This window comes from Triticum dicoccoides, chromosome 2B (assembly GCF_002162155.2).
Source record: "Triticum dicoccoides isolate Atlit2015 ecotype Zavitan chromosome 2B, WEW_v2.0, whole genome shotgun sequence".
NCBI classification, from domain to species: Eukaryota; Viridiplantae; Streptophyta; class Magnoliopsida; order Poales; family Poaceae; genus Triticum; species Triticum dicoccoides.
The window spans coordinates 217,749,286-217,821,374 of NC_041383.1; positions in this window are offsets into that span (position 1 = coordinate 217,749,286).

Here is a 72,089-nt window from a genome sequence, read left to right on the forward strand (position 1 = left end):
GATTAATATGTGGGTTTTGGGAAGTAGATGAGGTAGTACCTCTTGTCTTGTTTATTACAACCCTTTGGGAGTTACTTCTACGTTTGCTTATATTGCTATGCTATGCTAGTAGACGTGGATTGGGTGAGTGTATCCATGAAAGATGTGAGTATTGTTAATTAATGGTTCAACTTAAGGTGGCAACTTTAATACACATCTGGGTGGATTGAGGCACCTGGGGAACCCAGTGTTGCCTGTATTTTTTTGGAAATCCTGGGGTACCGTGTGATTCTCCTATGGACCACCACCCAGGCTCAAAGGGATCATGAGATTATTCATGCTAGAAATTTCCATGTGCAGCCACAAGCTACTATGGGCTCTAGCATAGTTGATTAAGTCATGTGAACTCTTACAGTGGTAGACTAGCAGATGTAGGGGAAAGTAGGTGTAACTGTCTACCCATCGTAATGTGCTAACGCTTCTGAGAGACTGTGTCTCGGTCATCCATTTCTCAAACACCATGTAGTGCAAGAAATCTAACGGAGGAGGTCGATTCTTGTGGGGAAAAGTGCGCAAACCTCTGCAGAGTGTATAAACTAATCATGGTTAGCCGTGTCCCCGGTTATGGACATTTTGAGTATCTAGTTCTTGGATTATCATGTGAATCTCATCATGTTACTTAATTTAATTTTGATTGGGTTTAATGATGATGCTTAATTGGGATTGAGTTGGGTGAACCTTCTCAATGTTTAACAACCACCATGGTAGTTAAATAAAATTTATTCCTTTGTTGTAGGGAAAAATTGGCTTTGTGCAAAATTGTAACCATAGAGCTTTCCACCAGCCATATATGCATGTAGTGATAGCATTATTCTGTTCATTACTCTCTATGTGTTACATTGCCAGCATATTCCATGTGCTAACCCATTTTCGGGCTGCAACATTCATGTTGCAGACTTTTCAGACGACGAGTAATGTGCCTTAGGTTGTGATCTTTCACTCAGTGATGCCGTTGGAGTTGATGGACTCACTTTATCTTCCAAGCTTCTGCTGTTATCGTATTTAGATGGCCTTAAGCCATATTTATTGTAATAAGTTCTCTTTTGAGACATTCGATGTAATAAGTGTGTGATTGCTACTCTGTTATAAATCCTTCGAGTACTGTGCGTGTCAGCATTACCGATCCAGGGATGACACTGATGCACAGAGATCAGACTGTTTGAGGTCTGGTCGGTACAAATAGGTTGTGGGTCATCAAGAATATTTTCAAGTCTAGACAAGTTATCAGCTACGGGGTTCTCTGCTCCTTTTCTATCAATGATATGCAAATCGAATTCTTGTAGCAGAAGAACCCACCTTATGAGTCTAGGTTTAGCATCTTTCTTTTCCATAAGATATTTTATAGCAGCATGATCAGTGTGAACATTAACTTTATAGTCAACAATGTAGGATCTAAATTTACCACAAGCAAACACCACTGCTAAGAATTCTTTTTCAGGAGTTCGTCAAGCACTGTCTAGAGTCTTACTAGCATAATGGATAACATTTAATTACTTATCAACTCTTTATCCTAGAACAACACCAACAGCATAATCACTAGCATCACACATATTCTCAAAACGCAAGTTCCAATCAGGTGGTTGAACAACAGGTGCAGTAATTAAGACTTTCTTTAGTGTATCGAAAATTTACAAACAATCATCATCAAACACAAAAGGAATATCCTTTTGTAAAAGATTTGTAAGAGGCCTAGAAATTTTAGAGAAGTCTTTGATAAATCTCCTATAGAAACCAGCATAACCAAGTAAACTACGAATACCTTTGATACCTTTAGGACATGGCATTTTCTCAATTGCATCAACCTTGGCTTTGTCCACCTCAATGCCTCTTTCAGAAATTTTATGGCCCAAAACAATACCTTCGTTAACCATGAAGTGGCACTTCTCCCAATTCAAGACAAGATTTGTTTGTTCACATCTCTGCAGAACTCGATCAAGATTGCTTAAACAATCATCAAAAGACTTCCCATAAACTGAACAGTCATCCATGAAAACCGCATAAATTTTTTCACAAAAATCAGAGAATATAGCAGTCATACATCTTTGAAAGGTAGCAGGTGCGTTACATAGACCAAAAGGCATACGTCCATAAGCATAAGTTTCAAAAGGACAAGCAAAAGTGGTCTTTTCTTGATCAGATTGTGAAACAGGTATTTCTGAAAAAATAGGTTATCCATCAAGGAAGCAAAAATGTGTGTGCTTAGATAATCTTTCTAGCATTTGATCAATAAAAGGCAGAGGGTAATGATCTTTTCTAGTTGCTTTATTTAATTTTCTATAATCAATTACCATTCTATAGCCTGTGACAATTCCTTGTGGAATAGTTTCATTCTTATCATTAGGAACAACAGTTATACATTAATGCTGGATGCTGCTAACGCGACACTATGATCAGAGACCCTTCGACGAAACTGTGTGTGATGCAATAATCGCAAATGGTGATGTAAAAAAACCCATCAAAAAAGGTGCAAAACGTTTGTGATGACGGATGCATCAAACACGGTTTAGATTTTAGTTGCGTGTGCGATGCACAGTATACGGTTTAGTTCAATGAACTATTTGTGATGAGGAAGAAGAATGGAAACGGGCAGCCAGATGAAGGCGTGTGCAATATATGGCATACAGTTCAATCGGATTAATTGTTTGTGATGAGGAGGAACAACAGAAACGGACAGCTAGATAAAGGCGTGTGCGATTGAGGGCATACGCTTCAAAAGTATTAATTGTTTGCGATTAGGCAACATGACAGAAACGGTCAGCCAGATCAAAGGTGTGTGCGATTGATGGCATACACTTCACACGGATGAACTGTTTGCGATTAGCCACAACAAACAGAAACAATTAGACTGATCAATGTGTGTGCGCTAGACGGGCACAGATTCTAATTAAAAGAAGCATGCGCGATGGTAATAACGAGCGCGCATGGTTCTTGGAACAAGACGTGTGCTGACATTGCCTATTGCGATGCACCAAACGCCACGTACGCGGTCGAGGAAGCGTGCCCATGTTACACCATCCGAGAATAGTGCTGCACTTAGAAATTATAGAACCGTCGAGCCTGCGTCCCGTCACCTTCCAAATTGCAAACCTGTTCACACCGATCAAAACCTAAACGGTTTCCCACTTAGGAGCGTATTAGTACTCGGTTATAAATAATGTACTATGCCAAGATGACTGCACATTCCTTCCTCAACTCCTCATACACAAAACCAAACAAGTCATTCAGCATCATTCTCTTGCGTCTGCCATGGCCAGAGTGAGTTCTTGTTCGAGAGATTACCACCAAGGAGAGGTGAGCATGGAAGCGGAAGCACGAGAGATGTCCCGCTTAGCCGCGAAAGCAGCCGACATGGCCCGCCGCACGGCAGTAGCAGCACAGAGGTCCCGCCATGCCGCCGAAGCAGCACGGAGGTCCCGCCGCACCGTCGATGCAGCAGACTGGTCCGACCACGACGCGGAAGGAGCAGAGATGTCCTGCCACGCAGCAAATGCAGCAGAGATGTCCTCCCGCGCCGCGGCGACCTGGGAAAACCTCTTGTGGGCAGGCGAGGACTCTTACAGGAGCATGCGTGCGATCGTCCATAGCCAGATGGATCAGATCTCCGGCTGGATGAAGCTGCAGGACAAGTTGAATGACTCATTTGAACAACTCTGGGCAGAGCGCGACCTGCGGAGGGCGAAGATCGCTGGAAGGGCGAAGCAGGCGGAGGAGACCGTTGCCTTGTTGAAGAGGACGGGCGTCATCGTCAAGAAACTTATGGACGAGAATGCCATGCTCCGCATCGAGCGCGAAAGTCCGGTGGAGGAATCCACAGTTGCTGTCGTGCAGCTTATTAAGGACATGAAACTGATGAAAGAGATCATCGCTGCTCGCCGCGAGAACTAGTCTCTGCGACCTGCAGCACATCAATAAAGTAGAGATCAGTGAGCCAGATCGTTGTATGTGTCTTCCTTCTTCTTTTGCCCTTGTGTATTTCGGGCGTAGCCACATGTGGCTTTTTTAGTTATCTTCCTAGATATGTAAGACAATTACTATCCATTGTCATCGTCCTTATATTCATCATGCTTGCTATATGTCGCAGTCGATGCTATATAGGCCCGTCGGATCTTACATCAAGATCCATGCAAAACTTTCTTTTCAGATTTTCACTTTTCTCTCTTGAATCTCAGTCGAGTGAGACATAGCCACGCTGTGAAACAGGGGCTCGGGCGCAATTAATTGAGATGTTGGGAGGGAGGTGCGCGGCGGATAGAGGTCAAAGGGCTATCCTCCCAATGAGCACGCGCAGGGGTCTGATCGCACGCCTCCCATACTCAAATAGCTACCCCGCACAGCACCTCCTAGCTAATAAAAAAAAGGGATGAGTGGCAGCACGTAATTGGTAAGTAGAACACCCACGATTTCAATAATAGTTGTGTTTCCGATTTGTATTGTGACAACACTTGTTGCAAAATGACTTTGTTGATTTTTAATATGTGCGCCTTGGCAAATCGGACAGAAAAATTACCACATCATGTTGGTGCCATGTCATGACACCGTGCCAAGTTTCATGATTTTCAGGCGTGTTTTGGATTTACATGAATTAAAAAATCAAGTTTCTCAATCTTTCTGTCCGAGCCACGACGCCCAGATGTTTGAATTTCATTCCCATTTCTTGCATGAGACCTAGAAATTCACCCAAGGACACACATGTGATTCTTCAACCAACTTTGGTGCACTGGAGCATGTGCTTGTAGTTCAAATTTGAATTTTGCACATTAAATGCCCAGAAATTTAATTAATGTATAAAAAAGGCCAAATGAACCCAGAATAATTCCAAAATTTAGCACGATACTTCTATTTGGTCTAATCTGCCTGTGTAAATAAATTAAGGCAGGAGAAGGCAGTGTATGTATGTCATTTCGCACAGGAGGTGACACATTCCCTCTTGGAACCATGAGCCTTTTTGAGAGAAGCTCTGGCTTGCAAGAAGCTTATACCAAAGCTCGTTCCAATTCAGCCAAAAAATTTACTGCAACATGTTGGTGCCATGTCATGACACCATGCCAAGTTTCATGATTTTCAGGCGTGTTTTGGGTTTACATGAATTGAAAAACCAAGTTTTTCAATCTTTCCGGCCGAACCACGACGCCCAGATGTTTGAATTTCATTCCCATTTCTTGCATGGGACCTAGAAATTTACCCAAGGACACACATGTGATTTTTTAACCAACTTTGGTGTACTAGAGCATGTGCTTGTAGTTCAAATTGAATTATGCACATTAAATGCCCGAAAAATCAATTAATGTATAAAAAAGTCCAAACGAGCCCAGAATAATGCCAAAATTTAGCATGATACTTCTATTTGGTCTAATCGGCTCATGTAAAATAAGGCGGGAGAAGGCAGTCTACATATATCGTTTCGCACACGGAGGTGACACGTTCCCTCTCGGAACCACGAGCCTTCTTGAGAGAAGCTCCAATTTGCAAGAAGCTTATACCAAAGCTTGTCCCAATTCGGCCAAAAATTTTACTGCAACATGTTGGTGCCATGTCATGACACCATGCCAAGTTTCATGATATTCAGGTGTGTTTTGTATTTACATGAATTGAAAAAAAAAGTTTCTCAATCTTTCCGGCCGAGCCATGACGCCCAGATGTTTGAATTTCATTCCCATTTCTTGCATGGGACCTAGAAATTCACCCAATGACACACATGTGATTTTTCAACCAACTTTGGTTCACTGGAGCATGTGCTTGTAGTTCAAATTTGAATTATGCACATTAAATCCCAGAAATTTAATTAATGTATAAAAAGGCCAAACGAACCCTGAATAATTCCAAAATTTAGCACGATACTTCTATTGGTCTAATATGCCTGTGTAAACAAATTAAGGCGGGAGAAGGTAGTGTACGCATGTCGTTTTGCACACGGAGGTGACACGTTCATCTCGGGACCACAAGCCTTCTTGAGAGAAGCTCCGGTTGGCAAGAAGCTTATACCAAACTTGTCCCAATTTGGCCAAAAAAATTATAGCGTCATGTTGGTACCATGTCATGACACCATGCCAAGTTTCATGATTTTCAAGTGTGTTTTGGATTTACATCAATCAAAAAACCAAGTTTCTCAATATTTCCGGCCGAGCCACGACGCCCAGATGTTTGAATTTCATTCCCATTTCTTGCATGGGACCTAGAAATTCACCCAAGGGCACACGTGTGATTTTGAACTAACTTTGGTGCATTGGAGCATGTGCTTGTAGTTCAAATTTGAATTATGCATATTAAATGACCAGAAATTCAATTAATGTATAAGAAAGTCCAAACGAACCCGGAATAATTCCCAAATTTAACACGGCACTCATATAGTTCTATGTTGCCTCTATAAAAAAATAAGGGGGGAGGTAGTGTATATCATTTTGAACACAAAGGTGACACGTCCCCCCTCGGGAACCACGAGTCTTCTCGAGAGAAGCTCCAGTTTGCAAGAAGCTTATACCAAAAACTTGTCGAAATGCGGCCAATTTTTTTACCACAACTTGTTGGGGCCATGAAATGACACCATGCCAAGTTTCATGAATTTCAAGCAAGTTCTGAATTTCCAAGAATTTAAAAACCAAGTTTCTCAATGTTCCCGACCGAGCCACGACGCCCAGATGTTTGAATTTCATTCCCATTTCTTGCATGGGACCTATAAATTCACCAAAGACACACATGTGATTTTTCAACAAACTTTGAGGCACTGGAGCATGTGCTTTTAGTTCAAATTTGAATTATGCACATTAAATGCCGAGAAACTCAATTAATCCATAAAAATGCCAAAAAAACCCGGAATAATTCCAAATTTAAACTCGACACTCATGTAGTTGCATGTTCACTGTACATAAATGTTCTAGCATTTCAAACACCATCCTTCCCCTCCATAACACCATTTTGTCTTTGAAAACATAACGAAAAAAATCAGGCATACCACAAAGAGTTTACTAGAAAGAATCGTGTGGGATGCGATATAAAATATCTTGACGCACCGTCTTGTCTAGCTTACGCAGGAAGCTTCGTCGTCTATAGTCCATCGCCCCCGCTTGAACCACACTTGCTCGCCAGTTTCTCGCGGCACCGAGGGAATTTTTTTTGCCACCACGGAAATGTCTATCTCCCCGCCCCCTCCCTCCCACCAAAAGCCACATTTCCACTGTTCCTCCTTGCTTTCCAAGTACAAACCTTCACTGCTGCTTACTGGCAGCTCAGCCTCCTCACGGGCGACCCTTCTTCTTGCAGCGTCGCCTCCTCGCTGGCTACCCTTCTTCTTGCAGCAACGCCTCCTCGCCGGTAACCCTTCTTCTTGCAGCTCCACCTCCTCGTCGGCGACCCTTCTTCTTGCTGCGCGACCTCCTCATCGCCGACCCTTCTTATTGCTGTGCAGCCTCGTCGATATGGTTAGGTAATCCACACACCATCCTCCTCCTTTCCCGTCCCACATGCCCCGACCGACGGCGCGACACCTTTTGTCGAAATCATTGTCCCCCCTCCTCCAATTAAGTGCCGCCCATAGCCATTTTGCACGTAATATAACATGGAGCTCAGTAGCATCTGACAGCGGAGAAGTAAATCGCGGCCGCACGTGCGCATGAGGTCACTCTGGCTGCCATGTGTGCCGACCGCCAGATCTTGGAGGAGCACCTCATCTTTAAGGCCACCGTCGACACCGCCACGCGGTTGTCTACTTTAAAATACAGTTTGTGCTGTTTTCTCGAGGCCACCGCCAATGCCTTCTAGTGATTTGTCCTCTGTAATGTTAATATGCAATCCGATGTTCAGTTTACAATTTGGTCCTCTGAAATGTAATGTTCAGTTAACACTTTGGTCCTTTGAAATGTAATGTTTAGTTAACAGTTTGGTCCAACAATTGATACATTTCGTAGTAGTGTTCTCAAGCATTCTTTGTTATGTTAACTGCCTTATCTTGTAGTACATGTTTCTATTCTGCAATGTCGTGCTTGGTTAACTATTTTGGTTCATTTGGTCTGTTGTCCGTTTAACTGTTTGGTTCAGTTCTGCAATTTGATTTTTATTTGATGTGGGTACAATTTTGTATTGTTACGCATGTGAAATAAATCGAATTTGGTTGTGCACAATACATATTCTACTGGTAGTATGACAACTCCCAGTTAACCTGATCAAGATCTTCCTTATGTGTGTTGCAGGGAAACAATGGGAGACACTGCGGTTTACCATCGAGGTTTGTTCAAGCATGGTCCTTTGGCTAATGGCACATTATTGTGCAACAATTTGGTCTTGCACATGTAGGTCATGCTATCAGAGGCTTAGACCCATTGTTCGACCCATTTTGCATATGGGGAAATGAGATGTCCATGAATATCAGTCAAGTTAAGAAACTCAGAAAGATTGTTAGGATGAAGAAACTTGCGAAGAATAACAGCAAGATCTTTGTTTGCACAATGAAGAAGACATCAGCCAACTATAGGATTGTACTAACTCTTTTACCTTGTTTTTACCCCCTGCGCCATCAATCAACTATAGGATGGTACTAACTCTTTTACCTTGTTTGCATATCTTTGTTTTCAGTACTTTTCAAAGCAGTTTACCGATGATTACCTCTCAAACCACCGCATAGTCAAGAGGCGAGGAAGGTATTCACTCAACACCCATGGTACAATATTGAAGTCTTGCTGAAGAGGATGAAGGTTGGGCGGGCAATTATCCATAGCCACTGGCCTAAAATTGCAAGGATATTCAACATCACTGAAGGCTCAACATTTGCCTTCCGCTTCTGCAGTTTCCCAGATGAGATTCATCTGTCTATTTACCATGTATGATGCTACTTTCCAAAGGTTTTTGATGTTGCATGTGAAACTTGGTACTGTTGTGTAATGACGGAACTGAGTGCCGTAGCTATATGATGTAATTCGATTATGAAATCCTAGTTGGTGTTATACGGATATGAAATATCTGGCATGTTTTTATAAGAAATATCAATTTGATTAGTACATTGATTATCAATAATAGGCTAATTACCCTGCTTATTGGGGCTTTCTATTGCAAACGGTTACTCAGACACCATCGTGGGCGATGAACTCAAACAACACACATAGTTTCTAGAAAGTAGGCGTGTTCGATCAACTAGCAATCACGCACGGCTTCTAGCAGAGAACTGTTTGCGTTAGGCCACCTTGCACAAACATTTCCACACAAAAAACTGTGTGTGATATACATACGAGCGGAAATGTTTTTCTGGGATTCACCATGTGGGATGTACTATAACATCCCAATTTTTTCAATTTGGATGTTATGCATAGATCATGATATGCATATCATATTTTATTGCATTTGGTTGCGATCCTATAAATCTTAAGCAACTCAAGGACCCCAGGAGAGAGTTGGAGGTTTCACAAAATTTCCATATTTGAATTTATTTCAAATTTGAAAAGAGGATCAATTTGATTTTAATAATTTCTCTCCAATTTTTTTCATCAATAAAAAATTAAATGAGAGAAGATAATATGACTTCTTCAATAGAGGAGAAAAATTGGAAAAGAAATGTTGAAATCAAATTATAATTTTATTTGATTTTATTTGAAATAGAGAAAAAAACATGCATTTTTAAAAATTGCATTTAGTCCAAAAAAATGTTCATCTTGTCCTAAATATTAGGTCTGGACGGTGAAAATTGTTTCTGGAATTTTTAGATTTTTGTAATATTTTATTATGATTTTTCTTCACAGAAATCTTAAAAAAAAACTACGCGCGACCTAACTAGGCCGGCCCAGCCGAGCCGGGCCAAGCCCAACCAGCTCCGCCGCCCCGTGCGAGCGCCGGACTCCGGTGAGGGGAGTCCGGGTCGGACCCGCGCCATTGCCCCCTACCCCAAGCCGCGACCCCCCTCCTTTATAAGCGGACCCCGCCGGCACCCTCCTCCTCACAATCGCCACCGCCGCCTCCGCAGCCAACGCCACCCGCGCCGCCACCGCTTTTGCTCGCCGCCGCCGGCGCCCCCGGGTCGCCTCCGCCTCGCCTCGCCCGCCGAACGCCGGATCCCACCGTCACCGATGCCGACCTCGCCTTGAGCTCGCCGCCGCGTTGACCGGTAAAACCCGTTCGGTTTTTCTCCGATTTTCTCGGTTTTGTTCGGTTAGTTATTAGATCGGTTTTTCGTTTTTATTTTTATTTAGTTAGTGAACGTTCACCCGTTAGTTTATTCTAACGAACGAAATCGTTCGTTTACTTCTGTTAGCGAATGTTCGGTCTGTAGTTTTTTCTTTTTAGTTTTTTCGGCCAGGGACCTATCCACAAATAAGTTTTATCGCGATTTAGCCCCTGATCTTAAAACTAGCGCAACTTTTAGCTTGTTTGTCCAAATTAGATGAAACCAATGACTAAATCTTTGTAACGATCTCTTTTTTCCCTTAAACCAACTTGAACATGATTTTGACAATGTAAAATTTGAGTTTAGTTCAGATTAGTAATTGATCTTATTTCATTGTATCTTGAGTTTCTTAACTCCGTTTGAGTTGATTCTTTTTGCAAATCGTAGTTAATCACATGTACCTACTGTTAAGGGCTAATCCACATGAAAATAATGCTGTTAGGTTTATTTTTCTATTTAGTTTAGTCGTTTGCTTGTTTCGAGTTTTATTTGGTTCTTTTCTCGATTTCTCTCTGTTTCGTTTGAGTGATTGCTTATGTATGCTACTGTTTGTCTATGCTAGATTACCCGGAGTGCGAAGCTTGTTACTATGAATCCCTAGAGTTTGCAGATCGTTAGAAAGGTAAGTTACACTTTGATCATACTCTTCTATACCCAGTTTTTACTATGCATTAGTATTGCCCCTCAAATATTTGCATGAGTAGGATTGTGAACATGTGGTTTGGTTGTAGTACTTGAGGTAGGAACCTAATACCTTTTGATCACCCCGGGAATATACATTATGCTCTATTATTGCTTACCCATGCTCGTAGATGGGGACTGGATCATGATACACATGGAAGTTATGGGAGTTATTAATCTTGGATAACTTTAACATGGCAACTTTAATATACATCTGGGTGGATTGGTTGGGGCACCTGGAGAATCCAATGTTTTGTCCATTTGGGAAATCCCGGAGTACCCGTGTGATTTTTCCTCGGTTCACCACCCAGGCTTAAAGGGATCATATGATATTTCATGACTAGAAACTTTCGTGTGCAGCCACAAGCCGTTATGGGCTCTGACATAGTTGAGTAAGTTGTGTGTTCTCTCGAAGAGGTGGACTAGCAGATGTAGGGGAAAGTAGGTGTACTAGTCTGCCCGGAGTAGACAGTTAATGCTTCAGAAAGACTATGTCTCGATCTTCTGATCATGGATGCGGTCGAGTCTTGTGGCGAAAAGTACGCAACCTCTACAGAGTGAATAAACTAATCATGGTTAGCCGTGTCCCCGGTTATGGACATCTTGAGTATCTGGAATTGGATATTATTGTTGATCTCATCACTCTTTAATTAATTGAATTGGGTTAAATGATGATACTTGTTAATTTGGGATTTGAGTTGGAGGAACCTTCTCAAATATTGGTACAACTTGGGAGAAGTAAATAAATTTATTCCTTTGTTGTAGGGGAAAACTAGCTTTATGCAAAATCATAGACATAGAGCCTCCACCAGCCAAATATTGCATGTAGATATAGTTCTTGCATTTCATTGCTTCACAGTGTAACTCTGCCAGCATATTCAATGTGCTGACCTACACGGCTGCAACGTCTCATGTTGCAGAGTACTCAGACAATGAATAAGGTGCGATAGGTCATTGTCGTGCACTCAGCTATGCCGTTGGAGTTGATGGACTCATTTACCTTTGAAGCTTCCGCAGTTATTTATTTTAGATGGCCTTCAGCCATTTTATTTTTGTGTAATCATACTCTTTTTGAGGATTCGATGTAATAAGTGTGTGATTGAACTCTATTATAATTCCTTGAGTACTGTGTGTGTCAGCATTACCGATCCAGGGATGACACTTAAGCACAGAGTCTTCGGTCCATTGGGATCATGGTCGCTACAAGATGGTATCAGAGCACACACTGACTGTAGGACACAACCACTAGAATAAGCCACATGATTTCTCTTCTCTGCTCATCTCTAATTCTCCTCTATTTCTACTCTATAAATGGCGGACCCCAGGAACAAGTTCACTCAGCCGGATGACAACACCCCTTTCAGACGACACTTGAAGGAAGTCACTAAGTACTTGAACATCGGACTACCAAGCTTCACTGGGACTTTGTCTGCAACTTTACCGAAAGAGGAGCGTAGGAAGATCAAAGTCTGGGTACCTGGGAGGACATTTGCGTCAACAATGGAGCCTATTGATTTCTACCTGGATGCACCAAGTTGGAGTTTGGGAAAGATCATGGAAGCCCACATGACTTTTGGACGCATATGTGAAGTGTATCACAAGGAGCTGGAAAACACCATTTATCAAATATGTGGACACCGAGATGAAGAATGGGAGATGATTCGTACCAGGAAGGATGGATCAATTGCAGCTTACATTCAGGAGATGGGTGACCACATTCGCCGATACGAGAATCAACTGTGTTTCAACATGAAGAAGATCAAGAAGTCGATGAAGAAGAATATCGAGCTACAAGAGGAACTCAAGTCAACACGCGATGGATATGAGGAATAAATTGTTGTACTACTGGAGAAGCATGAAGATTTGAAGAGGAAGCTAGGACTACCCATGGAGAACCATAAGCGAGAACCTTCAAGGGAGATCCGTTCGGAGGACTACATCATCTTGGATGACACTGACACGGTCAGTGATGCAAATGATGACAGTGATGATGACTACGTTGACGAAGCTCGAGCAGATACCATGGAGTCTTCGTCCGATCAAAATTTCTAGACGACCACCATGTTACTAGTAGTATTCTTCCAAGTAGTTAGCATCGATCGATTTGTAATCATAGTTAGATCCTTTGTCTGAACCTTGCGTGATATTGAATGATGTGAATTGATTGTGTTTGCCTCATGTTCATATGGGTAGTGAATCTCTCTTAGACCTGATTCTATTCTATTTTCTCACCCCTTCTAACCCATCAGATGCCTCCGAGACGTGACAACGAATTCGTGTTCCCACCGGAGCTCACCCAGTTGATCCAACAGCAGAATGCCTTGATGCAGATGCTAGTTTAGAACCAGAACCACGGCAACAACAACAACAACAACAATACACCGCCACCACCCCCTGTTGACAACCTAGCCCGTTTTCCGAGGTTGAATCCGTCGGTGTTCTCTAGCAGCACCGAGCCAATTGTTGCAAATGATTGTCTCTGCAAGATTAGAAGAGATCTGACCACTGCAGGATGCACAAATGCAGAGAGAGTACGCTTTGCCACACATCAGCTTGATGGACCCGCAACATCTTGGTGGGAGAACTTCACCACCACTTACCGCATTGATATAGTTACATGGGATCAGTTTCAGCAGGCTTTCTGCACCGCCCATGTTTCAGCAGGAGCTATGAGCATGAAGAAGCGCGAGTTCTGCAGCTTGAGCCAAGGGAGTCATACAGTGGGACAGTATGTGGATGAGTTTAGCAAGTTAGCATGTTATGCCCCGGATGATGTGGCCATAGATGCCGTAAAGCAGGAGAAGTTTCTTGAGGGACTCAATGATGAGCTAAGCATGCAGTTGATGGTGGCAACTTTCAACAACTACCAGGAGTTGGTAGACATGGCCCTCATGATAGAAGGCAAGAAACAACCGATTGATAATCGTGAGAGAAAGTATGGACATGGCAGGTACACTTCTGGAGCTCAGCCGAAGCCCCGCTATTCCCCGTACTCGGGAGGACATACTCACAATCATGGAGGCCATAACCATGGAGGACATACACACAATGGAGGAAGTTCGCACAACCACAGTGGCCCTAAGAATGGCAATGGGAATGGAGGAAGCAACCGTCAGAACCGTTCTAACCCCGCAACACCAGCCAAGAGGGATCTGGGTCACATTACTTGTTTCAAGTGCGGGAAGACCAGACATTATGCCACTGAATGTCCTGAAGCAAAGAATGGAAATGGCAATGGAAGTTCTGCAAAGAAGCCCAACCCCTTCACGAAAGGTCAGGTGAACCACATCAGTGTGGAGGAGATTGAGGATCAGCGCAATGCAGTTTTCAGTAAGTTTTTGATTAATTTAGAACACTTGTTCTTTTCGATACTGGTGCATCTCATTCATTCATATCAAGGGGATTTGTGGATAAGTATAAGTTGCCAACAGTAGCCCTTAAGTCACCTATGTTAGTAAGTTCCCCAGGGGTGGAATATATGGCTATTAGGGGATGCTATCAGTTGCCAGTAACCATAGGTAGACATGTTTTCCCCACCGACCTGATTGTCCTGGAGTCGCAAGGATTGGATGTGACACTAGGCATGGATTGTCTATCCAAGTTTGAGGGACACATCGTTTGCGCCAGTAAATCAATTCTTCTCACCACCCCGGAAGGAAAGAGGATCAAGTATGTGTCTAGGTATGCACCGAGGAGGACTCAGGTGAATTCCTTATCAGGAGCTGTTCAGGAGGAAGTACCAGTGGTGAAGGATTATCCCGATGTATTTCCGGAAGAGTTACCACGCATGCCACCAGATCGAGACATTGAGTTTTTGATTGAGTTATTGCCAGGAACCGGACTAGTATCCAAGAGACCGTATCGTATGCCGCAAATGATCTGGAGGAAATTAAGAAGCAGATTAAGGAGTTACTGGAGAAAGGTCATATTCGACCAAGTTCATCACCTTGGGGAGCCCAAGTGCTTCTAGTGGAGAAAAAGGATGGATTTTTGAGGATGGTTGTCGATTATCGTGTGCTGAATGAGGTGACGATCAAGAACAAATACCCTCTATTGATGATCAATGATTTGTTTGACCAGCTGCAAGGATCTAAAGTTTTCTCCAAGATCAATCTTCGATCAGGTTATCACCAGTTGAAGATCTGAGAGCAGGATATACCTAAGACAGCTTTTACCACGAGGTATGGGCTATATGAATATACAGTTATGTCATTTGGTTTGACTAATGCCCCTACCTATTTCATGAGTATGATGAACAAGGTGTTCATGGAGTTTCTGGATAAATTCGTCGTGGTGTTCATTGATGACATATTGGTCTACTCGAAGAATGAAGAAGAGCATAAGGAACATTTGCATTTGATTCTCGCGAAGCTCAGGGAACATCAGTTGTATGCCAAGTTCAGCAAATGTGAATTTTGGTTGAAGGAAGTTGGATTTCTCGGACATGTTATATCCGGAGAAGGAATATCAGTAGACCCTACCAAGGTTGCTTCTGTCACTAAATGGTTGGCACCCACCTCAGTGGGAGAGATCAGGACTTTTCTTGGACTAGCAGGTTATTACCGGAGATTTATTGAGAATTTTTCTAAGATTGCAAAGCCCATGACGGAGTTATTGAAGAAGGACACCAAGTTTAAATGGATTGAGGATTGTGAGGCCAGGTTTCAGGAGTTGAAGAAACGTTTGGTTACAGCCCCAGTATTGATTCTCCCAGACATACGCAAGGATTTCCAAGTGTATTGCGATGCTTCACGTCGAGAACTTGGAGGAGTGCTTATGCAGGACGGAGGAGTTGTTTCATATTGATAACCCACAAGTATAGGGGATCAATTGTAGCCTCTTTCGATAAGTAAGAGTGTCAAAACCAACGAGGAGCTAAAGGTAGAACAAATATTCCCTCAAGTTCTATCGACCACCGATACAACTCTACGCATGCTTGACGTTCATTTTACCTAGAACAAGTATGAAACTAGAGGTACTTTGTAGGTATTTTGGATAGGTTTGCAAGATAATAAAGAGTGCATAAATAAAAAGTAGGGGCTGTTTAGATAAAGAAGCAATAAAGTTAGTTTTAGTAGAGATCTTTTTTTCACGAGAAAGTTATTTGTCCCTAGGCAATCGATAACTAGACCGGTAATCACTATTGCAATTTTATTTGAGGGAGAGGCATAAGCTAACATACTTTATCTTCTTGGATCATATGCACTTACGATTGGAACTCTAGCAAGCATCTGCAACTACTAAAGATCATTAAGGTAAAACCCAACCATAGCATTAAAGTATCAAGTCCTCTTTATTCCCATACGCCATGACCCACGTATCCGTGTTTGTGTTTCAGTCACTCACGCAACACAGACAATAAGCAAACCATGAACATATTGCAAACCCTACAACGGGGATCCCTCACGCTTGCGCGACACGGAAAGCACCATAGGACAGCACCAATAATAAAACATGCAACTCAAACCAATCATGATCATCAATTAACCCATAGGACAAAACGAATCTACTCAAACATCATAGGATAGCCATACATCATTGGGAAATAAGATATAGCATTGAGCACCATGTTCAAGTAGAGATTACAGCAGGTAAAAGAGGGGTTACACCACCGCATAGAGGGGGGAAGAGTTGGTGATGAGGGCGGTGAAGTTGTTGGTGTAGATTGCGGTGATGATGATGGCCCCGGCGGCGTTCCGGTGCCACCGGAAGCGAGGGGGAGAGAGCCTCCCTCCTTCTTATTCTTCCTTGGCCTTCTCCCTACGTGGGAGAAGGGTTCTCCCTCTGGTCCTTGGTTTCCATGGCATGGGAGGGGCGAGAGCCCCTTCGAGATTGGATCTGTCTCTCCATCTCTCTCTGTTTCTGTGTTCTGGTATTCTGCCCTTTCACCGTTTCTTATATTCCCAGAGATCCGTAACTCCGATTGGATTGAAACTATGAACATGATTTTTTTGGATATTAGCTTTCTTGCGGCGAAAGAAGGGCAACAACCGCCTTACGGGGTGTCCACGAGGGTCAGGGGTGCGCCCACCCCTGGGGTGCGCCCCTTGCCTCGTGGGCCCCTCGAGCATCGTCTCGCGTTGATTCCACTTCCCAAATTCATAAATATTCCCAAATTAATCCCCGTCAGTTTTTATCCCGTTTGGACTCCGTTTGATATGGATTTTCTGGAAAAAAAACATGCAACAAACAGGAACTGACACTGGGCACTGGATCAATATGTTAGTCCCAAAAATAGTATAAAAAGTTGCCAAAAGTATGTAAGAGTTGTAGAATATTGGCATGGAACAACCAAAAATTATAGATACGATGGAGACACATATGCCTCACGACAACTTTGACCTCATGAGTTGAACTATGCTACACATGATTTGGAGTTAGCATAAGTAGTGCATGCGCTAAAAACATGGAGACACTTTCTCATCGATAACCGCTGTGATGTTTACACGGATCATAAGAGTTTTAAGTACATCTTCACGCAGAAGGAGTTAAACCTCTGGAAAAGGAGATGGTTGGAGCTCATAAAGGATTATGACATGAGATTGCATTATCATCCAGGAAAGACCAATGTCATAGCAGATGCGTTAACCCGGAAGAGTTATGTTAACACGCTCATGACCGGAGCATTACCTAAGGAGTTAGCAGATGACCTTCGAGAGCTACGCTTGGAGATAGTTCCGAGAGGTTATGTTGTAGTGCTGGAAATTCAGTCCACTTTGTTGGGTAAGATCAGAGAAGCCCAGAAGACGGGCAAGGAGATTGCTGAGATAAAGGAAAGGATGAGTAAAGGAAAGGCTAAAGGATTTCGTGAGGATGAGAACGACACCTTATGGTTTGAGGACCGTATTTATGTGCCTAATGACCCTGAGATCAGGAAGTTGATTCTTCAGGAGGCTCATGATCCGCCTTACTCGATTCACCCAGGCAACACCTAGATGTATCTGGATTTGAAGGAAAGTTTCTAGTGGACGGGAATGAAGAAGGATATTGCCGAGTATGTAGCAGTATGTGATGTATGTCAGAGAGTTAAGGAGAGCATCAGAAACCAACAGGGCTGCTACAGCCATTGCCGATACCCGAATGGAAGTGGGATAACTTGGCATGGATTTTATCACTGGATTACCCAGGACTCGATCAGGCTATTACTCTATCTGGGTTGTAGTTGATCGCTTGACGAAAGTAGCCAATTTCATCCCGGTGAAGACAACTTATACGAGTGCTAAGTTGGCGAAGATATACATGACCAGGATCGTATGTCTGCATGGAGTTCCAAGGACCATGTATCAGATAGAGGAACACAGTTTACTTCAAAGTTTTGGAATCAGTTGCATGAAACTTTGGGTACCAAGCTAGAGTTCAGTACAACCTTTCATCCACAGACAGATAGATAGACCGAGAGAGTCAATCAGATTCTGGAGGACATGTTGAGAGCTTGTGCGCTAGATTAGGGATCTAGTTGGGATGACAATTTTCCCTATGCAGAGTTCTCCTATAACAACAGTTATCAAGCCAGTTTGAAGATGGCCCCTTTCGAAGCCTTGTACGGAAGGAGGTGCAGGACACCGTTATCATGGGATGAAGTTGGAGATTGACGGTTATTCGGACCAAACTTAATCAGAGAGTCTGAGGAGAAGGTTAAGTTGATTCGAGACAAACTCAAGGTAGCCCAGTCGAGACAGAAGAGTTACGTTGATACTAAACGCAAGGAGGTAGCCTACGAAGTCGGGGACAGAGCATATATATGTGTATCCCTACTTCGAGGAGTTAAACGTTTTGGAGTCAAGGGAAAGCTAGCACCATGTTTTGTGGGACCCTACAGAGTTTTGGACCACATGAGAGAAGTTGCGGACAAGTTGGAATTACCCGAAGGATTATAGGGAGTTCATGATGTGTTTCATGTTTCCTAGTTGAAGAAGTGCCACGCTGAGATGGCCGACATTCCTCTGAGAGATACAGTGCCACTGGAAGCAATTCAGTTGGATAGTGATCTGACCTATGAAGAGAAACCCGTCAAGATTCACGAGTTTTCCTGCCGAGTTACTCGCAGCAATGTTATCAAGTTTCGCAAAGTTTAGTGGAGCCACCATGCCGAGGAGGAAGCCACCTGGGAGCGAGAAGAAGACCTCGGCAAGGATCACCCAAACATTCTTGCTGACCAACCCGAATCTCGAGGGCGAGATTCATCTTAAGGGGGGTAGGTTTGTAACATCCCAATTTTTTCAATTTGGATGTTATACATAGATCATCATATGCATATCATATTTTATTGCATTTGGTTGTGATCCTAGAAATCTTAAGCAACTCAAGGACCCAAGGAGAGAGTTGGAGGTTTCACAAAATTTTCATATTTGAATTTATTTCAAATTTGAAAAGAGGATCAATTTGATTTTAATAATTTCTCTCCAATTTTTTTCATCAATAAAAAAATAAATGAGAGAAGATAATATGACTTCTTCAACAAAGTAGAAATATTGGAAAAGAAATGTTGAAATCAAATTATTATTTTATTTGAGTTTTATTTGCTATTTTATTTGAATTAGAGAAAAAACATGCATTTTTAAAAATTGCATTTAGTCTAGAAAAATGTTCATATTGTCCTCAATATTAGGTTTGGATGGTGAAAATTGTTTCCATATTTTTTAGATTTTTTAGATTTTATTAGGATTTTTCTTCGCGGAAATCTTTTAAAAAAACTTCGCGTGACCTAACTTGGCCGGCCAAGCCGAGCCGAGCAGGGCCAAGCCCAACTGCCTGCGCCGCACTGTGCGAGCGCAGAATTCGAGCGAGGGGAGTCCGGGTCGGACCCGCATCGTCGCCCCCTGCCCCTAGCCGCGACCCCCTCCTTTATAAGCGGACTCCGCCGCCGCCCTTCTCCTCACAATCGCCACCCCCGCCTTCGCAGCCACCGTCGCCTGCGCCACCGCCGCCTCTTGCCGTCGCTTCTGTGTGCTGTGCTGCCACCGCCCCCGCGTCGCAGCTGCCTCGCCCGCCAAACGCCGCCACCGCCGCCGGATCCCGCCGCCGCATTGTGTGGTAAAACCCGTTCGGTTTTTCTCCAATTTTCTCGGTTTTGTTCGGTTTAGTTATTAGATCATTTTTTGTTTTTATTTTTAGTTAGTTAGTGAATGTTCACCCGTTAGTTTATTCTAACGAACGAATTCGTTTGTTTAGTTCTGTTAGCAAACGTTCGTTCTGTAGTTTTTTTCGGTTTTTTTTCGGCCAGGGACCTATTCGCGAATATGTTTTATCACGATTTAGCCCTTGATCTTAAAACTAGCGTAACTTTTAGTTCATTTGTCCAAATTAGATGAAACCAATGCCTAAATTTTCGTAACGATCTATTCTTTCTAGTAAACCAACTTGAACATGATTTTGATAATTTAAAATTTGAGTTTAGTTCAGATTAGTAATCGATCTTGCTTCATTTGTATCTTGAGTTTCGTAACTCCGTCTGAGTTGATTCTTTTTGCATATCATATTTACTCACATGTACCTACTGTTAAGATCTAATCCACATGAAAATAATTCTATTAGGTTTTGTTTTCTGTTTAGTTTAGTCATTTGCTTGTTTCGAGTTTTATTTCGTTCTTTTCTCGATTTCTCTCTGTTTCGTTTGAGTGATAGATTATGTATGCTACTATTTGTCTACGCTAGATTACCCAGAGTGTGAAGCTTGTTACTGCGAATCCCTAGACTTTGCAGATCGTCAGCAAGGCAAGTTACACTTTGATCATACTCTTCTGTACCCAGTTTTTACTATGCATTAGTATTGCCCCTCAAATATTTGCATGAGTAGGATTGGGAACATGTGGTTTGGTTGTAGTACTTGATATAGGAACCTAATACCTTTTGATCACCCCGGGAATATAAGTTATGCTCTATTATTGCTTAGCCATGCTTGTAGATGGGGACTGGATCGTGATACACATGGAAGTTATGAGAGTTATTAATCTTGGATAACTTTAAGGTGGCAACTTTAATATACATCTGGGTGGATTGGTTGGGGCACCTAGAGAATCCAGTGTTTTGTCCATTTGGGAAATCCCGGAGTACCCGTGTGATTTTTCCTCGATTCACCACCTAGGCTTAAAGGGATCATATGACATTTCATGACTAGAAACTTCCGTGTGCAGCCACATGCCGTTATGGGCTCTAGCATAGTTGAGTAAGTTGTGTGTGCTCTCGAAGAGGTGGACTAGCAGATGTAGGGGAAAGTAGGTGTACCAGTCTGCCCGTAGTATAGAGTTAATGCTTCAGAAAGACTATGTCTCGATCTTCCGATCATGGATGCGGTCGAGTCTTGTGGCGAAAAGTGCGCAACCTCTGCAGAGTGTATAAACTAATCATGGTTAGCCGTGTCCCCGGTTATGGACATCTTGAGTATCAGGAATTGGATATTATTGTTGATCTCATCACTCTTTAATTAATTGAATTAGGTTTAATGATGATACTTGTTAATTTGGGATTTGAGTTGGAGGAACCTTCTCAAATATTGGTACAACTTGGGAGTAGTAAATAAATTTATTCCTTTGTTGTAGGGAAAAACTAGCGTTATGAAAAATCATAAACATGGAGCCTCCACCAGCCAAATATTGCATGTAGATATAGTTCTTGCATTTCATTGCTTTACAGTGTAACTCTGTCAGCATATTCAATGTGCTGACCTACACGGCTGCAACGTCTCATGTTGCAGACTACTCCGACAACGAATAAGGTGCGATAGGTCTATGTCATGCACTCAGCTATGCCGTTGGAGTTGATGGACTCATTTACCTTCGAAGCTTCCACAGTTATTTAGATTAGATGGCCTTCAGCCATGTTATTTTTGTGTAATCATACTCTTTTTGAGGATTCGATGTAATAAGTGTGTGATTGAACTCTGTTATACTTCCTCGAGTACTGTATGTGTCAGCATTACCGATCCAGGGATGACACTTAAGCACAGAGACTTCGGTCCATTCGGATCATGGTCGCTACATGTACATAGAACGGAAACAATTGGCTTTCGATGCCACGCTAGATCGCACACGAACTCATTTTGCCCCAGCCAGTGTGCCAGGGCCCAGGAGGGCCTATCCCCGACGGTTTCTGGGTCGTGTGGGAAGGACCCCCCTATCACCCACACTCACTTGGTGACAATTTGAAACACCGTCGCGGAAAGGGGTTAAAATCCGTTTGTATTGCATGTCGCGGTACCAGTGATACCTCCCTTCTTAGGGACACAATGAACAGGACTTACCCATCTACTATTTGCTATAGGATAGATTATACCTGCTCCCAGAAGTTTCAATATTTCTGTTCTTACCACTTCTTTAATTTTCGGATTTCACAGACATTGGTGATCAACAACGGGTTTAGCATCAGGCTCCATATTAATGTTGTGTTGAAATAGAGTGGGACTAATGCCCTTAATGTTGGGGAACATAGTAATTTCAAAAAAATTCCTACACACACGCAAGATCATGGTGATGCATAGCAACGAGATGGGAGAGTGTTGTCCATGTACCCTCGTAGACCGAAAGCTGAAACGTTGGCATAACGCGGTTGATGTAGTCGAACGTCTACACGATCCGACCGATCAGGTACCGAACGCACGACACCTCCGATTTCAACACATGTTCAGCTCGATGACGTCCCTTGAACTCCGATCCAGTCGAGCTTTGAGGCAGAGTTCAGTCAGCACGACGGCGTGCTGACGATGATGATGTTCTACCGACGCAGGGCTTCGCCTAAGCACCGTTACGATATTATCAAGGTGGATTATGGTGGAGGGGGCACCGCACATGGCTAATAGATCTCAAGGATCAATTGTTGTGTCTAGAGGTGCCCCCTGCCCCCGTATATAAAGGATCAAGGGGAAGGGGCGGCCGGCCAGGAGGAGGCGTGCCAGGGAGGAGTCCTACTCCCACCGGGAGTAGGACTCCCTCCTTTCCTAGTTGGAGTAGGAGGGGGAAGGAAGGGAGAGAGGAGACGAAGGAAAGGGGGGGCGCCGCCCCCTCCTTGTCCTATTCGGACTGGGGGGAGGGGGCACGCGGCCTACCCTAGCCGCCCCTCCTCTTCTCCACTTAGGGCCCATGAGGCCCATTAACCCCCCGGGGGGTTCCGGTAACCCCCGGTACTCCAGTATATGCCAGAAACCACCGGAAACTATTTTGGTGTCCGAACATAGTCATCCAATATATAAATCTTCATGTCTCGACCATTTCGAGACTCCTCGTCATGTCCGTATTCACATTCGGGACTCCGAACTACCTTTGGTACATCAAAACATATAAACACATAATATAACCATCATCTAACTTTAAGCGTGCGGACCCTACGGGTTCAAGAACTATGTAGACGTGACCGAGACACGTCTCCGGTCAATAACCAATAGCGAAACCTGGATGCTCATATTGGCTCCTACATATTCTGCGAAGATCTTTATCAGTCAAACCGCATAACAACATGCGTTGTTCCCTTTGTCATCGGTATGTTACTTGCCCGAGATTCGATCGTCGGTATCTCAATACCTACATTGCTTGCAAGGCTTATAGTGATGTACATTACCGAGAGGGCCCAGAGATACCTCTCCGACAATTGGAGTGACAAATTCTAATCTCGAAATACGCCAACTCAACATGTACCTTCGGAGACACCTGTAGAGCTCCTTTATAATCACCCAGTTACGTTGTGACGTTTGGTAGCACACAAAGTGTTCCTCTGGTAAACAGGAGTTTCATAATCTCATAGTTATAGGAACATGTATAAGTCATGAAGAAAGCAATAGCAACATACTAAACGATCAAGTACTAAGCTAACGGAATGGGTCAAGTCAATCGCATCATTCTCCTAATGATGTGATCCCGTTAATCAAATGACAATTCATGTCTATGGTTAAGAAACTTAACCATCTTTGATTAATGAGCTAGTCAAGTAGAGGCATACTAGTGACACTATGTTTGTCTATGTATTCACACATGTATTATGTTTCTGGTTAATACAATTCTAGCATGAATAATAAACATTTATCATGAAATAAGGAAATAAACAATAACTTTATTATTGCCTCTAGGGCATATTTCCTTCAGTCTTCCACTTGCACCAGAGTCAATAATCTAGTTCACATCACCATGTGATTTAACACCAATATTCATATCTGTATATGATTAACACCCATAGTTCACATCTTTATGTGACCAACACCCAAAGGGTTTACTAGAGTCAATAATCTAGTTCACATTGATATGTGATTAACACCCAAAGAGTACTAAGGTGTGATCATGTTTTGTTAGTGAGAGAAGTTTAGTCAAAGGGTCTGTCACATTCAGAGCCATATGTATTTTTGCAAAAATATTCTATGTCTACAATGCTCTGTACGGAGCTACTCTAGCTAATTGCTCCCACTTTCAATATGTATCCAGATTGAGACTTAGAGTAATTTGGATCAATATCAAATCTTGCATCGACGTAACCCTTTACGATGAACCTCTTGTCACCTCCATAATCGAGAAACATATCCTTATTCCACTAAGGATAATTCTGACCAATGTCGAGTGATCTACTCCTATATCACCATTGTACTCCCTTGCCAAACCAGGGCATAGTATACAATAGGTCTGGTCCATAGCATGGCATACTTTTATAGAACCTATGACTGAGGCATAGGGAATGACTTTCATTCTCTTTCTATTTTCTGCCGTGGTCGGGATTTGAGTCTTACTCAATTTCATACCTTTGCAACACATGCAAGAGCTCTTTCTTTGACTGTTCCATTTTGAACTACTTCAAAATCTTGTCAAGGTATGTACTCATTGAAAATATTATCAAGCGTCTTGATCTATCTCAATAGATCTTGATGTTCAATATGTAAGTAGCTTTACTGAGGTCTTTCTTTTAAAGAACTCCTTTCAAACACTTCTGTATGCTTTCCAGAAAAATTCTACATCATTTCTGATCAACAATATGTCACTCACATATACTTATCAGAAAGGCTGTAGTGCTCCCACTCACTTTATTGTAAATACAGGCTTCTCTGCAAGTCCGTATAAAACTACATGCTTTGATCAACTTATCAAAGCGTATATTTAAACTCCGAGATGCTTGCACCAGTCCATAGATGGATCGCTGGAGCTTGCACATCTTGTTAGCACCTTTAGGATTGACAAAACCTTCTGGTTGCATCATATACAACTCTTCTTTAAGTAAACCATTAAGGAATGCAATTTTGACATACATTTGCCAGATTTTATAAAATGTGGCAGTTGCTAACATGATTCGGACAGACTTAAGCATCACTATAGTTGAGGAAAATCTCATTGTAGTCAACACCTTGAACTTGTCAAAAACCTTTTTGCGACAAGTCGAGCTTTGTAGATAGTAACACTACTATCGACGTCTGTCTTCCTCTTGAAGATCCATTTATTTTCTATGGCTTGCCGATCATCGGGCAAGTCCACCAAAGTCCACACTTTGTTCTCATACATGGATCCTATCTCAGATTTCATGGCCTCCATACATTTCGCGGAATCTGGGCTCATCATTGCTTCCTCATAGTTCATAGGTTTATCATGGTCTAGTAACATGACTTTCAGAACAGGATTACCGTACCACTCTGGTGCGGATCTCACTGTGGTTGACCTACGAGGTTCGGTAGTAACTTGATTTGAAGTTACATGATCATCATCATTAGCTTCCTCACTAATTGGTGTAGGAGTCACAGAAACATATTTCTGTGATGAACTACTTTCCAATAAGGGAGCAGGTACAGTTACCTCATCAAGTTTTACTTTCCTCCCACTCACTTCTTTCGAGAGAAACTACTTCTCTAGAAAGGATCCATTCTTAGCAATGAATGTCTTGCCTTCGGATCTGTGATAGAAGGTGTACCCAACTATCTCCTTTGGGTATCCTATGAAGACACATTTCTCTGATTTGGGTTTGAGCTTATCTGGATGAAACTTTTTCACATAAGCATCGCAATCCCAAACTTTAAGAAACAACAACTTAGGTTTATTGCTAAACCATAGTTTATACGGTGTCGTCTCAACGGATTTAGATGGTGCCCTATTTTAACGTGAATGCATCTATCTCTAATGCATAACCCCAAAACGATATTGGTAAATCGGTAAGAGACATCATTGATCACACCATATCAAATAAAGTGCGGTTATGACATTCAGACACACCGTTACGTTGTGGTGTTCTAGGTGGCATGAGTTTGTGAAACTATTCCACATTATTTTAACTGAAGGCCAAACTCGTAACTCAAATATTCATCTCCACGATCAGATCGTAGAAACCTTATTTTCTTGTTACGATGATTTTCTACTTCACTCTGAAATTCTTTGAACCTTTCAACTATTTTAGACTTATGTTTCATCAAGTAGATATACCCATATCTGCTCAAATCATCTGTGAAGGTCAGAAAATAACGATACCTGCCACAAGCCTTTATACTCATTGGTTTGCATACATCAGTATGTATTATTTCCAACAAGTCAGTAGCTCGTTCCATTGTTCTGGAGAACAGAGTTTTAGTCATCTTGCCCAAAAGGCAGGGTTCGCAAGCATCAAATGATTCATAACCAAGTGATTCCGAATATCCATCTTTATGGAGTTTCTTCATGCGCTTTACACCGATATGACCCAAACGGCAGTGCCACAAATAAGTTGCACTATCATTATTATCTTTGCATCTTTTGGCATCAATATTATGAATATGTGTATCACTACGATCGAGATCCAACAAACTATTTTCATTGGGCGTATGACCATTGAAGGTTTTATTCATGTAAACAGAACAACAATTATTCTCTGACTTTAAATGAATTACCGTATTGCAATAAACATGATCAAATCATATTCATGCTCAATGCAAACGCCAAATAACATTTATTTAGGTTTAACACTAATCTTGAAAGTATAGGGAGTGTGTGATGATGATCATATCAATCTTGGAACTACTTCCAACACTCATCGTCACTTCCCCTCAACTAGTCTCTGTTTATTATGTAACTCCTATTTTGAGTTACTAATCTTAGCAACCGAACAAGTATCAAATACTCAGGGGCTACTATAAACACTAGTAAGGCACACATCAATAACCTGTATATCAAATATACCCTTGTTCACTTTGCCATCCTTCTTATGCACCAAATATTCAGGGCATTTCTGTTTCCAGCGACCATTTCCTTTGCAGTGTAAGCACTCTGTTTCAGGCTTTGGTCCAGCTTTGGGCTTCTTCGTGGGAGTGACAACTTGCTTGTCATTCTACTTGAAGTTCCCTTTCTTTCCCTTTGCCCTTTTCTTGAAACTAGTGGTCTTGTCAATCATCAACACTTGATGCTCTTTCTTGATTTCTACCTTCGGTTATTTCAACATCGCGAAGAGCTCGAGAATCATTTCCTTCATCCTTTGCATACTATAGTTCATCACGAAGTTCTACTAATTTGGTGATGGTGACTAGAGAACTCTGTCAATCACTATCTTATCTGGAAGATTAACTCCCACTTGATTCAAGCGATTGTAGTACCCAGACAATCTGAGCACATGCTCACTAGTTGAGCAATTCTCCTCCATCTTTTAGCTATAGAACTTGTTGGAGACTTCATATCTCCCAACTCGGGTATTTGATTGAAATATTAACTTCAACTCCTGGAACATCTCATATGGCCCATGACGTTCAAAACGTCTTTGAAGTCCCGATTCTAAGCCGTTAAGCATGGTGCACTAAACTACCAAGTAGTCATCATATTGAGCTAGCCAAACGTTCATAACGTCTGCATCTGCTCCTGCAATAGGTCCGTCACCTAGCGGTGCATCAAGGACATAATTCTTCTGTGCAGCAATGAGGACAATCCTCAGATCATAGATCCAATCCGCATCATTGCTACTAACATCTTTCAACACAGTTTTCTTTAGGAACATATCAAAATAAACATATGAAAGCAACAACACGAGCTATTGATCTACAACATAATTTGCAAAATACTGCCAGGACTAAGTTCATGATAAATTTAAGTTCAATTAATCATATTACTTAAGAACTCCCACTTAGATAGACATCCCTCTAATCATCTAAGTGATCACGTGATCCAAATCAACTAAACCATGTCCAATCATCACGTGAGATGGAGTAGTTTTAAATGGTGAACATCACTATGTTGATCATATCTACTATATAATTCACGCTCAACCTTTCGGTCTCAGTGTTCCGAGGCCATATCTGTATATGCTAGGCTCGTCAAGTTTAACCTGAGTATTTCGCATGTGCAACTATTTTGCACCCGTTGTATTTGAACGTAGAGCCTATCACACCCGATCATCACGTGGTGTCTCAGCACGAAGAACTTTCGCAATGGTGCATACTCAGGGAGAACACTTATACCTTGAAATTTAGTGAGAGATCATCTTATAATGCTACCGTCAATCAAAGCAAAATAAGATGCATAAAGGATAAACATCACATGCAATCAATATAAGTGATATGATATGGCCATCATCATCTTCTGCTTGTGTTCTCCATCTCCGAAGCACTGTCATGATCACCATCGTCACCGGCGCGACACCTTGATCTCCATAGTAGCATCGTTGTCGTTTTGCCACCTATTGCTTCTACGACTATTGCTACCGCTTAGTGATAAAGTAAAGCAATTATAGGGCGATTGCATTGCATACAATAAAGCGGCAACCATATGGATCCTGCCAGTTGCCGATAACTTGGTTACAAAACATGATCATCTCATACAATAAAATATAGCATCACGTCTTGACCATATCACATCACAACATGCCCTGCAAAAACAAGTTAGACGTCCTCTACTTTGTTGTTGCAAGTTTTACATGGCTGCTACGGGCTGAGCAAAAACCGTTCTTACCTACGCATCAAAACCACAATGATAGTTCGTCAAGTTAGTGTTGTTTAAACCTTCTCAACGACTGGGCGTAGCCACACTCGGTTCAACTAAAGTTGGAGAAACTGACACCCGCCAGCCACCTGTGTGCAAAGCACGTCGGTAGAACCAGTCTCGCGTAAGCGTACGCGTAATGTCGGTCCGGGCCGCTTCATCCAACAATAACACCGAACCAAAGTGTGACATGCTGGTAAGCAGTATGACTTGTATCGCCCACAACTCACTTGTGTTATACTCATGCATATAACATCTACACATAAAACCAGGCTCGGATGCCACTGTTGGGGAATGTAGTAATTTCAAAAAAAATCCTATGCACACGCAAGATCATGGTGATGCATAGCAACGAGATGGGAGAGTGTTGTCCATGTACTCTCGTAGACCGAAAGCGGAAGCGTTAGCACAACACGGTTGATGTAGTCGTACATCTTCACGATCCGACCGATCAAGTACCGAACGCCCGACACCTCCGAGTTCAGCACACATTCAACTCGATGACGTCCCTCGAACTCCGATCCAGTTGAGCTTTGAGGGAGAGTTCCATCAGCACGACGGCGTGGTGATGATGATGATGTTCTACCAATGCAGGGCTTTGCCTAACACCGTTACAATATTATCGAGGTGGATTATGGTGGAGGGGGGCACCGCACACGGCTAATAGATCTCAAGGATCAATTGTTGTGTCTAGAGGTGCCCCCCTGCCCCCGTATATAAAGGATCAAGCGGGAGGGGGCGGCCGGCTAGGAGGAGGCGTGCCAAGGAGGATCCTACTTCCACCAGGAGTAGGACTCCCTCCTTTCCTAGTTGGAGTAGGAGGGGGAAGGAAGGGAGAGAGGAGAGGAAGGAAAGGGGGGGGCCTCCTTGTTCTATTCGGACTGGGGGGAGGGCCGCGCGGCCTGCCCTAGCCGCCCCTCCTCTTCTCCACTTAGGGCCCATGAGGCCCATTAACCCCCCGGGGGGTTCCGGTAACCCCCAGGTACTCCGGTATATGCCCGAAACCACCCGAAACTATTTCGGTGTCCGAACATAGTCATCCAATATATCAATCTTCATGTCTCGACCATTTTGAGACTCCTCGTCATGTTCGTAATCACATTCGAGACTCCGAACTACCTTCGGTACATCAAAACATATAAACTCATAATATAACCGTCATCTAACTTTAAGCGTGCGGACCCTACGGGTTCAAGAACTATGTAGACATGACCGAGACACGTCTCCGGTCAATAACCAATAGCGGAACCTAGATGCTCATATTGGCTCCTACATATTCTACGAAGGTCTTTTAGTCAAACCGCATAACAATATACGTTGTTCTCTTTGTCATTGGTATGTTACTTGCCCGAGATTCGATCATCGGTATCTGAATACCTAGTTCAATCTCGTTACCGGCAAGTCTCTTTACTCGTTATGTAATGTATCATCCTGCAACTAACTCATTAGCTACATTGTTTGCTAGGCTTATATTGATGTACATTACCGAGAGGGCCTAGAGATACCTCTCCGACAATTGGAGTGACAAATCCTAATCTCGAAATACGCCAACTCAACATGTACCTTCAGAGACACCTGTAGAGCTCCTTTATAATAACCCGGTTATGTTGTGACGTTTGGTAGCACACAAAGTGTTCCTCTGGTAAACGGGAGTTGCATAATCTCATAGTTATAGGAACATGTATAAGTCATGAAGAAAGCAATAGCAACATACTAAACGATCAAGTGCTAAGCTAACGGAATGGGTCAAGTATAACCGTTTGCGATCTGTTGTGTATCACCGACGGTTTCGCTATGATTGACTTATGCTTTACGATGTGGATCGCACACACTCATCTAGTTGAACCTGTGCGGAGCAATTGCCAGGTTAAAACAAAAATACCCCATTTTGAATCGGCATGCAAAAAGCAAATTCGCCACAATATTCAATTGAACAAATAAACAAAAATATCCCATTTTGAATCGGCACGCATAAAGCAAATTGGCCACAATATTCAATTGAACAAATAAACAAGAATATCCCATTTTGAATCGGCACGCAAAAAACAAATTCGCCACAATATTCAATTGAACAAATAGTGTCCATAGGAAGAACATTTATCAGATTTTGCAACAATGCAATTGAACATATGGTAGCTAAATTCCAATGATTTGTCCACACATATATGCATTACATAATTAATCGTAGTGTACGAAATATGAAGACCTCATCAGATGGAAAACAATGGATCCATGCGTATATGTTTAGCGGTAACTCTTACTCAATGTTTTAGGAGAACGCATGCTGAAATCTTCATTATCACCAGTGGGATTGATGTAGTGATTCGGGAAGAAGTCGCTGATAAATCTCTGAACCATCAGCAATTCACCAGCCGGGAGCGGTTCAGGGATCCTCGGTTCTAAGATGAGCTGCAGCATTTTTAAGATCAGAATGTGCCATGTGAGTGGAGTAGAAGATATTAATTAAGATAGACTTACTGGTACTAATTCGCAAGGATCATCACAACTATCAGCAGATTTGCAGATGGAGATCATGTGTCTGCAAACATAGTATCCACAAAGGTTGGTCCCTGCTTCTTGCTGAGGACACTGAATTTTTTTGTATAGAATTAGTCATGTACTTGTCCTGTTAGGAACAACCTAACCGGTGTTAGATGTATTATTTTTTCTTTGGACAAAATAGAAAGAGGTTTAATTAGAAGTTCGAACATTTAACTAGCGTAAGAAAAGGTATTTGCAGACTATTGGATAAATTCCGAAAATAACGGATTTCGGTGTGTTACCGGAGAAACGATCTCGTGCTGTAGACGTAGTTCCCTCTTGAACAGGTTCCCTGGTTTAGTTTTCCACAATGCGAGCACACTGCAAACGAAGATGAATTTTGACAACATTAATTATTGAACCAGATATGAATGCAAATTAATTTCAACATCATAGAATTCAATACCTATCCATGAATTGCTAAAGATGCGTCAGATCCAGAGCGTTTGTTGACTCTCTGAGAGAATCGATGTAGTAAAATGTGTTCTTGTTTGGAACAATTAATACCAATATCCAGTGACGGCTACATATTAAGAAAGCCATGAACTTACGAATTATGTTGAAATTTGTAAGACAATCAGTGTATGCATTGTTTTTTACTTGACTCACCTTTCATGATATGGCCAGAGAAATGATTCTGCATGGGACGTGTTTTCAAAGATACGGACGACCGTGTTAACAGCCCAGTCCCGTTAGTCCTTACCATGTAATGTTGTGCCATTTGCTAATGCAGGATCTATGAAATACACACTCTGCCTTTTTCTTCTCTGCGCGTTCAATCCCCTGAGAGGAATAAAATGCAGTTAGTTCTTTATCATTTACAGCCTTGTATGGAGAAGTTGATCAGAGTTTGTTAAGTACTTACAAAATCAGGCATCTAACAAGAGTGGCATCAAGCTCGTTGAAGTTGAAGAAGAGATGTAAGTCCTCGAAACTCACATCAAATGAACCAACATCGTGTCAGAAATGACCTTTGTTGAAGTGGACTAGCAAACCATGAAGACCTGTTGACATTTGATCCATGCAATATTCATGTAACTTGCTGCAACTGGAGATGCACTCATCAAAGTATTCGCCAACAAGAAATGGCTGGCCATGGACATAATTACGTACTTCAAGTACGTCTGCTTTACTTTTAGCAAGCACCAATTCTACTTCTTCATCATCCATCTCGTCAGAAATAATATTACTCCCCGATTTGAACGACCTGCTGTTAATTTGGTTCCGGGCGATGAGTGCTTTAAGCAAGAGGCAATCATTCTCTTTCTTCTTCACTCTCCTGCCGCGCTTTGTCGCGGGTGTAGGCTTTTTGGCCACTTCCTTCTTGGTACTTCAAGCATTTCTGGCAGAACTTCAGGTTGCCTGCAAGGTAGGCTACCGAGCAGACGGTGAAGCTTTGACAGACTGCTTAGCAGATGGTTTATCTTTGCCAGACCGCTGAGCTAGCAATGCTGCTATGACGGACTGCTGGGATGTAGGAGCAGAAGCATCGAACTGCTGACCATGCATTGAAGCTAAGTTTGGTTTTTGTGCAGGTGGTGCCAACTTGTCAGTGTGCTGAGGAGGCCGTGCCAACGCGTTGGTTTGCTGAGCAGGAAGTGCTGACACATTGGTATGCTGATCACACGACTGCGGACCGACGAACTGATGAGCAGTCGGTTTTGGACCTACAGACTGCTTAGCAGGCGGTTCTGAAGCATCAGACTGCTTAGCAGTCTGTTCCACCAGGTTATTTTGCTGAGCATCTGCTGCAGCTGGGTCTCCCCCTGCTGCTTCAGCAGCCGGCATCTGAACCGGTGGTGCGTCTTCAGCAGTTGTAGGCCTTGCCACTGGCTGCTTTGGGGCGGAGGATGACATGGCCTGTATGCCACAAAGTCGGGCCGGCTGATCACAGGTTAATGCATCAACCGTCGGATTATGATTATTAGGTTCTTTGGGGGAAGCACGCGAGAGGTGCTGTGGCAAGGAGAGCATCACCGGTTGAGGGGCGACATTGGTTGCTCTTGGCGGGGCTTCGGGGATCTCATCGATGAACTCTATTTCCTTTCATGGCCACTGGATGTGATGTAATAGTGTTTCTCCCAAGGTCCTTTGCTCATGAAGGTCTCCTAGGACATTCTTGAGGACAAATTCATTGAATCCAGGCTTTACTTCAGTCACGTAGCACTTCACACAACCCAGCTTCAATGGCACATTGTCCAACAAGAGGCCCTCTTCGAAGAAGGGTGGGCAAACCCAGGCTGTTGCACATTTTAATGTACCTTCATAATGTGTAAGCATGCCCTATAGTGTGTCTTTCATTCTAGATAGATCAGATATAGCATCATCGCAAGCAGCTGCAGTCTCAGTGTCGCTGGGATCAGCTGATGCACAACTACTCTTGTGATGTGTTGTCGCGCAATAAGCAGCATCCTCCATGCCCGCCTCCCCTCCCATCTACTGGCTATCTATCAGTGTTACAGTCTTCCCAATCATCATTGATTGCTCAAGATCCTTTCGAATAGCCGGATACATTTCCTTCCTCAACCTTTCATACAATTCATTCTTCTTCATTTCACTCTTCACTTTTTCCGTGTTGAGCCTCTCTTCTTTGCTGAGTGTGAAAGCCCTCTTGTGCTGGACATTAAGACCTATACCCCTTGCACGGCCAGGGAGCTCTTTTGTTTCTAGAGCAATGGATAGAATGTCACATGGCCCTAAGTTCCTGTAGAACCTTCCAGGGTCTTGGAAGCCTCTACCATCACTTTATACAGTTTTTCTTCACGTGAGTTTTTAAAGTAATAAGTTCCGTCATCACGCTTCATTGCACGTGCCCGCAAGTAGTCTCTAGTGTGTTCGCCCCTGATTTCACTAAAGGCCGGTTCTCCACCCGCCGCTACTGCTTCTTTGTCCTCCTGGTCCCATATCGGTTTCATGTTGTAGTATCCTGCCACACCCATATGGTGGGGTGTGTGTTCTTCTTCTGAAGTTCCGATTGCTTGAAACTCTTCTTAGCAAACTCTTTAGTTGCCCTGACCCATTTGAATTCTGCCCAGTCTGCCATTGTAATTTGGGGGTATGCGGGGATTGGGTCCTTGCCTTCACTCAAGTACTTCTTGTACAACACGTGCTTCCAGTTTCTCCAAGCATCCCTAGCCTTCTTTAGTGTAGCGTGTTCCACCTGCATTCTCCACTACTCTAGAACATTGAAGTGATCCATGATCTCCCGGACTATCCATCGCCGTGTTTCCGTGTCAGCCTTCTGATACCCCAGCAGATTTATGTTGAGCCTTGCCCTACGAACAAAACCACACACACTCCTAAACCTCGTGCGTGCTTTATCTGGTTTAACTGGAGCCCAAGACTTTATATAGATCTCAGTTACTTCATATACACCTTTAGGCTGGTGTGTGGGCTTCCTTGGAGCGTACCTCCATGTCCTGACCGGAAGGGTAATTGCTGCAACTCTATCCCGTTCAAGATTACTTGATCCCTCACCATATTCTGAAGACATAGGGTTGTCGGAATCAGATGAAGATACATCGCCTGAAGCATGAGTGATGTCTCTACTATTCGGCATCTACAGAGAACACATGCGAAACTCAGGAAAGGAGGATAAGCATAAAACGAACAACTTGGTATCAAGCTTTCTAAACATGTCATGCAGTAATTTAGAAAATGTACGGCTAATTTGTTAAGTTTGTGTGACTCGGGTGCCCGCGGTCTGTAAATCGGCAGTGACTTATTGGAACAAATACAACTTATATGTACTAGTTAGGAAGGTAGATAATTAACATATATACGCTCTCTGTTATTTTATAGCCAATTTGGGAACATACAGAACGAAATAGGAAGAGGGATTGTGAGGAAATATGCCTCACCGCGAAGGAGAGCAGTAACTAACAGGCTTCTTAATGCAAACCCGGCCGGACCACAGGAGAGGCGAGGATTACAACATCGATATGCTCGAGGGTGGCTGGCGAGCAAACAAAGACGGCGAGGCACGGACAGCCGCGTGTTGGGAACGACAGTGGAGGTAGGCTTGCGCTGAAGAGCGGGCACACGGCTGGGGTGAGCACGTCGGCGCCGAAGAGGGTTCTGATGTGGATCTGGGGGAGGGGGAGCTGGCGATGGAGATTGGGTGGACTATTTGAGTGAAACATGGGCGGGGCGCGGGGGGGTGTTGGCGGCCTAGGTGAAAAGGGTGGAAAATATCCCCGGTCGCCGCGCGAAAAGGCATATGCAAACGGTTTCCTCTAAGCGCTCGTGTGCACAAAGAGAAAAAAATCATTTGAAATGAAGATGTACTAATTTTGAAATGAAGACGTGAGTTCATCGTTTCGCCTCTAAATTTTTCCCATTTTTTAAGCAATCACCATTATACCACGGGTTTGATTTGCTAGCGCCTTTCAGGTCTCGTGTGCTATATGTAAGCCATTTTTGGCATTTACCGTGCATTTTGGCATATAAATCAATTCCTAGGCGAACTACATTTCCTGTCGAAAGGGATGAGGATTGTCGTTTGATCTGGAAGCATCCAACGGTATAGACATACGATCCATGGGGTTTGGGTTCTGGCCAATCAGAACGCATGACTCAGATCACATGCACAGCAAGGGGGGGGCATCGGCCACGGTTTGGTAGGCACATGGTTTTCCTGAGTGAACCGTGTGTTATTTGAAAAAATTTACATTAACTAAAAGCATAACCGGGTGGTGAAGGAGTCGTCATCGGAGGAGGAACTGCATAGAAAATCACAACCGCAACTGCATCTGTTGTCGAGAGGGATGAGGATTGCTGTTCGATCTGGGAGCATCCAACGGTGCAGACGTACGATCCGCGGGGTTTGGATTCTGGCCAATCAAAACGCATGACTCAGATCGCGCGCGTGGCAGGGGGGCATCGGCCATGGTTTAGTGGACACACGGCTTTCGTGAGTGAACCGTGTGCTATTTGAAAACATTTACATTAACTAACATCATTTTTTTGTTTGAATGAAAACATGAGTTCATCGTTTCGCCTCCAAATATTTTTCCCATGGTAAGAAATCACGATTGTACCCTATGTTTCGATTTTCTGGTACATTTTACCAGGCGGCAAGCCTCGCTAGCAATCTCAAACTTTGAATATATGCAAAAAAGAAAAGAGATCTTTTTTAATTTCTATATATACTATACTAGCTATAGTGTATGACGATACTACCTTCAATTATAGCGCATATGTCGGTGTACTAAAGTAGGGGTACCTTAGTATCCCGAACTTGTGCACGGGCAGTCGCAGCGCCCCGCGGCAAGGCTTGCCGGGTGGCCGCCAAGATCCTCCATAGTTCCTATTGGAGCCATTCAAGAACAAAATTTTTTAACTGAGAAGACAAGGCCCCGGCAAGAGGAGCTTGCCGGGAAGGTCAAGGCCCCGGCAAGAGGAGCTTGCCGGGAAGGCTAACCAAAGCATTTCAAGGAGCTTGCGCGACGCGCCGCGCGTCCCGACAAGACCCAGCGAGCGACAAGCTTCCGGGCGCGACAAGACAACAGCCGCGGCAAGGCGCTTGCCGCGGCAAGCCACCTCTCTGTATCTACGCTCCAGCGTGTCCGTCGACGTGTCGCCCTGAGACCGTTCCAGGCGCACGTGGCGAGAAGCTATGCAGCCAAGCGGTGCGAGGTGGCGAGCGGAGATGACGAGATGGCCATCGTGGCAAGCGGTGGCGCCCCTAACGGTCGCTTTTCTGCACTGTTTAGGCGACGCGGACAGGCATTAAATGCTCTTGTCCCCTGCCGTCAGAGTTAGGTAGGATGCACTGTAGAAGCAGTTGTACCAACCACCCCTTTTACACTTTTACCCCTGCATGCGTTGCCACCTGTCGGTGACCCCTTGAGCCTATAAAAGGAGGCCCATGCGCAACGTAGAGGGGGTTCGACTCATTCGAAACCAGAACACTCCCACGCTCTCGAGCAAGAACATAATACAACCACAAAGCAGCAGTAGGAGTATTATCTCTCCGGAGAGCTCCGAAGCTGGGTCAAAATTGCCCGTGTGTTCCGCCTCGATCCGCTCTTCGTGCGATCCCCGCTCCCTGCCGGACCGAAAGGGGCCCTGCCCCATAGGTGTTCGTTTCCCACGATATCATTGGCGCGCCAGGTAGGGGTTGTCGAGGTTGTGTGAACCCGATCCGGCGTTCACGCGAGCTAGATCTTCATCTGTTTCATCATCTTCATCGACATGCCACCGAAGAAGAAGGCTTCGGAGGTGGCTGCTCCGTCCACGTCGATCCCACCGCCACCGGAGCAAACGGGCGGTGGGGTAGTCGCCGGCGGAGGAATGGGCACCGACGAGGGAGCTCACGTTGCCGCCAGGTCCAAGGACAAAGCCGCGCAAACCTCGGCATCCGTACACGCACCACGCCCGTCTCAGGAGGTGCGAGGCCAACAGCGTCATGGTACTCGCGGTACCATATGCTCGTTGGACCAAAATCGAGCTGGCGGATCTCGAGATGCTCAAGACCAGCACGCACGCCAACCTGCTGGCACGAGCAAGACACGGTCGCCTGGACGGGATCCTGCTCCTTCTAACATAGTTAGAAGTCCGAGCATATCCCGCTCCTCGCACCGTTCGCCACCGCCACCGAAGACTCCAGAATGTAAGTGCATCTAGTTCCCCTTAGTGATTTTGGTATATTGAAGACTTATAGGTTAAGTGACTGATGCGTTTGTGAGTGTACACAGGTCTATAAGTCTATGAGGAGTTTGATATTTACAGATAAAGTCGACCCCTAAAAATGAAGTTCTTCGACTGAAGACTTTGATATTCTGAAGACTTTCTGAAGACTTTGAAAGTGAAGAAATTGGTGTGACCTTGAAGACTTGGTATTCAATCGAGGAATATGAAGCGTGAAGACTTTTGTTTTCGTAGTTTCATTTTCCCTTTCTTGAGTCATAGGAAACACCGTACTGTTAAAGGGGGTCGAGGAAATACTAAGGAAAACTTTCCATGTGATGCTCAACTCAAAATCCTACACCTACCAATCCCTTCGAGTGAAGCCATTGGAAATCTCATACAGTTCAGTCAATTTCTTCAGTGACAGAGACGCAGTTCTTCTGGTCACTGAGGACTTTGCTCTGACTGAGGAGTTAGGAATTCGCCAGTGCGAATTGCCTACATAGTGAGGAACATGATAGACCTGAGGAATTTGAGAGTCAAATTTCCAACCGTTGCTGTGCTGCGCGCCGGCTGTCCAAAATATCTTATCCACCTAACGGTCACATCATTGAAGGCCATTTATGTCTTATCATGTCGGGCTGCTCCCTAGGCTATAAATAGCCGCCCCCTACAACCACTAGCTGGTTGGCTGCTCCGAGAGAACTTGACACTTGTCATCTGAGAGCAACCCATCCTCCGAGGACTTTGAGCGAAAATCATCAAGTGAGGAAAATCCCAAACCAAACCCCCACAAACCCAAAGTGATTGAGCATCACTGAAGAAATTGATCCTGCGTGGATCCGACGCTTGTTACCTTTGAAGACTGTGCTTCTTCCAGACGGTTAGGCATCAAGGTCTAGAGCATCCAAGAGGAATTGTGGATCACCGAGTGACCAAGTCTGTGAAGGTCTGGAAGTCACCTGAAGACTTACCACGAGTGATTGGACGAGGCCTGTGTGGTGTTAGTTCAAGGAGAATACGGTGAGGACTGGGTGTCCTGAGTTGCAGCTCAGAGACTGGGTGTCCGGGACTGCGTGTCCTCGAGTTTAAGTACTCAGCCGCTCCAACCATACGTACAACTGAGACAGCAGTTGGAACTGGTTTACCAAATCATTGTCTTCACCAACTAACTGGTTCTATTTCCTCAACTCTTTCATTTCCTCATTACTGTGTTGTATGTTGTTCATATCTGTGCTTGAAGACTTTGACTTAAGACTTTCACAAATTCCTCAGTTCAATTTCTTCAGTCTGTCCGTCTTCATCTTGTTATCCTGTGTTTACGCTTTCTGTACTCTGTGCTAGTCTTCATTTCATCATGATGACTATGTTTGTATCCTGTTATATTTACTTCTGAGTACTTATTCCGCTGCAAGTAGTTCTTCGCTAAGTAATTTCCTCACCAGCAAATTCCTCAGTGAAGAATTCATAAAAATCGCCTATTCACCCCCCTCTAGTCGATATAACGCACTTTCAATTGGTATCAGAGCAAGGTACTCCCTTGTTCTGTGTGATTTTGGTTTAACCGCCTGGAGTTTTAGTTATGTCGACCGCAGGTATGATCAAGGTCTCGGCTGGGTGTCCTACCTTTGATGGAACGGACTACCCCTACTGGAAGAACAAGATGCGAATGCATCTTGAGGCAATTGATAACGATCTCTGGTATGTTGTGGAAAATGGTGTCCCCTCTGTCACTCCCACACTGAACGCTACCAATGTGAAGAGATTCAAACAACTCGATTCTCAAGCGAAGAATATTATATGTGGCCATCTGAGCAAAGGACAGTATGGAAGAGTGAGTGCTTTGGAAACTGCTAAGCTTATCTGGGATAGGCTATCCAAAGTAAATGAAGGAGTTTCAACTCAGCGTGACTCTCGAGTCGATGTTCTTCGGAATCTCTTCAACCGCTTCAAAAGACTCGACAATGAAAATGTCCAACAAACCTTTGATCGCCTCACTGACATCTCAAATTTGCTTCAAGCCTTCGGTGCCACTGACATTACTGATCATGAAGTTGTGAAGAAACTATTGAGATCGCTTGATTCCTCATTTGATACTCTGGGACTGATGATACAAGAACGTGCTGACTACAAGTCGCTTGATCCTGCTGATATCCTCGAAAGGCTAAACACTCACGAGTTCTAGCTTGCTGAAAAGAGAGATCTCTATGGTTCAAACTATGGCAAACCACCTGCCCTGAAGGCCAAGGCTGTGTCTGACTCTGAATATGAAGATTCTGGTAGTAGCCTTGGTGATCCTGAAGAACTGAGCCAGGATCTAGCACTGCTTGTGAAGAAATTCCAGAAGTTCACAAGACGTGGTCGCTTTGGAAAATCCTCAAGAGGCAATGATTCCTCATCCAGTGACTATAAGAGAAGGCTTTGCCACAAATGCAAGAAGCCTGGTCACTATATTCAAGATTGTCCTCAGTGGGAAAAGGAAATGAAGAAGAAGAAATACAAGGATTACTGTTCTGATGATGCGAAGAAGAAGAAGAAATCGTCAAAATCTTCGTCATCAAAATCCTCGAAGTCTTCATCTCACAAGAAGAGCAGCTCCAAGAAGGCTCGGGCATTCATTGGCAAGGAAATGGACTCTGAAGCTGAATCTGAGGAAAATGATGAAGAGGAGGCGTCTGAAGAATCTGAGTCTGGTGTGGCGAGTCTGGCCGTTGCTACTGCCTTCGTCAGCAAGTCCATCTTCAACACTGAAGAAACTGACTCCACCGACAAGCCGGATGAAGATAATGATGGCTACGCTCCCACCTATTGCTTCATGGCGAAAGGTGCTAAGGTACTCAAATACAACTCCTATGAATCTAGTGAAAATGAATCTGATGAGGATCTCAAGCCCAGCTACTCTAAACTTGCTAAGATTGCTGTGAAACAACAACGGGCTCTTGAAAAGGTTCAAAACATGCTAGATAAAAGTGACGATATGTTGGGTGAAGAAATGGATCGCACTAAAGCCTTGACTGAAAATCTTCAGAGACTTCAGTCTAGGTTTGATAACCTTCAAGGTCATCATAACGCTCTCTTGTCTGATCATGAGAAACTTTCTTATGAATTTCTTCAAGAAAAGCAAGATCACGAGAAGCTTTCTCTTGAATCTCTTCAAAGAAAGGAAGATCTTGAAAAGCTAAGAGTGTGTTATGAAGATCTTCAGAAGGAGCGCAATTCATTACTAGCTCAACAAATCAGCGCTTCTCAGGAAGAATTTGTTCCCCCATGCTTAAAGTGCATTGAACGTGAATCTGCTAATTCTTCACCTGAATGTTCAAATGCTTCAACTATTACAAATCCTTCATCTGCCTCTGCTATCACTAATTCCTCATCTGAGAACATTGCTAGTATCACTGACAATGCAGGGCTGAAGGAACTGTACATGACAGGCATGTACAAAAGTCTCAAAGGGCATCAGACACTTTGTGATGTGCTCAAAAAGCAGATCCTCAACAGAAACCCTAGGAAAGAGGGTATTGCCTTTGAGAGGAAACTCAATGCTGATGGAACATATTGGAAGCCTGAGCAGTACCCCAAAACCTCATGGGTTGCTACAAAGGGACCTCCAGTTGATCCATCTAATTTATCTGGCTTTACATGTGATTCTCCTCATTCTTCTGATGAGTCATTTGACTCCAACTATAAACTGTTCAAAAATCAGAATGGTGAAGTATTTGCTAGATATGTTGGCACTAACTGCAGGAACGGTTCCCCTATGAAGAAAATCTGGGTTCCCAAAAGTTGTGTTGAAAGTCTTCAGGTGAATGTCCTCATGACACCACCTGTGAAGAACAGGAACCCCAGATCAAATTCTTCATATGGACCAAATTCTTCATATGGATCCAAGTCCACATATGGACCAAATTCTTCACATGGATCAAATTCCTCAACTGGATCAAAGTCCTCATATGATCATCATCGTGCTAACAACTCTGTCTCGCAGGGTAGAGCTAAGGGATATGAATATGTGCATTATTCTTCAAACCATTATGTTCATAAGTCCTCAAGGAATTACTCTGCTTATTCATATGGCTACCCTAACCCCTCTTATGTGAAGCAAAATGGTTTGGCATCTTTGCCACCTTTCTCATATGGTGCTCGCAGAATGATGAACTCTTTGCCACACCTCCAGATGTGGGTGGTGAAGAAAAAGAACTAATCTCTTCTGCAGGGTCAGGTCTCCAGACGTGCTCTAACGTCTGAAGAATTTGCTGGGGACCTGACAAAATTGCCTGAAAGGACGCAGGCAAATCATGATGAAATGAACTTTCATTTCACACGTCCTCATACTGCTATATCTGTTTACTGCTTGATGAAATACATCTGATGAACTTGATATCATATTCTTCACTGATGAAGCATATGAGATTGTAAGTTATACTAATTCATCTGCAGGATGATCAACCCAAAACCACTGAATGGGTCCTCGATAGTGGATGTACAAATCACATGACTGGTGACAAGAATCTATTGATGGATGCTCCCTTATCACTGTCACCTCTGAAGCATATCATCTTTGCTGACAAAGGCAAAAGTCAGGTATTGGGTCTTGGTAGGGTTGCTATCTCTAAGGATAAGCACATGCACAAAGTCATGCTTGTTGAGTCCTTAGGATACAATCTCATGTCAGTCTCAATGCTTTGTGATCTTGATATGGTTGTTGTCTTCGGCAAATATCGCTGTGTTGTGATTATGGAAGCTGACAATTCCAAAGTCTTCGAAGGCTTTAGGAGAGGAGATCTGTATATTGTTGATTTCTCTACAGGACCACAACCAGCCGTATGTCTACTTGCAAAAGCTTCAGAAGGCTGGCTATGGCATCGACGACTTGGTCATGCAGGCATGAGAAATTCGAACACGCTTGCAAAGAAGAAGCATGCCATTGGCATTGAGAATGTCAAATTCCTCAAGGATCACTTATGCGGAGCATGTGAAGCCGGAAAAATGACCAAGGCCAAGCATCCAGCGAAGACTATCATGACCACTACCCGTCCATTTGAATTGCTTCACATGGACCTCTTCGGACCTAATCATTACTCAGCAGTCACTAATGATGCATCTCTATATGGTTTTGTCATTGTTGATGATTATTCTCGTTATACATGGGTACACATTGTTACTTACAAACATGAAGTGCAGGAAGTCTTCAAACGATTTTCCTCGAGGGCTTCAACCAACTTTGGTGTGAAGATCAAGCATATCAGAAGTGACAATGGAACTGAGTTCAAGAATTCCGGTCTTGATGCCTATCTTGATGAACTTGGTATTACTCATGAGTTATCTGCTCCCTATACTCCTCAGCAGAATGGCGTCGTGGAGCGCAAGAACAAAACTCTTGTTGAGATGGCTCGCACTATGCTTGATGAATACAAAACGCCTCAGCGTTTTTGGATTGATGCAATTGATACTGCTTGCCACATCATCAACAAAGTATATCTTCACAAATTCTTCAAGAAGACTGCCTATGAACTCCTCACTGACAAGAAACCAAATGTGAGTTATTTCAAAGTCTTCGGTGCTAAATGTTGGATTAGAGATCCTCACCACAACTCTAAATTTGCACCGAAAGCACATGAAGGTTTTATGCTTGGTTACGGAAAGGACTCGCACACCTACAGAGTCTTCAACATTGTTCTTCACAAGATTGTTGACACTGTAGATGTGCGGTTCGATGAAACTAATGGCTCCCAAAGAGAGCACCTACCTTCTGTGTTAGATGAACCAGCACCTGAAGATGCTATCAAGCTCAAGGCAACTGAGGATGTCATTCCGACTGAAGAATCTGCTGAAGAATTCATTCCTGTTCATGAAGAACGTCGAGCTGATGCACCTGACGAACAAGATGAGGAAAATGGTGCTGAAGAAAATGCTGATCAAAATCCTCAGCGACAACCAACTCATCCACGCGTTGCAAAAGAAGTGCAAGTGGAGAAGATCATCGATGACATTAGCGCACCAGGTCCTCTCACATGCTCAAAAGCATCACATTTATCTAACTTTTGTGGGCACTATGCTTTTGTCTCTATCACAGAGCCCACTAAGGTAGATGAAGCATTTCTGGAGCCGGAGTGGATTCAGGCTATGCAAGAAGAACTACATCAGTTCGAGCTGAACAATGTCTGGGAATTGGTCAATCGCCCAGATCCTCACAAGCATAATATCATTGGCACAAAGTGGATCTACCGCAACAAGCAAGATGAAAATGGCCTTGTAGTGAGGAATAAGGCACGACTAGTAGCTCAAGGCTACACACAGGTTGAAGGAATTGATTTCGATGAAACTTTTGCACCTGTTGCTAGACTTGAGGCTATTCACATATTACTTGCTTACGCTAACCATCATGATATCATCTTATATCAAATGGATGTGAAAAGTGCATTCCTCAATGGTAAGCTTGAGGAAGAAGTATATGTTGCTCAACCCCCAGGTTTTGAAGATCCCAAGAATCCTGACAAAGTCTTCAGACTCAATAAGGCTCTCTATGGCCTCAAGCAAGCCCCTCGGGCGTGGTATGATACATTGAAGGAATTCTTCGTGAAGAATGGCTTCACACCCGGTTCCTCGACCCTACTCTTTTTACTAAATCATATGATGGTGAACTGTTTGTGTGCCAAATATATGTTGATGATATTATCTTTGGCTGTACTAACCAATGTTATAGTGATGAATTTGCCTATATGATGAGTGAAGAATATCAAATGTCTATGATGGGAGAGTTGAAACTCTTCTTAGGTCTTCAAATTCGTCAGCAGCGAAATGGCATATTCATATCTCAGGAGAAATACCTCAAAGATGTACTGAGGAAATTCGGCATGCAAGATTGCAAAGGCATCAAAATTCCTATGCCCACAAATGGCCATCTATGCACTGACGAAAATGGCATTGACTTCGATCACAAGGTATACCGCTCCATGATTGGTTCCTTATTGTACTTATGTGCATCTAGGCCAGATATAATGCTTAGTGTTTGCATGTGTGCCCGATTTCAAGCTGCACCGAAGGAATCACACCATAAGGCTGTGAAGCATATTCTTCGATATTTAGCTCACACACCAACACTAGGATTATGGTACCCCAAGGGCTCTGCTTTTGATCTCATTGGATATTCTGACTCTGACTATGCTGGTGATCGTGTGGACCGCAAGTCAACATCTGGCACTTGTCATTTCCTCGGACGATCTTTGGTCTGTTGGTCCTCGAAGAAACAGAACTGCGTATCACTGTCTACTGCTGAAGCTGAATACATTGCTGCTGGCTCATGATGTGCTCAACTGCTTTGGATGAAGCAAACCCTCAAGGACTATGGCGTCAACATTAAGAATGTGCCTCTCCTCTGCGACAATGAGAATGCCATCAAGATTGCTCACAACCCAGTTCAGCACTCGAAGACAAAGCACATCCAGATTCGTCATCATTTTCTTCATGATCATGTGTTGAAGGGCGACATCTCCATCGAGCATGTGAAGACTGAAGAACAGCTAGCTGATATCTTCACTAAGCCCTTGGACGAGAAGAGATTTAGCAAGTTGCCGTGTGAGCTAAATATCTTAGAATCTTCAAATGTTCTTTGAAAAGGACACACATCCTAACACTTATGCAAAATTGATGACTTAGATGTGCAACACATGAAGAAACGTTTTTCTTCAATCAATGAAGAATAAAACTCTAAGTGTGAAGAAATTAATGAAGAATTTGATTCTCAGAACCCTACGATAATTGTACGCGGTGTCTGAAATCATCATTCTTATACGGTGGGTCACGCCACCACAAAAGTTGAAAATCTTCAATTTGAGTTTTTCCTCATTTTTGAAATTCTTCAAGTCTTTCAAATTCTTCAACTTTGCAAAATCTTCACTGTTTCCGTCGTTTTTCTTCATTGGCTATATATATATATATATATATATATATATATATATATATATATATATATATATATATATATATATATATATATGTGAGTTTATGTCCTCTACAGCATTCACTTATTGCTATTTCTTCAAGTTGTGATTTCTGCTAAGTGAATGTGATCGGACCCTTCCCCCTCTATGCTACACTCAACCCAATCTATTCACAAATTCTTCATGTGCGTTCTGATTGAAACTCGTTCAAAGTCTTCACTGTGTCCTTGTCAGCTGAAGAAATTGCGAACGAAACTTTAAAACAAATCTTATCCAGATTTTCGGTTTTACCGCTCAAACCGTTCCGCATCCCACGATGCATTATTTTATCCACCTACGATCTTACACGATCTCATCTGCACAGTACGTGGGTGACACATGTCGCGTGAAGAAGAAAGGGCAGGGGCATGTTCGTCCCAAAATCTTCGGGCGAATAGTTTTTACCGTGGCTATAAATACCCCTCTCCCCTTCCTTACTTCATTTACTCCACTCGGTCGCTGTCTCTCGCTCGAGCTCTCCTCAAACCCTAGCGCCACCACTACTCCATCGCCGCCGGTGAGGAAGAGCTTCACTGCCTCGACCTCGTCGCCGTCGTACTCGCGCCGGCTGCGGAAATCTTCACTCCGCCGCCGCCGTAGCCGTCTCCCTCTGCCAAGTTAGGGTGTGGGAGATCTAACTTGACAAACTTCATCGCTGTTCATCTCTGTTCGTCATGTTCTTCAGTTCGGGTAATTAAAAGTCACTTTTATTACTCGCTTTGATTCTCAAACTTTTCTGAAAATCCTCAAAGGTGTTTTATTCTTCAAATCTTCACATATGAACACCTCACACACTGTATGCTCTTGATCCATCTCTCTAAGCACTCATTTCTTCAAGATTCCTCAATTGTGCGGATTTTCGATCTATACAACTCTGGAACCTAAGACAAGAACGCTTAGTGAAATTCCTCAAGGCTCAACTGGTCAAATTCCTCAAAACTTGTTTTTTTTAAAAATCTTCTGAGAACGCATATGACCTCTCCAAATTCCTCGGACCTACACTCTGTTCACAAGTACTCATGTCCGCTGCTGAATCACTAGGTTCTCATCAACTTAACTCATTTGCAGCGTTCCTCGAAGAAAAACTGCATACTTCTTCAGAGTGTTCAATTGTTCAAATTCCTCATCTGAAGAAAATGGCTGAAGGAAAGAGACCGCAGAAAGGAGGAAAGAAACCGGAGATCATGACTGCTTTCGAGATCCCTGATGAAATATACAAGGATTATTGCACACCTGATGAAGCCAAGTTTGGCAAAGAAAACAAGAATCAGCGCAAGGTGCGCATTCAGAGGATTGAACGAAGATGGGCACGAGAATGGAGGGAATATCGATATGTTACTCCAAAGTACATGAAGAAATTGGCCTTAAATCCTCCATGCCCAAGAGCTCCATTGGCACCTGGCCAAGTCGCTGATCCCACTAGCATCAAAAGTGGTGAAGACTTTCCTGAAGAATGGGCTAGGCGCCAAGCAAAATTGGCAAGACAAGCCAAGAGGCAGTGAGGAAATTCAATGAGGATTCTGCTGCTGCTGCTGCCGCTAAGACCTCGGTCAAGCCAAGGAAATCAATGCCGAAGAAGCCTGCTCACAAGCCAAGTGCTTCACCATCAGCGCCCTCACGGCCAAGTTCCTCAGCCGCGCCCTCACAGCAAATTCCTCAGACTACTGCTGATCCACCAAAGTCCTCAGCAGCTCCCTCCAAGTCCTCAACTCCTGTGCATCTGGCTACATGTCAAAGGACTCAGGGTTTCTCAATTGCTTCTGGTGTCTCAGCAAGTTCCTCAGCTGCACCAATGTCCTCATCGGGCCCCACTTTGCTGAAGACAAAAGCAACAGCTGGACGCGGTCCTCAGCCAAGTCCAAGAAAGAAACAGGTTGCTTTCCAACTGCCCTCTGATGACGAGGCTTCTGATGAAGAACTTGCAGAAATCATCAGAGACAGACAAGCAAAGGCCGCCAGAGCCAAAGTAACACCTGTGCCTCTGCTGTTGGATACGAAGAAGATCCTCGACTATATTGACTTATGGCATAAGGATCCAAACACTCCAATGCCTGATCTGCCTCTGACTCCTGGCCAAAGTCATATGCTGACCCATTTCATCTCTCAAGAGAAATGGAAGTTTGAAAAAGGCTCGTGAGATAAAGAGGGCACAAGCTAGAAAGGAGAAGCTTCTGAAGAAGAACGTTGTCAGACTAACACCTGAAGAACTTCTCAAGGCTCAATCTGAGTGCCAAGCCCTCAGCAAAGATTTCAATGCATACCATGCTGATTGGCAAGGAGCCAAAGTGAGATTCGTCAATTTGACGAAGAAAATGACAACTGTTGCAGCCCCATCGCAACAAGAAAATCCTCAGGCAGCAGACTTTGCTCAGCCTGCTGAAGAACATGCCAGCACTGCTGATGACTTTCAGCATGCTGATGAGAATACAAGTTCCAGGGCTGATGACTCCGTTCCAGCCGCTGAAGAAATTCCCAGGGCATCCACTAGTGGTGCGCCTGAAGAAACTGAAGAGATCAGGGCAACTGCACTAGTTGCGCCTGAAGAAAATGAACCACAGTCCTCAGCTCCTCCTGCGCCAACACCAACTCCAATTCTTCCTTCTGCTTATGAAGTGAAGAAGACCAAGGCTGCAGAGCAAGCTGCAGTGAAGAAAAGGAAGGCATCAGCTGCGTCAAATTCTTCGGCCGCGAAGAAAATGAAGCCAATGACCAGCTCGCTTGAAAATCCTATTGATGCCATTCCAATTTCCTCCATGTCATCCAAGGAAATTGTTCCTTATGGAGAAGACTACAAGATCCCAAGCGGATCTGATGAAGAAAATCATTCTGTTGCTACCTCAGAGCAGTTTGATGAAGAAATTGAAGTGGAAACATTCCCTTCAACGCCAGTCGTGTCCTCACCTATGCCTCAGTTCACAGCTGAAGAGGCTGGTGTTGAGGAAATTGAAAAATAAGATGAAGATGTGGATATTGGATGCACTACACCAGTGATGAACGATGACTTTTGGGAAAGTCAGCATCCCAATACTCCTCTCTTCACTCCTATTCAACAAATTCCTCAGTCCCCGGCTACAACTGTTCAAATGGGCTCTGAAGAAACTCATCCCACATCGTCTGTTCATGAAGAAATTCCAGCCGCTAGTGCTGAAGAACCTGCTGCTGCTGATCCCCAAACTGCACAAGAAGAGGAACCAGAAATTCCTCATCCTGAAGCACCTAAGATCGTCATTCCTGAGGTTGTGCTGCAAATCACTGACACTCCTCTGCCCAAACCGAAGAATCTGTTCTCTAGCAAGCAAAAATTCAAGGATGAAGACTTCTTTTCTGAGCATGTGTTCTTCACTGATTACAATCCATATGACTCTGCTCGCATAAGGAAGAGACGTTTCTGGACTGCTACTCAAGCCAACTTCTATTCCTCAGTGCTCTTTGACAAGGAAAAAATCTTCGATCATGAACATATTCCTCACGTGGATATGGAATCTCTGTCGTGCTTTGAACCGGTCCTCCGAGTTATTCACGATGCAGGACTACTGAACTTCTGCACTGATATCTGTGATTGGAATGAAGAATTCATTCTTCAGTTCTATGCCACTTTGCATATCACCGGAGATGCTGAAGATGTCAATTCATGGGTGCTGGATTGGATGACCGAAAACACTCACTATAAGGCACCAGCAACTGAATTGCTTCGTGTCCTTCCTCTTGATCCTCCCCATGCCAGTGCATGTTGCATCTACAATGACCGCGAACTGACAGATCATTATATGCAAGTGCTCATGAAGCCTTTGAAGCCAGGGCAGGCCCCACGAACCAAATTCCTCGTCAAGGAATTGCTATATGTGCCTCGGACTGTCTATCGCATCCTGACGAAGACAATGAGTCCTATCAAAGGCCACGACTCAAATGATGAAGATGTCATTGGCATCATGAAGAACATGCTTTTCAACATCATTCAGGGCGTTCCCGTCAACTTCCATGATTTCTTCATGAGGACTCTGGCTAATATTGCTATGTCACCTTTTGAGCTGAAGCCCTATGCGCCTTGGATTATGAGATTCATAAGGGCAAGATCTTCACTGAATTACAAGGCTGACACTCTGAACCATGGTAGCTACTTGCCGCCCATTGAAGTCCTCAAGCGACCAGTTTCATCATCTGATGATAAGGGCAAGGCAGCTGTTGTGATCGATGAAGGCACTCGTCCATTGGATGGTCAATTCCGTCTAGCTACATCTTACTCCACCAATGACGATTCTGCAACACATGACACTGCCGCAAATACATCAGCAAAGCAAAAGCCTCAAGCAACAGCACCCAGGGTGATGACTGACCGTGAGTTACTCCTCAGTCTTCATCAGAAGGTTGATCGCAATCACAAATGGGTGAAACGTCAGTTTGCTGCAATTCTTCACAACATGACCTCAACCCATAATGCTGTGAAGAAAAATCAGTTTCACCTTCATGAAACCCTCAACCGCACCTGGGCTGTTCTCACTCATGTATATTCCGCGGAAGAACTGAAGACTATGGGTCTCCAGGAAGCCTTTGACTGGTCTGCACCACCTCCGAAGAAATTCAAGAGAGTCAAAGTTCCTGATCTGGTGGCCAGCTCTTATTCTTCATCGCGTGAAACTGATGAACATGAAGATTTGGACGACACTGCGGCAGGCCCTACTTCAACGAACAACCCCGACAATACTGGCGCTCCTCCATCGACTTGAAATTCTTCAGGGGCGTTAGTCCTCAGTTTCGATCCTTTTGGTCATTTTATGACAAAGGGGGAGAAAATCTGAGTTAGTCTTCAAGCGGGTTTATATTATGGGCGTTTTGTTAAGTTACAACTCTCGTTCTTCCGAAACCTTTTATTGGATCTAGTTGTAATCTTAAATCCGATGGTGCCCTGATACTTTTGAACGGTGCATGGTGCTCTGACTTTGCACTGTGCTCTGATACTTTTGATGTGTTATTCTGCATGCTTATTCCTCGTTAATATTATTGCACGCATGCTAAATCTCATCAGGCACCATATTTCATCATGCATTTCAAATTCTTCGTATTATATATCAAATGCGTGTATGAATTACAAGATATAGGGGGAGATCTCCATGATTCAATTCTTCAAATGTGCATTGCCTCAAAAGCAAATTCCTCACTATGCACATATTCAGGGGGAGTTCTTCTATATCTTGCAATCAAATTCCTCAATATCAGTATTTACACTTCATATGTTTATCCCCGTTGAAAACTTAACCTATGTTGTCATCAATCACCAAAAAGGGGGAGATTGTAAGTGCATCTAGTGCCCCTTAGTGATTTTGGTATATTGAAGACTTATAGGTTAAGTGACTGATGCGTTTGTGAGTGTACATAGGTCTATAAGTCTATGAGGAGTTTGATATTTACAGAGAAAGTCGACCCCTAAAAATGAAGTTCTTCGACTGAAGACTTTGATATTCTGAAGACTTTCTAAAGACTTTGAAAGTGAAGAAATTGGTGTGACCTTGAAGACTTGGTATTCATTCGAGGAATATGAAGCGTGAATACTTTTGTTTTCGTAGTTTCATTTTCCCTTTCTTGAGTCATAGGAAACACCGTACTGTTAATGGGGGTCGAGGAAATACTAAGGAAAAATTTCCATGTGATGCTCAACTCAAAATCCTACACCTACCAATCCCTTCGAGTGAAGCCATTGGAAATCTCATACAGTTCAGTCAATTTCTTCAGTGACAGAGACGCAGTTCTTCTGGTCACTGAGGACTTTGCTCTGACTGAGGACTTAGGAATTCGTCAGTGCGAATTGCCTACACAGTGAGGAACATGATAGCCCTGAGGAATTTGAGAGTCAAATTTCCGACCATTGCTGTGCTGCGCGCCGGCTGTCCAAAATATCTTATCCACCTAACGGTCACATCATTGAAGGGCATTTATGTCTTATCATGTCGGGCTGCTCCCTAGGCTATAAATAGCCACCCCCTACAACCACTAGCTGGTTGGCTGCTCCGAGAGAACTTGACACTTGTCATCTGAGAGCAACCCATCCTCCGAGGACTTTGAGCGAAAATCATCAAGTGAGGAAAATCCCAAACCAAACCCCCACAAACCCAAAGTGATTGAGCATCACTGAAGAAATTGATCCTGCATGGATCTGACGCTTGTTACCTTTGAAGACTGTGCTTCTTCCAGACGGTTAGGCGTCAAGGTCTAGAGCATCCAAGAGGAATTGTGGATCGCCGAGTGACCAAGTCTGTGAAGGTTTGGAAGTCACCTGAAGACTTACCACGAGTGATTGGACGAGGCCTCTGTGGTCTTTGTTCAAGGAGAATACGGTGAGGACTGGGTGTCCTGAGTTGCGGCTTAGAGACTGGGTGTCCGAGACTGCGTGTCCTCGAGTTTAAATACTCAGCCGCTCCAACCAGACGTACAACTGAGACAGCAGTTGGAACTGGTTTACCAAATCATTGTCTTCACCAACTAACTGGTTCTATTTCCTCAACTCTTTCATTTCCTCATTACTGTGTTGTATGTTGTTCATATCTGTGCTTGAAGACTTTGACTGAAGACTTTCACAAATTCCTCAGTTCAATTTCTTCAGTCTGTCCGTCTTCATCTTGTTATCCTGTGTTTACGCTTTCTGTACTCTGTGCTAGTCTTCATTTCATCATGATGACTATGTTTGTATCCTGTTATATTTACTTCTGAGTACTTATTCCGCTGCAAGTAGTTCTTCGCTAAGGAATTTCCTCACCAGCAAATTCCTCAGTGAAGAATTCATAAAAATCGCCTATTCACCCCCCCTCTAGTCGATATAACGCACTCTCATAGAAGAAGCGTTGGCTCGAGCCCAACTGCTCCTGGATTACCCTCCAACGGCGGACAAGATCGACGATTGGAGGGCCACCATCCAGAGCCTCATCGGCTTCGCCAACGGCGACACTCCACGGCAGCCGAATGCGTCACAGCCGCGGCAAGATTGCCGGACGTGAGCCGATGGCGACAAGACTGGCGGGGGTGCAACCACCGTGCACTCCCCACCCCGAAGGCCAAGATCGCCGACTCGCCGAGTCAACCTCGACACTGACTCCACAGCGTCATCAGATCCGCGAGCTCGTCGCGATCAGCGCCAAGTTCTTCAAGAACGACAACAAGAAGACACTCATACTCGCATCGAGCGTCGAAGAGAAGCGCGGCGTCAATCAGACCAGCGCGCTAGGCCCGCTGTTGACATGCATGCGCCAGGGGAACCAGGCGACTTGCCGTACGCGGTTGGTTGCCCTGCGTTCACTCGTGAGCTGCGGCAAGTCCAGTGGCCCAGTACCAAGAACTTCAAGCCAGATGTACCAGAGAAGTATGATGGCAGGTTGCATCTGTCGGAGTTCCTCGGCATCTACACCATCGCGGTGCAAGCTGCCGGGGGGCGTGACGAGAAGATCCTTGCCAACTACTTCCCACTGGTGCTCAAGCCCAATGTCAGATCCTGGCTCATGCACTTGCCGGACAACTCCATCTCCTCATGGGCAGATCTGTGCCATCAGTTTGTCGGCGCCTTCACAGGCGGCCACAAGCCCCATGGCCAGGAGAGCGATCTTCATCTGCTCGCCCAGAAGGAAGGAGAGCCCCTGCGCAAGTACATTCAGAGATTCAGCCAAGTGCAGCGCAACATCCCAGATGTCCACCCTGCTGCGGTCATCAGCGCGTTCCATCAGAACGTGTGTAACCACCGGATGCGGGAGGAGATGGCGATGTGCAAGATAAGGGACGTCAGCGAGCTCTACGCCCTGGCCGACAAGTGTGCACGTGCTGAGGAAGGGAGGAAGCTCCCCAGAGAGAATGCAGGAGCAGGAGGGTCTGACAGTGAGGATGCCGCCCCGGCAAAGAAAAACCGGCGGCGGAACAACAGAAGAAGAAAAGGCAAAGATGTGGTAGCTGTCGAGCAGTCCGGCAACAGAGGTGGCGCCAAGGAAGCAGAACCTGTGGAGGCCGCCGACAAGCAGGGCGGCTCCGACAAGCAATACTGCAAGATCCACCGTACCAAGGGCTATGATCTCCAAAGTTGCAAGAAAGTTGAACAGCTTGTCGAGCAGCAGAAAGCTGAGTACGAGCGACGCGACAAGGAGAAGGCCCAGGAAGGTACTGGCGGATCCGGCAAGAAGCGTCTCGGCAGGGGAGGACGCCGCGGCAAGGCCAAGCAGCGGCAAGGAGACAGGCCTCCCCGCGGCCGCGACAAGGATGAAGATGAAGTGAAGATGAGGATATGGATGATGACGAGGCCGACGAGCAGGAGTTTCAGAAAGCAACAGAGGTTCTATGCGTTGACGGTGGTGCTTCTCTGCATACTTCGCACAGCCAGCTCAAACAGTGGGTGCGGGAAGTTAATGCAGCAGAACCACCAGTTGAGTCACGCAAGCCTCTGAAGTGGTCCAGCACGCCTATCATCTTTGACATTGAGGACCACCCTGATCGCATAACTGCGGTCGGGTGCTTGCCGATGTTGGTTTCACCAACTATCCGCAACCTCAAGGTCACAAAGATGCTAGTTGACGGCGGGGCCGGCTTGAACCTGATCTCCTCAGCGGTACTCAAGAAACTCTAGATCCCCGACAGCGAGCTCGAAGAGACCGGTACATTCCAAGGAATCAATCCGGGAAGGAGCAAGCCAAAGGGGAAGATCACATTGCCAGTGACATTTGGCAGCGAGCTGAACTTCAGAACAGAGAAAATCACTTTTGACGTTGCTGATTTCCCATTGCCCTACAATGGGATACTCGGCCGTCCAGCGCTCGCCAAGTTCATGGCAGCCTCTCACTATGCTTACAATGTGCTCAAGATGCCAGGTCCGATAAGTGTCATCTCTGTCCCTGGCGACAAGAAAGATGCCCTTATCTGCACCGACAAGATCTACCGGGAAGCAACAACCGCAGCAGATCGCAAGACCCTTGCCGCTGAAGCTCTTGGGGGGAAGAAGAAGACCAAGTCCGGCAAGAGCCCTGATGCCCACTCCGGCAAGCGCACCTCTTCGGAGTGCTGCGCTACCGTCGAGGACGCACCATCGAGCTCCACCGGCAAGTGCAAGAAAACAAAGACAGCTTCACCAGAGACCAAGAAAGTGGCCGCCAAGGAGGACGGCAATGGTGGTACCTTCACCATCAGTGCCACGCTTGACCCTAAATAGGAAAGCGCGCCCGTTGCTTTCCTTCGGGCGAACGTCGACGTGTTTGCATGGCAACCGTCTGACATCCCCGGTGTTCCCAGGAAAGTAATTGAGCACCACCTTGCCGTCTGTCCTCACGCGCGGCCCGTCAAGCAGAAAGTCAGAAAGCAAGCAGTGGAGTGCCAAGAATTCATCGCAGAAGAGATCAAGAAGTTGGAAACAGCAGGCCTTGTCAGAGGAGTGCTCCATCCTACGTGGCTGGCCAATCCTGTAGTCGTGCGCAAGGCGAACGGAAAATGGAGGCTTTGTATTGACTTCACTGATGTTAATAAAGCTTGTCCCAAAGATCCATTTCCCTTGCCGCGCATTGACCAGATTGTCGACTCCACGGCAGGGTGTGATTTGCTGTCATTTCTTGATGCATATTCAGGATATCATCGGATCTTCATGGCAGAAGAGGATGAGGAGAAAACCGCATTCATCACTCCATGTGGCACATACTGTTTTGTACGGATGCCTTTCGGACTAAAGAATGAAGGTTCAACATTCGCAAGGGTAGTCAGTCATGCTTTTGAGCCACAGTTGCACAGAAATGTAGAAGCTTACATGGACGACATAGTGGTCAAGAGCAAGGACAAAGCAACCCTGGTCCAAGATTTGGACGAGACCTTTGCAAATCTGCGTAAGATCAACCTCAAGCTCAACCCCGAGAAGTGTGTGTTTGGAGTCCCTTCCGGCAAGCTTCTCGGGTTCTTTGTGTCTTAGCGGGGGATTGAAGCCAATCCCGACAAGATCAAGGCCATTGAGCAGATCGAAGCACCGAAGCGCGTCAAGGATGTACGAAGGCTTGCCGGCTGCGTGGCTGCTCTCAGCAGGTTCATCTCTAAGTCTGCTGAGCGCGCCTTGCCATTTTTCAAAATATTGAAAAAGGCAGGTCCAATGAAATGGACTCCGGAAGCGGAGGCTGCGCTGCAGGACTTGAAGAGATACCTGTCCTCCACTCCAATACTTGTCGCACCTAAGCCGCAAGAGAAGTTGCTACTATATCTAGCGGCAACCAATCAAGTGGTTAGTGTTGCGTTAGTAGCGGAAAGGAAGGCGGATGATGAGACAGCAACCACGGCAAGCGCGTCCAGCGACAAGCAGGGGGCTTCCCCGACAAGCTCTGGTCCCGACAAGGATGGATCTGTGCAGCCACAAGAAGAGAAGCAGAAGAAGATGGTGCAGCGCCCAGTTTACTTTGTCAACTCCCTTCTGCAGGGGGCTAGATCAAGGTACTCTGGTGTGTAGAAATTGCTTTTTGGCCTTCTCATGGCCTCGAGGAAGCTGCACCATTACTCTCAAGCACATGAGATCACAGTTGTCACTCACTTTCCGTTGAAGAGGATATTGCAGAATCCAGAAGCAACAGGCAGGATTGTCGAGTGGGCACTGGAACTGTCGATCTTTGGCCTCAAGTTTGAGAGTACTTCAACTATCCAGAGCCAAGCATTGGCAGAATTCATAGCAGAATGGACGCCAACACCTGATGAAGAAATTCCGGAAACGAGCATCCCCGTCAAGGAAACAAGCAAAGAATGGATCATGTACTTTGATGGTGCCTTCTCGCTGCAAGGCACCGGTGCGGGCGTGTTACTTGTCGCACCCACCGGAGAGCACCTCAAGTACGTGGTCCAGATGCACTTTCCCAAGGAGCAAGCAACAAACAATACTGCAGAGTATGAAGGTTTTCTTGCCGGACTCAGGATCGCTGCAGACCTTGGGATCAAGAAGCTCATTGTCAGGGGTGACTCGCAGCTTGTCGTCCGCCAAGTGAACAAAGATTATCAGAGTCCGTTGATGGAAGCTTAAATTGATGAAGTGAGAAAGTTGGAAGAGCACTTTGACGGCCTACAGATGGAACATGTTCCGAGAGCTCAGAATGACATTGCAGATGGCCTGTCAAAGTGCCCCGCACTTAAGTTACATGTGGAACCAGGGATCTTTGTGCTCAAGCTGACTCAACCATCTATAACACCATCAACTGGATAGAGCAAGAAGAGGAAGTTGATTTCTGGTGACTACTTTCCGGCAGAACTCCCCGAAGCCGCCGCCAAGAAGGTCCCCAAGATCAACACCCAGAATGCTGAGGAGCAGTCTGCTCTGACAAGCCCTAGGGTTTGTTCCGTTGAAGCAGACGCTCCCGACAAGTTTTGCTCCGGCAAGCTTGCCGGGGAGCATCAAGCTTCGGCTGAGCCGCAGGTTCTTGCCGTAGAAGCGGATGTTCCCGCAGCAGCATATGCGCCTTTAGTTCTTGTTGTCGAGCCGCAAGCTCCAGCATGGGCACAGCAGATTGTCCATTTCCTTCAGACAGGAGAACTTCCCGAAGAGCAAGAATGAGCGGAGAGAGTAGCCCGGCAATCAAGTATGTACCAGTTTGTCGACGACATACTGTACAGAAGAAGATTCAACGGAGTGAAATTAAAGTGCATTCCCCGAGAAGATGGACAGAAGCTGTTGGCGGAGATACATGGAGGCATATGTGGTCATCACACTGGCGCAAGAGCACTTGCCGGCAAAGCATTCCGGCAAGGTTTCTTTTGGCCAACAGCCCTCCAGGATGCAACTGCACAAGTAACCAAATGTGAAGCGTGCCAGTTCCATTCCAAGCAGATACACCAGCCAGCTCAAGCTCTCCAGATGATCCCTTTATCCTGGCCATTTTCGGTCTGGGGGATCGACATCCTCGGCCCTTTTCCCCGAGCTGTCGGGGGCTTTGAGTACTTGTACGTTGCAATCGACAAGTTTACAAAGTGGCCGGAAGTGGAAGCAGTGAGGAAGGTGACAGCACAGTCAGCAGTCAAGTTCTTCAGGTCGATTGTTTGCCGTTTCGGAGTCCCAAACAGGATCATCACCGACAACGGCACGCAATTCACGAGCCGCACCTTCATGCAGTACGTCCAAGATCTTGGTGCCAAGGTCTGTTTCGCTTCTGTTGCTCACCCGAGGAGCAACGGTCAAGCGGAGAGGGCAAACGCTAAAGTGCTGCGCGGGCTCAAGACCAGAACTTTCGACAGGCTGCACAAGTGCGGAAAGAACTGGATCGAGGAGCTGCCGGTGGTTCTTTGGTCGATCAGGACGACGCCAAATCGAGCCACTGGCCAGACACCTTTCGCTCTAGTCTATGGAGCAGAGGCAGTTCTCCCCACGGAACTCGTATATGGATCGCCTCGAGTGCTCGCTTATGATGAGCTTGAGCAAGAGCAGGTGCGACAAGATGACGCGCTACTCCTTGAGGAAGATCGTCTTCAGGCTGTTGTACGAGCTGCTCGATACCAGCAAGCTTTGCGCCGCTGCCATAGCCGCAAATTTAATGCCAGAAGTTTCGAGGAAGGCGACCTTGTTCTTCGGCGCGTTCAATCCGCCAAGAATTCCAACAAGTTGACGCCGAAGTGGGAAGGCCCTTATCGGGTGAAGCGAGTCACTAGGCCTGGCGCTGTCCGCCTTGAGACCGAAGATGGCTTTCCGGTGAGCAACTCCTGGAACATTGAGCATCTTCGTAAGTTTTACCCATAAGGCGCGGTTGCCGGAACCTGTTCCGGCAACCACCTTTTGTACAAGCCTTGCCGCTGTTGCATGTAACCCTTTGTACAAAGCTGGGCGCAGATCCCGTGCATAAATAAAAGATCATATGCTCCGCACATCTTGTCAATTTCGTGCTATTTTTTGCATGTATTATCTGACACTTTGTGCAGCACCTACCCCCGGTAAGCAATAACGAGCCTTAAGGCTCCATATCTTTATTTTCTCTTCTTTCTTTCTCTCAAGAAAAAGGAAGGTTCCCTCGCCCACAAGTTCACCGGGGGGGAAGGAGGAGATAATGGTGTGGATCAGGCGTCATTCAAGAAAGTTTCGCCTTGCCGGGACGCAAACGATAGAAAAGCTAAGTTGCCAAAGTTTGAGCACAATCAGTTTTAAAAATTTTTGAGTTATCTTCCTTGGACGACTGTGCTTTGTATGGAAAACCTGTGCGCGGAGGAACCAACTCGTAGCTAGTTGCGCCCTTACTTTGTTTCGAGTCCGCTCAATAACTTAAGTGTGCTGCGACTAGTTGCGACAAGGTTTCTTGCCGGAAGCAGCACCGCCAGCAGGTTGCTGATGTTCCGCACTCAGCGCTCGCGGCAAGGGTGCCTGCGCCGGCAAGTTCCCTGAAAGCGTAGGGTAGAAAAACATACAAAGGAAGGAATCAAGTAAAGGGGATAACATAGCAAATACTGCCCAAGATAAAGTTATATTACAAAAATAACTTGCCGTGCTCTAATAGATTGTTCCCATAACATGTCTAGCAGCGGCAAGAAAAGGGGAAAACAGACGGCCTAATCTACGCGGCCGCCATCAACCCTCTTGACTTCATTCACCTTGTCCACAATGGGTGCGACAAGGGCCTTGAGCTCTTCAAGATCAGCACCCGCCGGCAGCTTCTTGAGGACGTTGGTGAGGTTGAGGCCTGGATTGCGGAAGACCACCTTCACCAACACCTTCTCCAGAACTCTGGCGCAGATCGTGCGCGACTCGTCGGCCAGTTGCTTTGGGATACTTTCCTGGAGCTGCTGGAGGGCCGTCGCCACGCCCTTGAAGAACAGAGTGAGCTTGGCGCTGGGCTGGAGGTTCTCGTCGGAGGAGTACCCGAAGCCCTCCATTCCCAGCTGCGCCAGCTCCTCGTCGATGACTGCGGCGATGTTGATAGGCCTTCCATCCAGAGCTCCACAGTATCCCTGAAGGTGTTCTGGGTTTTGGCGGCCCTCGTCAGCAGCGCCTCGTTGGCCTTGATCTCCCCCTTCAAGTCCTCCTCTCGCTTCTTGGCGTCGTCCAACGTCTCAGTCAGCGTGGCCAGCTTCAACTCCAGATCAGCATTGGAGTCCTTGGCGGCGCTCAGCTCTTTGCCCCTCTCGAGGAGACGACCCTGCAGTTCGCCATGGGCGAGGGCGTCCTTCTCGCGCTCGCGTTGGAGCGCGGCAAGCTCTTCGTTTCTCGCCTTCAGATCGGCCTCTAGCTGCACCACTTTCACCTCTAGCTCCTTCTTGGTGTCCTCGGCAGCTGCAGCAGCATCCTTCGCTTCCTTGAGGGCCCCGCCAAGTGTCTCCTCGTGCGCGGCAAGCTCCTCCTGGTAGCTGTCCGGATTGACCTTCCGCTGCGTCAACTCGCCTTCGCGCACGGACAGCTCCTCGGCGGCAAGCCGCTGTTGCTCTTCGGCTTTTGCCTTCTCGAGGAGGAAGGCCTTCCACGCCTCAACAAGCTGCGCCCTCTCCTCCGCAATGGACCGGAGGGCTTCCTGGTTGCGGCTCTGAAGCTCCTCCGCATGCTTCTCAATGTCCACTCCCGCCTGTGCGACAAGCGCTTCCCGGGACTCCAGCTTGGCTTGTCGGGCACGGTAGAGTGATAGCAGCCTCCGCAGCAGCTGTTCCTCCTCAGGCTCACCGCTGCTGCTGCTTGGCGCGTCGACCATTGTCAACCCAGCTCGAAGCCCAGGGGAGCTTGATGAAGATACCGTCGCCGGCCTTCAAGTAGGCGCCGGGCTGGGGCTCTTCGGAGCCTGGCGCTGCGTCAGCGGCGGAGGGGTCGGTGGTCGGCGTAGCGCCTTGCGCTCCTGCGGCCCCAGGGTCGTCAGTGCAATCACCGGACCCCTCGCCAGCTCCTGCGCCGACAGCCTTAGCGGCCTCTTCGTCGGCGGGATCATCAGCGCCGGCCTCCTCCTCGGTGGCGGCAGCGTCATCAGTGTTGCCGCGCGCGCTCTCCTCGCCGGTGGCTTCAGTCTCCATTGGCTCCGTGGAAGGAGGATCTAAAGACAGGAAGAGGGAGAAAAAGTCAAGCAAATATCCAAAAAAAGAAGATCAGAAGAAGAAGAACCCAAGGGAAGTTTTCTGGCAAGAAGGATTACCTGTGCTGGGCTCTGTAGTCATGGGCTCCACCACCAGGGGGTCGCTGGTCCCGTCCCTTGCCGGAGAACTACCCCTTGCCGGGGACCTCTCCCTTGCCGGAGAGCGCTCCCTTGCCGGGGAATCTGCCCTCGGCGGCGTAGTTGAAGCAGATGTCACCTCAGGAGCGGCTTCCGGTTGCTCCTGGTGAGCCTGTTCTGCTCCTACACAAGCAAACCAACAGTCAGATGTCAGTAAAGGAAAGAGCACCCATGCGCGCTCCACAACAGGAAGTGAACAAATACTTACGCTGGGGGCTGCGCTAGGGGCTGCTTCGAGGAGTAGTTGCCGGGTCCAACAAGGTGATCTCGGACGCGCCCTCTGTCCTCACAGCAGGATCGTCCTCGATGACAACCACAGGGACCTTGGCTCTCTTCTCCGCTCTCTGGGCCAGAGTCCTGAAAAGGAACAAGGTTCAGAAGAAAGCAGATCAGATACAAGACAAGAAATAGCAAAAATCGAAGAACTACAGACACAACACAGAAACTGACTCCTCTTCTTCCTCCTCGTCGGAGCTGAGCGCGGAGAGGTCGAAGTCCGGTCCTCCTTCGGTGAGACGGGGCGGAGGAGTAGGCTCCCTTGGCCGCTTGGCAGGAGCTGCGGTAGGATCAGAAGCGGCGGCCCGAGAGGACCCCGCTCCAGTTGCCGCAGCAGCGTGAGACGCTCCCGCGGCAATAGTACTTGCCGCGGTGGAGCGTGTCCCGCGGCGCGGCGGCTGTTGACCCGTCTGCCGCCCTACTATGTCTCCGGTCCTGCGGAGGCGCCTTCTTGGTGGAGCTGGGGGCTGCACTGGGAGCTCCGCTTGCGACAAGTTACTTGAAGATGGCTGGCCGCTAGCACCCTCGGCGGGCTCGCTCGATTCAGCTTCGGGCTCTCCCTCGCCGACGATCTCCCCGACAAGCTCGTCTCGATCGGCAAGGCTTGCCGCCTCGGCTACCTCTGCCTCCTCCACAGTAAACCCAAACTCGCCCGCGGCGGTGGCAGCTGCCGCCTCTTCCGCCCTGGTGGCGATGCGCCGCATCTCATCTTCGGTGGTGTCACAGGTGAGGCTCCTCTGCTCACCGACGCGGACCGCCACCTCCACCAAGCTATCGAAGAACTGCTGCACGACATCGTCGGCGGGCTCCTGCCAAGTTGGAATAATTCCATGCGAGTTGCACTCCGGCATCATTGCACGGATGCGATTGAGCGAGGAGTTATTGCACAACGGGACGACGCCCTGCGGCAGCCTGAACCACTCGGGATGATTGGGGTCGTGCTTGAACAGCTCCTTGAGCATCCCATCCAACTCCAAGACAGTGAAATTGAAGTTGAGGCCCGGGCGCAGCCTCATGATGTCCGCCGGACCCCCGAACAGCCAGGCGGGTCTCCCCCTCTCCTGCAGAGGGGCGATGCGGTTGTGAAGAAAGTCCGCGCCAATAGCGCCTACAGTGAGCCCGGCAAGCCTGAGTCGCAAGATCCGGGTGGTGGCAATCTTCAGTCTAGCATCGTCCGCCGCCAGGGCGCTCCAATCGTTGCCGCGCACTGCTGGAGTTTGGTGCAGGGCAGTGAATGGCTGCGGGTTCTCATCAACGATCCAACACCATTCCGCTCTCCACTCCTCCCATTTGCTGCGGAGCTCCCCCTCCAGATAGACCTCCTTCATGCCTGCTCTCGAGATCCAGGCGATCCCGCCAGCTAAGGGTTCTCCTCTCTCGACCGGGGCATGAAGTAGTGGCGGAAAAGGGCTACGTTTGGGTGGATTCCGACAAAGTTCTCGCAGAGATGTGCAAAAACCGCCATGGTCAGAACGGTGTTGGGGGTGAAATCAAGGAGGTGGAACCCGTAGGTGTTCATGATATCACAAAAGAATTCAGAGAAGGGCGGGCAGAGCCCGCAATAGAAGAACAGTGCGAAGAAGGGGTATCCTTTTGGAGCCCGTTTCGAAGTGGAAGCGGTGGCGGAAAGTACCTGCGTGCGCGGATGCGCTCGCGTCTCCGTCGACCAGAAGAGATAGAACCACTCCCTCAGCTCCTTCGCGGAGAGCTTAGGGGGGAAAGTTGCCCGCTCCTTCCGCAGCGCCTCAAGCCGCAGCGCCTCGGCTGACTTCGCACCCTTCCCGGTCTTCGGAGCCGTGGCAGAGGCGGTGGGGGAGATCGAGGGCATTGGCGGCGATGACGGCGACGATGGGGGGCGGAGCGCTGCTCTCTTTCGGCTTTGGAAGCGAAGGGGGGCGGCGGAGATTTCTGAGATTGGAACCGCAAGTGGCGAAGGTGGGGAACTGCCCCTGTTTCCACTTCTTATAAAGAGGAGGAGGCGAACGTTACGCTTTTTCGGAATAAAAGAATCACCCACGATCTCTCCCACGATGCCGCATTTGACGCGTGCCGTTACGGGAGGGCGCGGTGGATACGGAGTCAGATACGGTGTGGACCCAGGCCGCGCGTGCCCGTGCCCTGCTTCGGGCCTGGCCCAACAGCGCTCGGCACCGTGTATGGCCCAGGCCCGGGGGCTCCTGTCGGTGTACTAAAGTAGGGGTATCTTAGTATCCCAAACTTGTGCACGGGCAGTCGCAGCGCCCCGCGGCAAGGCTTGCCGGGTGGCCGCCAAGATCCTCCATAGTTCCTATTGGAGCCATTCAAGAACAAAGTGTTTTAACTGAGAAGACAAGGCCCCGGCAAGAGGAGCTTGCCGGGAAGGTCAAGGAGGAGCTTGCCGGGAAGGCTAACCAAAGCATTTCAAGGAGCTTGCCGCGACGCGTCGCGCGTCCCGGCAAGACCCGACAAGCGACAAGCTTCCGGGCGCGACAAGACAACAGCCGCGGCAAGGCGCTTGCCGCGGCAAGCCACCTCTCTGTATCTACGCTCCAGCGCGTCCGTTGACGTGTCGCCCTGAGACCGTTCTAGGCGCACGTGGCGAGAAGCTGTGCAGCCAAGCGGTGCGAGGTGGCGAGCGGAGATGACGAGATGGCCATCGTGGCAAGCGGTGGCGCCCCTAACGGTCGCTTTTCTGCACTGTTTAGGCGACGCGGACAGGCATTAAATGCTCTTGTCCCCTGCCGTCAGAGTTAGGTAGGATGCACTGTAGAAGCAGTTGTACCAACCACCCCTTTTACACTTTTAACCCTGCATGCGTTGCCACCTGTCGGTGACCCCTTGAGCCTATAAAAGGAGGCCCATGCGCAACGTAGAGGGGGTTCGACTCATTCGAAACCAGAACACTCCCACGCTCTCGAGCAAGAACATAATACAACCACAAAGCAGCAGTAGGAGTATTATCTCTCCGGAGAGCTCCGAAGCTGGGTAAAAATCGCCCGCGTGTTCCGCCTCGATCCGCTCTTCGTGCGATCCCCGCTCCCTGCCGGACCGAAAGGGGCCCTGCCCCATAGGTGTTCGTTTCCCACGACAGCATAGTATAATACATAGAGTATATATATATATATGGTATCATAGATCATATTTATTGCCATGCATGGCACAAATTAGCATCGCATTTAACATGATACGGTGTCTACCTATATGTTACTCTAACGTTCTAACCCTCACTATATTTAATTCTTTGCCACATCAGCATACTTGCTATTTTTCCGAGTGCAGCTATGATATATATACCACCACTATGGCCAGTCTTTGTATAGTAGGGAAGTATCATATATACTATAGTATCATGCATATGATACTATATAGTGTATGATACTACGTACGTACCTTCTTATAGTGCATATTTATAGTATCATAGAGCTAGTATATATATACCGTAGATGATCGTATTTATGGCCATTGCATGACACAAAGTAGTATAACATTTATATTATATATATTACAGTATCTATGTTACTGCTTCTTTGCCACACATCATCATATTTGCTATTCTCAAGTGCGTAATACCGGCTATGATACCCCCAGTATGGCCCCCATAATAAGGTTGGTCGTAATGGGAGTATCAAGCGGCATCATATGCATGCCAACTAGACTTTTTGGATGATGTGGCGCACAGTTAAATGAGGAAAGAGAGGGTGTGGGCCGGGTATCATATCATGATATACTGTATCATATATTAAATGTTGTACTACTTTGTTCCATGCATGGCAATTAATAAGGCAACCTAAGATACTAAGACTAGACACAATGGGTAGTGTAACATGCCCATGTTATTACCTCTATAGTGGGGAGTAACATATGTGTAGTAATATGCGCAACACTTTATTTATTAAGCTATAGACTCATCTGGCCTTGATATGTGTGATGTTACTCATACTATTAGACTAGCCACAATGGGAGTAACTTCATCAGTAACATCAAGTCCAACTAAGCAAATGTGCTTATGTGGCAATGAGTTAATGAGGAGAGGGTAGTTTGAGTAACTTACCTAGTTACCGTAACAGCACATGTCTCAATGCACTATGAGTCTATAACCAAATAAATGAAGCTTTGCATGACACCACACTTATGTTACTACCCACTATGAAGGTAGTAACATAGTCTAGGGATATGTATATGTTACTATGCACTGTGGCTAGTCTTAATTAGTAACTAGCTATGTTACTACCTCTCTTTCTTCATTTATTCCTTGCCACATGATCTATTTTATCTGGATATGTGTGATGTTACTACCTATGTTACTCCCATTGTGGGTATACGTAGTCTAACTTATGATACTATGTGCGCATTACAGAGGTAGCTAGCTAGTACTCCCTCCGTCCGGATTTATTAGGCCTCTTAGCAATACAAGCATGCATGTCCCTTTTTTATAAGGCCCCGCTTTGAAAAGGTGCATGCATGCAACCATTTCATTGGTTGCATTGAAAGCCATTGTTGCTGGTGCCATGGTTGGAAAATTAATACACTTCATGCATGCTTTTTTATTGATTGCATGCATGTGAGAGAGTGCATTGGGAGTGGAATGGAATAATTAATGTGAGCAACTTACTATGTGTCTTGGTCTAAGAGAAGTTGTCTTTAGGCCTAACAAACCCGGACGGAGGGAGTATCGATCATATACTAGTATCATGCATGACACATAGTAGCATATATAGCATTTATTATGACACACAGTTTCATGATATGATACTTAACCCTCTCTTTTTTCATTTAATTCTATGACAACTCATCAAAATTGCCTAGTTGGCATGATACTAGCTATGATATCCCATTACGACAGGCCTAGCAAAGAAGGTGTACAGATCATTTGTGCGTCGCTTTGCGAGTTTTCATCCGTTTGTTCGAGAAGCAGGGAGAGGTTTCAAACATTTCGGCCGCGAGGTGCGGCCACTTGCGTAGGCCTAGTTGATATTTTAAATATAGGAAATTCAAATGGAGTCCGGACATCTCATCAAAATTGATGTCTGCTTGTGGTGTGCTATCACGACCCCGTGGAAAAAATGGTAAAGTTAGGCACAAGTTTTGACGATCGTTCCTTCCAAACCGGAGCATCTCACATGAAGGATCATGGTTTCCCAAAGGAGACGTGTCAATTCAAACTCTTGTGGCCGTTGACTTCATCGTTTTGCCTCATAAATATTTCCACGGTACACAATCACCATTATACCACGGGTTTTATTTTCTGGCGCATTTCGGGTATCGTTAGCTATATTTAAGACATTTTTTAGTTTAACGTGCATTTTGTGCATAAAAATAAAATTACAACCGGAACTGCATGTGCTATCGGAAGGGATGAGGATCACTGTTCGATCTGGGAGCATCCAACGGTGCAGACATATGATCCGTGGGGTTTGGACTGGCCAATCAGAACGCACGACTCAGATCGTGGGCGGGGTTTTGTTGGCACACGGCTTTCATCAACTAACCGTGTGCTCTTCGCAATCCAGATTGCATACATATTTTTGTTTACACATACTGTAGTGAGATCAACTGAGTGTGCTACCTCTATGATATAATAAAAATAATAATAATAATAATAATAATAATAATAATAACAAAAAACAGTTCATATTCATTGCCTGAGCTAACAGCATATTAAGGTCAACATATTAATTGTTCTTACATCAACAGAAAACCGGGCATAACTCACAAATTCAGTACACACGACAGTTCTAAATTGAGCGAATTAAGTTGCAGGGTAGGCATAAAGACTAGTCTTACAGCTTAATTCCCATGTACATGGGGGAACTGGGACCATTAAGTTGACCCCGAATGAACTTGGGTTTTTTGATGATTTTATGCTTCTCTGTTACAGGGTTGTGTGATCCCTTGGCTGGCAACTCATCAAATTCATTGTACTCGTCCTCGTTGGCAACATCGTCGACACCCAATACCCTCCTCTTCCCATGCATCACTACATGGTCGTTCTTATGCAAAGGGTCTTCCGCAAAGAAAATATGTGTAGCATCACCGGCAAGAATGAACGGGTCCGCGTGATATGCCATCCTTGTCTTGTTAACACAGGTCTTCCTGTAATCATCAACCTTTACTTGACCAAGAGGGATCCATGAGGACCTGAATAATGCCACCTTAACTTTCACATAGTCAAGCTCCCAAATCTCTTTGATGGTTCCATACTATACCCTTTTATTAGCTTCATCTACAGTCATGCATTCTATTCGAACAGAGATGTTCTGATATGAGGTCTTCTCATCACGTTCATCAATGTATAACATGTATCCATTTATGTCATATGCTTGGTACGTCAACACCGTAGGTGATGGCTTTTGTGCCAACCACGTAGCAATGTCATCGATGGATCCTTGTGCCAAATGCTTCTTCAGCCATTTGGCATAGTTCTTAGTGTGCTCCTTCATCTCCACATCAGATGAAGGCACCATTGGTAAGAAGCTTTGGCATATCTCCACCAAGTGTTCTTCGGCTTAAGCGGTGAGAACTGGGCTGTTAAGCAGTACCGTCAAATGGGCTTTCTCTGCCAATTCTCCGGGTGCAGCCATTTGCGTGCCAGCAAGGACCAGCTTACCTTTCAGCCTTCCCTCGTGGCGAGAGAGGGGCAAACCTATAGGTCGTTGTTTCATGTATTCAGTGCAAAACTCAACCACCTCCTCTACAGTATAACCTTGTAGGATGCTTACCTCTGGATGGTTTTGGTTCCGACAAAAGCGCTTCCGTATTCCTATGAACCGCTCAAAGGGATACATGTTGCAAAGAAACATAGGACCACAATACTTTATCTCGTCAACAAGGTGCACAGTGAGATGGACCATGACATCAAAGAATGACGGTGGGAAAAACATCTCTAGGTTGCACAATATTCTTGCAGTATCATCTTGCATATGATCCAGCTCCTCAAGATCTACAACTTTCTACCATAGTTGGTTGAAGAAATCACAGATCTCAATGAGTGTGTTGTTTATATCTTTGTCCAACAGATCCCTGATGGCCACCAGGAGGATTTGTGTCAACATTACGTGGCAATCATGTGACTTCATGTGTCCCAACTTCATTTTACCTGAGCTCACATCCACGAGACTTCTGATGTTTGCGGAGTAGGAAGAGGGTGTCTTAACTAACAACAAATAGGTGAAGAACTGTGTTGCTTCTTTTGTACTGAAATTGTAACTCTGGCGAGCTTTGATGAATTTGTCATCATCTTCTGCTTCACTCTTGCCTTTTGATTGATCAGCAAGCATATCAAGCCGTGAACCCTCACCATCCTTTCTTTTACCTTTAATCTTGAGCAGAGTACCAAGGATGCTTTCACATGCGTTCTTCTCTACGTGCATGACATCGATGAAGTGACGTACACGTAGAATCTCCCAGTAAGGTAATTTCCAGAACACAGGTTTCTTCTTAAACACTTGACCCTTGGGTGTTTGTTTCACCGTCTTAGCGTGATTCTTGCCAAGCACAACATTAATTTGTTTGGCCATGTTGTGGACCACCTCCCCATCATAGGGTCTTGGGCCCACTTCTACCTCTGCCGTACCATCAAATTCAGCTTTCATCTTTCGGTATGGGTGATTTTTCTGTAAGAACCTATGATGATGCAAATACATGGTTTTGCACAAGTTGGGAAGTCTTCTGCTAGCTGTCCTATCCATGCATGTGACACACCCTACATCTCCCTTTGTTTTCTGCCCCGATGTGTTGCCTAATGCCGGCATATCTTGAATGGTCTGCACCAGCATCGCACGTAGATCGAAAATCTCCTTTTTGTAAGCATCATAACATTTTATAGCAGGTGCATCTATCCACACTGTCAGTAGTTCTTCTACTAGTAGCTGAAAGTAAATGTCGATGTCATTTCCAGGTTGCTTTGGGCCTTGGATAATCATTGGCATCATAATGTATTTTTTTCTTCATACCAACCAAGGAGCTAGGCTATATATGCACAAAAGCACCGGCCATGTGTTGTAATTGGTGCTCACATTGCCAAAGGACTCATCCCGTCAGTACACTCCCTGAGCCTTATACTTCTAGGATCCTTGGCAAAGTCTTCAAACTTGTTGTCGATTAATTCCCAGAGCCCCATCTTTCGGGTGCCTCATATACTTATCCACAATTCTCTCATCATGAGGCCACCGCAACCTCTTTGCTTCTCTAGGGTTTGCAAACAATCGCCTCAACCTTGGAATTAAAGGCAAGTACCAAACAACCTTGAACGGGATTCCTATCTTGATCTCTTCGTCCAATTTGTACTTGTCCTTTGCTCTCCTGCGCTTGTATCGTGCATGCTTGCATTCAGGGCATGCACACAAATCTTTGTAATCACCACGGTACAGTATACAATCATTCAGACAAGCCTGTATCTTCTATACTTCAAGTTCCAATGGGCAAACAATTTTCTTCGCTTCATTCGTGCTTCTGGGGAGCACATTATTTTCCGGAAGAATTTCTTTGAAAATACCTAACATCTCTGTGAAGCCCTTGTTTGATAGATCGTTTGTTGCTTTAAATCCGAGAAGCTCCAGGGTGGCACTCAACCTGGAATATTTATTTTTGCAACCTGGATACAATTATTTCTTGGAATCCGCATCAATGGTTGGCAGATCCTTGTACCCAATAATATCCTCGTCTGGGCCCTCGAAATCTGCAATCATAGCAGCAAAATCTGGCATATCAAGATCGTCATCATCTGTGTCGATGTCTTGGTTTTCCAGTGGGCGTTTCGGGTTTCCATTGTTCCATTGGTAGATTGACGCCTCTGCCATGATGTTAGATTCAACATCCAAGTAACACTGATCGGGGTTTGGCATCTCGCAGCCCTGGGTATCTTCATCCATGACCTCGTCTTCATCGTGTTTGGTCCAACGTGTATATCCATCCATGAATCCCCGAGAGACTAAGTGTCACTGGACATCTGTAACTACACGTGACTCTGTATTGGCACAATCAGCACATGGACACAGGATGTAATCCGCATCACCAATTCTCCTCTTTGTACTTTCAGCCAAATTCATGAACTCTGTCACGCTACTGATAAAACCTGCGGTATTCCGATCCTTCATCCATTCAGATCATTCCATCTACACCACATGAATGGTAATTGAAAACAAAACAACAACATTGATACACGGATTAACTGCTGCCCAATGATGCGTGCATAAATCATAAGGCTTTATTTTCATAACTACTGAGGGCACTCCATATTGTTATCCAGACGTGCAATGACAAAAATTCATGGCCAGTCAATTTACACGCAGAGTACTAGTACAACACTACCCTTAGGAATTGGATACCTTAATTAAGCCACTCACAAAAAGAATACCTTAATTAAGTAGCCGCGCGGCGACCTCCACCTAGCAGACAGAGAAGCGTGATGCGGCGGCACACCGAGACAGCAGGGTCGAGGAGCAAAGCTTAGTGCGGCTGCCGCCTAAAGTTCGACCTCCACTATCCCGCCATCAACCGCGATGGATGTGCTCGAATCACGCCGCCGCCGACCTCAATGGCTAAGCTCCCCCTATCTCCCGCCGCAGACCGAGGATTGACCTCCTATGACGCAGCCACCGCCCACCGACCCAGGATTGACCTCTTCTCCGGTAACCCTTGCCTAGGCCGCCGCCACCATCTCTAGATGCGTACCGGCTGCTTTTTTTGATGGATATCCGCAGAGCAGCTGTTTACATGGTATCACTATAATGCAATTATATGTACAGGGTAGTACATCACATACGGTTATGTAACGGCAACCGTGTCTCACCTACGTTGTCTTCTCACATGGTTTGGTGCACAAATCGTGTGTGACATTGTAATACCTGACACAAACGACATGTATAAATAGTGCGCCGTATACTCCAACATATAGTGCCATAAGTAGTTCCCGACTGTTAGCTTATCCCCACAGTTTCCCCATTTCCCCCAAAACTCTGCATAGCCTCCAAATTCCCTCATGTGGAGCTGACATTGGGGGAATGCGGGCGAGTGGTGCTGATGGTTTTGGTGCAGCTGCTCCTGTTCGTATCGCCGCCACGATGGCGGTCGCCGTCGAGCACTTGCCTAAGGTCATCAGAAGGCAGGTGTACTACAGATCCAAATCATCCTGTCAGGTTCCAATCTATCCCAATCTTTTTTAGCATGTCCAAAGTAGCTCCTTGCTGAATTCGTCCTAAATAGAATTCCCCCCCCTATGAAAGCGATCTGCCGCCAGATCCAGAGCATGACTCCAGACTCCCGCAACACGAGTTTGACTCCGAGTTTTGCGCCACCGAGAAGTACCAAAAGCTGAGTTGTGTGCACGGGCACACTCCCTCTCGACGTGTATGCACGGAGGGATTCAACATTGGCAGACGGTTTCTCAGTGGCCCCTTAGAGTTTAGTGCTAAGTTCATCATTTTAGTTGTGTTAATGCCACCGATCATCCTAAATACTATTTAACATTGGCAGGGATATGAGGCTTGTGCCTTTGTTAACTGGCTGGATGAAGAATGGCATGGCAGGGCTCGAAGTGTTATCACCAAGCTTGCAGAAGATAATGTTAAGCTGAAGAAGAAACTGGCTGATCTGGAATGTACAATCAGTATGATGAAGCAAGAAAGAATCAATCACATGCAACAGATGAAAGCAAGAGACAAGAAGGAACTAGCATGTGTAGTGTGGTTGTCGCATTAGCCATGTTCTATGCGCTGTTTGCAATGGTGATTAGGGGTTTTGTTTGACAGTATTGCTAAAGCACATCTAGATGTGCTCTAAATAATGC